The sequence below is a fragment of the Saccostrea cucullata genome, unplaced genomic scaffold (assembly GCF_032062105.1).
Source record: "Saccostrea cucullata isolate Sc308-1 unplaced genomic scaffold, CSIRO_AGI_Scuc_v1 ctg2139, whole genome shotgun sequence".
Lineage (NCBI taxonomy): Eukaryota > Metazoa > Mollusca > Bivalvia > Ostreida > Ostreidae > Saccostrea > Saccostrea cuccullata.
Window position 1 is genome coordinate 138,857 of NW_026926647.1, and position 71,313 is coordinate 210,169.

A 71,313-nucleotide genomic window follows, 5' to 3' on the forward strand; every position below is an offset into this window, starting at 1 on the left:
AGGCAAGCATTATGGCTCATGCATTTTTTTTTTGCTAGGCAATGTTCTCTGAATGTCTTTTTCAAGATTGTTGCAACTCAAAAAATCTAAAACAGTTGTCTGTATTTGAAATAATGATATTGTTCACTCACTTAACCTCCCGATCAAAGATTTTATTTTACACCATGTTCAACTCCCAGGAGTGCTTTTAGTGCTTTGATTACTTATTACATGTAGTAGTGAAAGTAAAATGAAATAAAAGTTGATTAAATCAGAATCAATTTATATTATAAGTATATCAAATTTGGTGACCTTATACTATTAGCAAAGTACGAGGGTTGATCCAAAAGTAATGTCACAACTTCGATAAACTCGCTACCGGTCGACGTAATATAACAAAAATAACACTGATGAAATCTACATTTCCTGAAAATTTCAATTCAACGTGATTTATACTTTTCAAAATATCGAATTTTATACAATGTGCGATTATGGTAGTCGCCGCACCTAAATTACGTCATATGACGGATACGTGCCGTGATACATTTAAACACTCCCTTCATTTCATTAAAAACATTTGAGATCCACGAACACGTTCACGAATTTCACTTTCTTAAAGAAAACTTGGTACCCATCGTATACTCACTCTTTCCATAATTAATTCTTCTGTCAAAGTTCTTTGAACAGTAGAATAAGACCAACTTAAAATTTCACATATCGCTCTAATCGTCTGTCTTTTTTGATCACACACCATTGAACATATCCGTCTGTCCTCCCATCTTTCGGTCTTGTTATCTGCTTAGCATTAATGACCCACCACCCACCCAAAATCGCTGAAATCATCTAAACAAGTCTCTTATTTATATTCCTTCCCCTGTGAGTCTGGTGAATCAACGTAACTGTCTGTACTGGCGATTTCTCCATTTTTAAGCGAAATGCATTACAGTTTGTTTTGGCTTTTTTGTTCATTTCGACATTTCCTTTTTTCAATGCACCTGAGTAAAACAACGATGTTTTTTATTACAAAATAGCAGTTGTCATATAATTTTCAACTTAAGACTAGAAAATGATGTAAATTTTTGTCTTTTAAAATATTTTCTGATTAGGCACTTTTAAAAGATGCTTTTAAATGTGTTTGTCTTTTCTGTCCTTAAAAAAATAAACTTTAATTTGTGACGTTCGGTTGTGACGCGGCGACACCCCCTATGTTCTAGGTTTTAAACACCTATAAAATAAATTCAGATAAACATTATTGAATGAAAATTTCAAGTTTAATTAGAATTATATTTGTGCATCTTTTGGTATATCATATTTGATAATATTGCGCTAAATATAAAAGATATGGACTCTGTGACATTACTTTTGGATCAACCCTCGTACTTTATTTTTATGAATTATTATTATCTTGTTAAAACAAATTGGATTTTGTTGTTGCTCCAATGTACTATAATTTGGTAAATCATTTTGTAATGAAATTGATCCGCATAGACTAATCAAGACAATCGATAATAAGTAATAAAATTTGAACGGAAATGCAATGGTACTATTAAGATTTTTGAACAAGAGAAATAAAATTGGGAACTTTGAAGTAAATAAGTAAAAGAGCTTAGGGCTAGAACTGTAAGCCAATGGACACTTTTATTGGTTTAAAAGTTTATTAATTCAATTTACAAGTTTACTGTGATCGTATAGTTTTTTGTAAGCGTTTTCGAAATTTGAAATTTGATCCGTATAAACCAATGCACTGATATAATGTTCAAAGGATCCGTCCACAATACAAAGAGCCGGAAACCGAACTCCCCAACAAATAAATAAGCAAAAGTCCAAAAGAATGATTCCCAAAAACAAAATGCAAGAGAGAAGTGATAATTTGAGAATAAGACCGGGAATGCTCTTTTCTGACCAAAACAGGGTATTTTGTGCTCAGTGGGTATCCATGGTCCCGGATATAAAAATGCATTTCATTGGCTAACCCACCACCACCTACGCTTTGTCAGTAGGTCTGTCCGTTGACCTGTGAACCCCAACATGGCACCACCCTTAAATGCAGGTAAATACTCATTACTAATATTTATGGGCTCAGTCCCTGTAATAAATTGTCAATTGATAAGTCAGGTTTAAAGTTTAGAATTTATTGCAAGTCCAAATATATGAATTTCACAAATGCAATTTAGAACAACTGAATTTAACAAAGAATTTTCCAAAAATTTCACAAACTGAGTTTAACAAAGATTTGTCCCGGCCCATTCTCGTTCTTATTCTGATATTCGCAAATTATCAATTCTCTTTTCGCATCTTGTTCTATTTTTGGGAATCATTTCTTTTTACTTTTATTTATTCATTCATTGGGAGTTCGGTCTTGAGCTCTTTCTGTTTTTGGACGGTTCCTTAGAACATATATATAAAAAGCGTATTGGTCTGTTCTCATCATTTTTTCAGAAACGATTAATTATAATCCTATACGATCACGGTGAAATTGTCAATTTGGATTTATTCAATAAACTTTGAAATCAACCAAAGTGTCGTCATTGCCTTACAATCAGATGGCAGATCAGTTGGTAGTGTGCATCCTTAGATGTACCACCCATGTAAACTGGGTCAACATAGGGCTTATTGTTACTTGGAAATGGAACCTGCACCAAACACTTTGGCCTTTTCACTCATCCAGAAAATGTAGGTGAGCTCCATGATGAATCATTCTTGCAAGTTTGCTCAACATAGGACTCAAAGTGACTAAAAAGGGCAAAAACTTAACTTTTTATACTCAACCGGAAAATGTTGGTTAGATCCAGCATCCCAAGCAAGCTTGGTAGCGTGCATTCTAAGATGTATCACCCATGTAAGTTTGATCAACATAGGGCTCTTAGTTACTTAGAAATGAGATCCGCATACCCCTAAAACATTCTTGCCATTCCTTTGCTGAAATTGTAGCATATGAAAATGAAAAAGCTGAAATTGAAACCTTTGTTGGTACAGTGAAACACTGTACATAGAAACATCTTCTCATGTAGGACACTTGAAATGAAAACTGTACCAAAAACTTTGACCTGGGACGCCGACGCCGAGTGTATTTCATAAGCATATATTTTAGGAATATTCTTTAATGATTTATTATATTCATCTACACAACTCATGTTAAAGCTTATTTCATAAGTTTTTAAGAAGATTCAATTTTTAGGGCACAATAAAACCCAAACGGTACCTTCTTCTTTACTGATGCAGTTTTCCCCCATAAGTATACACATACTTTCAACATGTAATGCAGACAACAGACTGAGATAATTCTGAACATTGCTTTATTAGTTAAAATTTATTTAATAATTATTATAATATCAACTTTTCTGATTATACCATCATGAACTTATCAGCAAAATTCATTTATAATAAAACATAAAATAATCTCTGCACATTGAAAGACAGTGGTACAAATGTAATTTGCTACAAACATACATATCTATACACAGGAAAACAAATTCAGAAACAAAATTCAGTAATGTGAATCAGGATGTGTGTCAAAACTACCAATCTTGACAGAACATCCTGTCCACAAACAGGCACATGACGATTCTAATTTTTTTTCTTCACGAATCAAAAATTCGTCATACTTGACTTGTATGGGGAATTAATTATTTGTGAATAGAAAAGCTAATTAAAAAATTTTAAGTGGGAATTATTTGTGAAAAGAAAGGCTAATAAAAAAAATGTTAAGTGCCTCTGTGTTCACATATGAAAAACTGCTCTAATTGAATTGTGGATATATATGAAGCAACTACATGCATGTAAAAACTTGAAGCAATATAATTATAATTTACAGAAAATTTTGGCAAATTTTAAATGCTGTTTATAATACAATGCAACAAACACTTGAAGCAAGTATCCTCACTTTTGCAACTTTCAATACTGTCTTCATATATGGTTTTTGCTCAATATGCATTCCAAACTACGGTAATACTAGCTTTCAATTGCATTTATTGTTAAAATGCTCATTTAAATTCTGACAAATATGATGTGATTCATAGATTTTCATGCAGGAAAACGTTTAAAAGACTTATAAGTCCATTGGTATTTTTAGATGTGCTAGTCTGCATGTTAATATTATTAATAAATATATAGATTACAATCAACGATCAACATATTGAATAGTTTACAATGTAAATATTAGATTATTTACGTTTGGTTTTAGATTAACATGAAACAAAACACAAATTGCATAAAGAAATAAAGTAAAACAACAGTTTAAAAGAAATAACTAACATGCAAATTTGACTTTCCTTACACACCTTCCATGTACATGTGTATGTATTTGTTGATACATGTACTGTAAAATCACATATTTTCATGGGATAAATTTTTTTTGTGGTTTGAGCAAAAAGTCTTGGTTCGTGGAGATTTGATTGGATAAAGAATTGTTAAGTAGTTATTTATGTAACATTCTACATTTCATGGTGTACATGAATTCCTAGGTTTCTTAATACCCTGAGAACAACGAAAATTAAAGCCCAGGCCTTCGAAAATTTGTGATTTCACAGTTTAGATGTATACATCAACATTTACAGTTTTGAATGAATGAACATTTTTCATTAAAGATGGAGTGTTATTACATGTCCATTTGGCAACCTTGACATCATGTTTTAAATTAAAATTTCTGTAAAAATGTAAACATAATAAGGATTTTTTTCCCTTACAAAAATAAAAACAAACAAACAAAAACAAAAATCTTGCATGAAATTTTTATGAAAATACATAAAATTTTCATTTACATAAATATTAAATTGATTTATAATAGAATGTACTGATTTTTTTCAACATAAAAAAATTCAAATGTTGTTGCCATACATTCAAATAATTCTGTTCATAATTTAAAATGATGTCATTCCTAATAAATTTATATTTTGTTCTACCTTCGAAAAATTAACGTTATTGAAAAAATTGGAATGTAAAAATTATCTTTGATTTTCAAAAGAATTCAGAAAAATGTTTTATGATACATAAAACTGACAGAGACTGTAAAGAACTAAATACTGTAGACATACTTTTATCCACACGGCCATAATTCCACGGAATCTCTTTTTATGTTCAAATTGCTGGTAGAAAGTTATGAGGATATCTTAAAGACACTCCTTATATGTGTAATAAGTTTAATGAGAAAAATTTTTCGTCAAATTTCCACTGAAAATTTGTGACTGTGTACATAGTTAATACAAATATCCATTGATGCAATTTAAAAAATGAACTAGAAATACTTCTAAGATTTTTTTCTTTCTTTCTTTACGGTAATAAAGGAAATAACATGACAAGTAAATACAATGTACTATAAATTTGTTTCTTTTTTATGGACCCTTTAACAATGTTTATGATAACTGTCCTAAAATTATATACATGTACATAAATAAACCTTGATTTAAAATCAAGTAACATTTGGTTACTGGCAGAATATTTTGTCATCAATCAATTTAAAAAAATTAACAACTTAAACTCTGCTAATTACCACAAAAGAAATCTATTTATAAGCTTATAAGCTTAAAAGGTTATTTCTTTTGGTATTCATTGTAACACATCAATACGTAGCAAGATGCCATCTAACTAAATAAATAAGTTTTGGCAATAAGCAAGATGCACCAGTGAAATCAAAGTAGAACGTTTTGAAACCTTACAATGATAAAAGGTTCAAGTCACTCAAATTTCTACCATTAAGTTATTATCATCTTAAAGTAGAAAACTTCAAAACAGAAGTAGGTCTTGTCCTTCTTTTCTGCTCTGGTTCTTAAAAAAGAAACAGAAAACAGTATATAATTATGTTTTGTTCTTCTTCTCTGCTGGTTCTTGTGCATCCTGGTCCTGGCCCCATGTTCTGCCCTCACCCTCTGATCGCCCTGGCCCCCTGCCTTTTCTCCCCTTACTATCTGACCTGCCTTGCCCCCCTAGCTATCTGACCTGGCCCTCCGTTTTATTGTGGGGGTCCGGCTGCCTGAAGGAGAGTCCACCATCAGAAAGCTCTCCTCCACACTCTTCTTACAGTACATATAGAACAGCTCTGCCGACTTAAGTAGGATCTCATCCAGGTTTATCTTCAAACTGTTAACAAAAATATTGGATTAATTTTACTGTGATATACTTCTTTTGTATTTGAAAATTCTGACAATTTCAGACAATAGATTTATCTATTTAGTGAATAAATCTGGGAAAAAAAATTTGAAACATTTGTTTTTTATAATTATTCAATACAAGCATTTTTTTTCTCTTACTTAACATGCTGAATTAGCATGTATGCTTGTTTAAAACAAATTCATACTGCAAATGCAAAGCCCAATAAGCATATGAAAAGCCTACAACTAACATTTTCAAGACGCTTTCTCATTTTTTTGGTTTCTTTTATAGATAACTAACTAGTTCAACACTTGGGAATACTCTCTCATTCCATTACCCTTCTTTTTTCCTGATTTTGATAAAATTATATCTCCCCAAGCCCTCACCATTTCCTTTTTTTTTTTTTTAACAGTTACTGCATTTTGTTATCAAATACCCAATAAGATCCTGTTCTTTATCTGTAACCCCATTTTACTCCAACTTCCTCTTTAAGAGAAGCGACTGTTTCAGAACCTTTCTGTCCTTATCTATAATTAAATGCATTGTACAAGGTGAATGTCTACGTTAGATTCCTTATTTTTCGAGAGTACTTATTATCGCAAATAGGCTCTTCCACGTCAAATCGCGAAAAAAAAATTTGCGAATGGACGGTTGGTCTAGAGATTTTATTTGAATTCCAGATATTTAGATTAAAAATAACGGCTAGTAATTTTATTTTTTTGCATGTAGTGCTTCTCGTGAAATTATGCAATAATTAATTCCATGTGTATATTTAGGAATTTACAGTATTCATAACACCTCTATCCTTTACCTACTGTACAAGGTGTCAATTCAGAACACCTCTACTGTTTACCTTTTGAACAATATGTCCATTCAGAACACCTCCATGTTTTACCTGTTTATTACAGAATACACAGCGGCCGTGTCTGTACACTCCATTAGTTCTGGCCTACATTCCTGGAGTAAGGCGACACACATGAAGAGGTCAAAGGTGTACTGAAACTCTACATCAGATGGAAGTGAAGATCTGGACACACCACCTTAAATGTTAAAAAATCCTCATTCAAAAGAAAGTTTATCAATATCACAGTTTAAATATTCGCAAAGATTTAGATTAAAAATAACAAAACTTTAAAAAGTTTTGGTTCTTATTTAGGTTTTTCATAATGAAAGACCATGTGAATATCTAGAGTATTGTATGTGAAGGTTTCTTCAGAATAGCAGATTAAATGAAGAACTTAAAGTAAAATAAGCCTGACTATTGACTATTGTCTGAGACAAAAAATGACATTATCAGGACTACTGTATACAGGGAAATTTTCGCGTTCTTTTATTTCAGCCCCTTTAACTCTTGTCACAAGTGGGCGAATTTAAAATGGGGGGAATTCAAAGGACACAGTATAAATTCTTAAACAGAACTGGGACTGGGCGAATTTAAAATGAGACAAATTTGTAAGCAAGTGTAAAAGGGCGAAAATAACACGGGGCGAAAATAACCCAGTATACAGTAATTCTTTATTACACTGAAGCTAAACCTTGAACTCTGACCTTGACTTTCAAATTCTCTCTTGAGTTCCAGTCTTCGAGTTTTCTCTGCCTCCATTGATGTGAGCTCCAGATGATGGCTGCTCAGTATCTCAAAACATCTCAGGGACTCCATAAAGCTGAACTCGCGCTTAAACCCCAGCAACAGCCATCTACAATAAGTATAGGAAAAATTGTCAGTCATTTTTCACATAATATAGTGCTGCAGAATTCTAGAGATTGAATTGCAGTTTACATAAAGATTATCTTTCTAGTATGCATTTTTAATAGTATTTTACTTGGATTGTGGTCATTAGTTTATTATTTGTTTTTATTCATAGCAATTGATGTTTTTTTCTCCATAATCTACATTTTAACAATTTATGGATTTTATTTTGGTATCTTGGTTTATCAGTCTGACATCACTTGCATTGGTGCTTATCAATGATAGAAGCAAGCCTCCCCCCCCCCAGCACACAGAAAAGATTTTTCTCAGGTTTCCAAAAGCAATATATCTTTGAGGCTGGCTTATATGTAATTTATGTGTGTATTGCCCTGCACCTGAAATGTCTTATACCATCTCAGCTATGAATTGTAACTTAATACACTCTTATAACGTTTTTACCTGTGGCAGAAGAGCAGGTCCCCAAGATCATTAGCCTTCAGATGCTCTAATAAAGCAGGATCCATCTCCTGTAGCAGTAATACAACCAACTCTACAACAGACCAATCAAAAGTCCTGAATAAATATAGCATTTTAAAATTGACCAATCACAAATGCTCTAACAGAGCAGGATCCATCTTCTGTAGGAGTAATATGAGCAACTCTACAACAGACCAATCACACGTCAAGAATAAATATAGCATTTAATATTGATCAATCACAGATATTATTGAAATGTACATTATAGTATAAATTCAGAGTGTATTAACTGACATGAAATTGACATGTCATGAAATTTTGCTATTACATGTATACATATTGCATACACTCAGTGACATCTTAAAACTTAAATATTTGCAAGTCAGATTTAAAATTAATTTGAAGTATCACCATATGTATTTAGTTACTGAAATTTATTAGTCCCCCCTTTACACACACAAAATGTAATAAAATTGTACTGTAAACTATCAAAATAGTGGCAACCCAGTTACAGACATTTCCCCCTCCTCCTTTGTAAACTTCCCTATAGCAACAGAGTATAGTTTACCTATTTTGCTGACCATTCCTTCTTCTGTAAACTCATGCTGAATTTTCTGTAGGTAATTTGTAAAGCACCAATAGGCCTCCACCTAAAATAGTACAAATGAAAGTACACTTATATTCTGGCAACTATATCATTGCATTTCAAGTACTTTATTTATACTATCAATTTCAAATGTCACAGCTTTTCCCAGGCCTCTACAATACTTAAATCTTATGTATGACATTTTTTTCTTCGACAGGTATTTTTTTCTTCAAATAAAAATCTTTCTATAACAGATAAGAACTTGTAAACGTACTAATTACATGTTTAATTGCATTCATTATATGACATAAAAAGGCCTAGTTTTCTTCTGACAGATCGAACAAAAATCTTGATCCTGCGGAATTATAACCCCATCAAAAAAAGTAAATCGACAGAATTCAAAGAAATTAGAAGGGATTCAGATGTTGTGCAAGATGACAAAAGAGCCGTTGAAAGTAAAATAAATGTTACAAACCTCGGAGTCAAAGACGACCAGAAACTGAGCCAGAATATCGTTCATCCCCTGAGCGTACCCGATTTGTGGATGGAAGGCCACAAAGGTCAATAGGATATTGCGTAATACTGTCAAGTTTGGATTCATTGTTCCTCTGTTACAGTAATCAAAGGAAAAAGTGAATACAAATAAATATCAAATAAATATCAAAAAGCTACATTTTACAATCTCTCAACATGCTCAATATCATAAGACCTTTTTTCCCTTCAGAATCCTAGTAAGATGGTTATTTTATATTTGAAATAATTTATAATGAAAACATTGTATAGGTTGAATTCTCTGTGTTAAATGCTTGAAACTGCCTTTATACCACTTGCTTTTATTTTGTTATGGAATAGCCATAAAGGGAAATCAATTTGAATCATTTTTGCATTAATTCTGAAATTTGAATCAATTCTTCCACTTTATTGAAATACTGACTTGATTTATACATCTATATGCAGGAATTAAATGAAATGAATTTTTCCTTATGATAAAATACAGACTTGAAGTTATTCTACTAAGTCCCTCTCAGTATGAGGTAATTCAGTTTTTAAAAAAAATATAAATGTGGGCATACTTTGAACAAATTCAAAATATTTTATATGATGGCCTTAATTTTAAAATTGTACCATCTACTGGTTTACTGACTTGAAGTATACCAGGAATCTATTTGTCCATGGGAATTGAATTACTGTAAAAGCACAAATATTCAAGGGGGATTTAATTTCATTTATTTCATTGTTAACAATTATCAACGAAATTAAATCCCACATGAAATTTTTATATGACCATGATGACTATATATGGAATAGGTTTACTTTCAAAACAACGAAATTACATGCTTACAAAACTATTTATGATGACAAATAAATGATATTTTATCCCCACGAAAACTTGTGCTTCTACAGTAAATAAGTAATTTTTCTGTTTAACTGAAATACTGACTTGAAGTATTCTAAGTCTCTATCGGTCCGTGGGACGTCTTTGTCAATAACACGGAGATGGTCCAACAAATTCTTCACACTTATCTTCTGTCTATTCACATATACCTACAAAATACAGTAGGGTGGATAAATTTTCAATAAACATGACAAAATTAAAAAATTGTGTTATTTCTGTTCATTATCATCTTCGCTACTAGCCAAGGGTTTTCCGTCCACTCTGCTACCCATAATGGGGAGCGGAGTGGACCGAAAACCCTTGGCCAGCGAAGATGGTGCATTACCACGGCGGTATATAATCATGGTCTAGACACATAGCATTGAAGGGGTGGGGGCCCAGGGTAAGGGGGTAATAAATTTAGTACTGAAAAAGTTGGATTTTGGTAAGTTGAATATCTTTGCTCTGCTCCCAAACCCCTTTCAAAATGATGTTATGTCCCTGAATTTGACCCTATACTGTCTGCTGTATCCCCATGAAATAGGTATCTACCAAAAGCTCACTGTTCTAAAAATTTTTTGACCAATTTACTTACAAAAATAAGTTACATGTACATGATAAATATATTTCAAAATTGTGCTTATAAACTTAAATAGCAGTGATTTCTGAGCATATAAGAATTAAGTAGTCTAGCTTTTTCAATAAAAATCTTCGGAAAGCAGCAAATAATAAATAAGTGCCTATCTTTCTATCTACATGATCTAGAGCAGGTTAAAAAAAATCTACAAATTTCAGATTACATTGAACATGTTGAAAAAAAATTGAGAATTATCTTTCAGAAAGAAACAATACCATTTATAAATCTAAGATTCTTAGAAATACAAACAATTGTTCCAGATTCCAGCTAGCCTACATGATCATGAAGATAAACCAATCTAGTAATAATTACCTATAGTTTTATACTAAACATGCTCATTATTATATGACAAAGACTTTCTTGTCAAAATAATGCCCAATTCCCATAATGTTAAAAATGAAACATTGCATGCATTGTTCACGCAGTATCACGCGCAAGCAAGAACGTCTTTCTTAAGAAAACAGAATAAAGGATGCAAACATACTGTCTTTACACTTTATCAACTTTATCAACCGTTCAGTGGTTTTGTTTTATTAGGCAAAGATGTATTAATTAACAGTTCATGATTTGTTCATTGTGTGATGCTTTCTTTGAGGTATGTTATCTAATGAGACTAAAATTGCTGGTTTAAGTGGTTTATACTAAAATTATAAATTGGAAACATGCAGGCTCAATTAGCATGATTAAAATCATATAATTTAAAGAGTTTCCTTTATAAATTAAGGAAATGCTTAATATATTAACAACTTCTTTTGAACACAATAAAATGTACTTGAAAAAAAAAGGAAGTGATGGTGCATACACAATTTTAATCATATCTGTTATGTTTGAAATTTTTTGTTAAGTTAAAAGTATAAAACTTCTCAAGAGGGGCAATATATTAATTGAAGTACACATGAGTGTATAGGCATTGTGTTCTTTATAACATGACTGTACAATTAATTAAACATAGGTAATCAGAGATTACAGAGCTCACCTCAACGAATGTTGTCTTTAAATAAGGCAAAGTCACACAATTAACCAACAAAAAATGTACATTCCAAAAATGAAAATATCTAAGCAATTTTGATCTGATACTTTGAAGTAGACCAACATAAAAAATTGAAAGTAGTTCTTCTTCATGAAAATGTAATTCAGCATCTAAAGCAAATTTGAGTTTTCATCTCTTGATGCAACATTTGTGCAAGTTTGGTTTATACAATGTTATAAAAGCCTTAAAGTTTTTTGGTAAAAGACCTGCAACCATAACTTTAACCTGGTCTATTATCTGAAAAATATATATGTCGAATTCAGCATCCGAAGCAAGCCCGGTAGTATCCATCCTTAGATGTATTGTCCATGCAAGTTTGCACATTATAAGGCTCATAGTTAATTGGAAATGAAACATACATCAAAAACTAACATTTTCTATCATCCACAAAATGTAGGTCAGATTCAGCATCCGAAGCAAGCCTGGTAGTATGCATCCTAAGATGTATCATCCATGCAAGATTGGTCATTAAAGAACTCATAGTTACTTGGAAATGAAACCTGCACCAAAAACTTTTACTTGTTCACTCAACCGGAAAATGTAGGTCAGATTCAGCATCCGAAGCAAGCCCGGTAGTGTGCATCCTTAGATTTATCATCCATGCAAGTTTGGTCAACATAGGGCTTAAAGTTACTTGCAAATGAAACCTGCTCCAAACACTTTAACCTGTTCACTCAACTGGAAAATGTAGGTCAGATTCAGCATCCGAAGCAAGCCCGGTAGTATCCATCCTTAGATGTATCATCCATGCAAGTTTGGTCAACATAGGGCTTATTAAGTTACTTGGAAATGAAACCTGCACCAAAAACTTTAACCTGTTCACTCAACCGGAAAATGTAGGTCAGATTCAGCATCCGAAGCAAGCCCGGTAGTATCCATCCTTAGATGTATCATCCATGCAAGTTTGGTCAACATAGGACTTACAGATACTTGGAAATGAAACCTGCACCAAAAACTTTAACCTGTTCACTCAACCGGAAAATGTAGGTCAGATTCAGCATCCGAAGCAAGCCTGATTGTATCCATCCTTAGATGTATTATCCATGCAAGTTTGGTCAACATAGGACTTACAGATACTTGGAAATGAAACCTGCACCAAATAACTTTAACCTGTTCGCTCTACCGGAAAAAGTAGGTCAGATTCAGCATCCGAAGCAAGCCCGGTAGTATGCATCCTTAGATGTATCATCCATGCAAGTTTGGTTAACATAGGGCTTATAGTTACTTGGAAATGAAACCTACACCAAAAACTGCACCAAAAATGTTAACCTGCTCCAAAAACATTAACCTGGTCATTCCTTTGCTAAAATTGCAGCATCTGAAACTTTGACTGGTACAATGAAACACACTAGAACCATCTTCCATGCATGTCTAATCAATATAGGACATAGAAGTACTTAAAAAGAAAACTGCTCCAAAAAACTTAACCTTAACCCGGGACGCCGACGCCGACGCCGAGGGTATTACATAAGCTCCCCCAACTTCGTTGAGGTGAGCTAAAAATCATATCAAATGTATCTTAAATATTTCATTAATTAAGCAAATTAAAAAAAACACTTAACCATTATAACCATCACAACTATTTTCATACAATAATTTTTTTAATGAATTTTCTTCAGGACACACTACCTATCTGAACAAAAAATTCACTCAAAAGAAGCATAAAAAATCCAAAATAACATTACAAATTGCAAATACACTGACTGTATACCTGAGCCTGAATTTTCATAAAGTCGATTTTCTGTTGCATCTCGGGAGACGACACGTCAATGTCGAAATTTCTGGACAGGACCTTGAAGTCGGGTTTCTCTGCCTTAAATTTCCCGTCCATTAACATCTTCTCCATCATCTCAAACTCTGAGATATGATCCCCAGGGCTATGGTCAGGGCTCCTAATCGTGTTATTCTGATCCTCGATTTGGTACCTGGCCACCAGCCCCTGTTGTAACAGTGTAGCCCCAGGGTGGGCATTCAGAACCAACATGGTCTTCCAGCGCGACTTCATTTCATGATACTTCATGATGTAGTCTAAAAGTAATTCTTCACGCTCCCTTGATGTAGAAGTACAGGGGTAGAGACCAAAGAGAAACTGCCAGGCTTTTTTCCGGAGGTCTGGTTCCACTCCACCCATGAATATGCATTTCCTGAAAGCATGTTCGTCTACGAGTCTACCGTCTTGGTCAAAGAGTTTCTCAAATATCTCGCGAGATAACGGATCACCTCTTCTCTTGACTGGAGTTGGGAGTGACTCGTTATCATCAAAGGGGATGGCTTTAGAGTTCACTCTGAGAAAATGTGGTTTTTTGGCAGTATAGGAACCTAGCCTCCCTCTGGTTTCATTGTCTGAACACAAGCATTCTGATTGGTCCCCTTCGTTCTCACTTTCTTGTGACGAGGAAGGTGATTGGTTTTTTGAATTATGGTTTTGGCATGAGCAAGATGATTGGTTACAAGAACATGAAGAAGATGATGCACTGTCTTGCTTTGATATTTCAGACTTCTTTGATGTTGGCACATTACTCGGTTGACTAGAATGTTCACATTTTTCACAACTTTCTTTTGAGATACTGTTTGTGGTTTTTTGACTAGAGATATTAACGGAGCTTAGGTTTGACGTGGCACAGTTGACACAGTTTTCAGGTTGGGGCCCCTGGGTGGGGTCTTTGGTTTTGTTCTCTGTTTCTGGGAAGTCTATGAATTCAAAGGAGTCATCAACACTGCATGGCCTGAAAATGGAAAATATCATTTTTTTTAAATTTCATTTTTTAAAGTCTTTGCAATGAGCAACTCAAAAGGCTAGTCTCTGAACACTTTGACCTCTTACAACATCTCATCAAAGAGAAATTTTGAACTGTGCTGTCTGTGCATATGATCATGATGTTATTGTACCAAACCCTACATATGTACAGAATAAAGTGTCTTACAAAATAATAGTGAGCGCAGCGTCAGCTCAATAGACTAAAGTGTAAGAACGCCAGGGCTCTCACACCACTTTTTGGGACTGGGGCCGGGGCCATTCATATTGGGAAAATTATCATCATTTTGGGAAAATTGGATAACCAAAATTCTTTAAAAAAAATCCTCAAATTTTGCTTTTCTAGCATTTTGTCATCAATTTAACTCTGGTTTTGAATAAACAGTTAAACAGAACAAACATGGGTACGTAGGCTATTTATAAAAGTACATTAGCTTTGTCATTACTATCTTTGAGTGTTGATAATTGCGGTTATAAGTCTTTCTGAGTGACAGTCGCTAGTCAAGTAGTCACGAATTTCCTCGATCACATGGACAACTTTGCTTACCAATTGAATACAGCGCGAGACTGAACATGCCGAAGCTTGGGTATGTAAATGTTTCTAGGTGCAGCTTACTAATGTTTAAATGAAATGTCTATTTTTGAAACCCATACGATGTTTTTTGTTGAAACTACATGACAAGATACTCTGCTCTCATAGTTAGTACATATTTTTGTAAAAACAATTACCTGGTTCCCCGAACCAGTTTACGAATGCATTTGGCGCGAACTATCAAAATAGTAGTACAGTTTCACTTTCATTTGCAAGTGTGTTTCGTTTGGGTTTTTTGCGATTAAGTTTCAGGGACTTTTATTTTTTAATTAATATTTTGCTATGGAAATTGGGAAATTTACACCTTTCTTTTGGGAAAAAAGATACCTTTTTAGCATTGGGAACGAGGCCGAATATCGGCCCCAGATATAGAGAATCGAGAGCCCTGAACACTTACAGAGGCATGAAATATCTATACAAATGTCAAGCAAATTTTTGTGTGAAACCTTCTCAGAATTCCTTTGCTATTAGGATTCCATGTGATAATGGCAAATAAATAAATAACATAAAAAAATAAAAGGCTTTCAGTTTTTAGAAATCTTAGAAGCAACAAGAAAATACTCTATATATGTCTTTTGTCAAAAATTGCATAAGGCTTATAGTTTCAACCAGATGCTCAGCTGTCTCCGTTAACTATGACGAACATCCGATACATCGTGTGATGTCTGCACAGCTAGTCGAGGTGTCTCCTGCGACTTGATGTTGCTGATCAATGTTTCAAGTGTGTTTTTGACGGTAAAACTGCGCTTGCCCCAATGGTCACACCGTAAAATATTTTATTTTTCAACACCCAGACCCTGTGTTTTATGTCAAATGTTAGAATGGTTCATGACTTGATCATGTAGTAATGTTTAACATCTCCTGTATAATATTCAAAATAATTGGACTTTTTCAATTAATTTTCTCAATAACAATATTAAATGACTACCTCTCAAATGTAACCCATATGGCGCTCAGAACATTTTAACCCAACCACTGACTAAACAATGACAGGCACCTCCAGTAGTTTCAATTACTGAAATGTTGGACATGACAAGAATAAAGTAATTTGCATAAACAACACGACCAACTTCAATCAGCTGTTCGTAATGTACATTGCAAACGTTTTGACCTCACTTACACACATTCATTGATTAAAAAGAATCAAATGTAAGTGTTTAATGTGTCTCATTTATCATCCAAGGTTCGGAGAAAATGATCTTTACCTTTGAACTAGATCCATCTTCTTTTCCCGTTCACCAACGGTGCCTTCTTCTGTCATCTTTCGTCATAAATACGGAGACACACCCAAGGAGCAATTTCATTGGATAAAAATAACTTCCCGTACACTGAACTATCTACTAGTAATTTGTTGATGTGAAAAAGTATCCCAGTTCTGTTAAAAAGCCTAAAATTTAAACTTATATAATATTTGAATTTTAAATCGATTAATAGATAAATGCATCATAATATTATATCTAACCAGTGGAAAATATTTATTCTCTGCGGAGCATGAAAACAAGCAGTCACTGAAACGAAAACAAGTCCTCGAGAATACGGAAGAAAATTATGTTGTTACTCTTGTTTCTTGTGCTAGGTAATGCGTTTAGATTTTGATTAACACTGTCTTTAATATCCTTAATGGAGATTGTTGTGACATATCCCAATTTCAAAGTGGTAGAACGAAATATGATGAAATTGCATAATTTTAGTACACGTGCACTTGACTCAAAATCATATGATTATATCTCTCCACTGATCAAGACTTATCGATTTTAGGCTTATGTCATATATATACCTTTTTATACCTGTTAGTTGGTGCATTGAGAAACAAACTTGACGAGCTCCATAGTTCCTGAAACAACAACGCTTTACAAAATTACATATTTAGACAGGCTCAGCTCTTATAAGCTCATCTTAATGGTTTTAGAATCTATAGATATAAACAGGAACCTTTGATATACTATATACACTTAAACTTTGTTATTTTTTTTAATGGTGTGACCGTTAGGGCGAGCGCCATCGAAAAACACTTAAAAAATTGATCAGCCACTTCATACATCAAGCCGCACGAGACATCTCAACTAGCTGTGATGTCACAAGACATCACGGAGCTCATCAAAGCTTAGGTAGACTGAATTTATACACAGCTAGTGCAATTTGGGTCGAAAAAACACTGCAGTTATTTTTTGTTTCTTTGAAAGATTTCTACAAACTGAAAGCCTTTTATGCTTTTAAGTTTACTTATTATTTTTTTATTCGTGCAAAGGACATTGGGCAGTAAAGGAATTCTGAGAATGTTTCCGAATTTCCTCTGTTCTTACACGTTACTTTATTGAGCTCACTTCACGCTTCACGACGCTTGCTGCGCTGGCTATTACAAACTCAATCGAACTAAGATTAACCTTCAGGATGTCCCAGGAGAAAACAATGTTTAAAAATATGTTTTACGGTGTGGCCATTGGGGGGAACGCATTTGTACCATAATAAAACACACTTGAAACATTGATCAGCCTGATCTTCAGACACCATTAAGTCACACGAGACATCTTGACTAGCTGTGACGTCACAGAGCTCATCGGAGCTAAAAAATATGGAGACAGATGAGGGTCTAGTTGAATCTATAGATCTAGACTGGCTAGAGCAATGTTTGACGAAAGTCATTGTAGAATATTTTCTTGTTTATTGTTTCTTTTAAGATTTCTACAAACTGAAAGCCTTTTATGTCTTATGTTATTTATTTATTCTCTAATATCACATGGAATCCTGGTAGCAAAGGAATTGTGGGAAGAAAATTCAATCAAAATTTTGCTTGATGTATGTACAGATTTCATTTCGAATTTCACTGCACTCACTGTTGCTTAATCATTTAGTTTGCTTCTGAGAATTCTTTGTATGACTATAAAATGCTAGACTTTGAATAAATGCCATTGAATGTGTTCACTTTGAGCCTTTCTTATGCTAGGTATGTATACCCCATCATGTCCATGGTATGCGAGATATCAGATTTTCAGATACTGAAGTTTCACTGTAGCTATTTGTTATACGTTGTTGGCCTGGCCTTATCAACATTAGATGCATTAACCACAACAACTGCTCCTGATCCCACTGTATTTGTAATTTGCTGTGGAACATGGCTCATCAATATTAGTTGTATACAACAACAGCTGCCTGCCACAGGCACCTGACATTTCTTATTTTCATTCTAATAAAAAAAAAATTATTATTTTAAAAGAAAAATAAGTAACGTCAGGTGCCTGTGCTGCACCCTGATCTCACTGTATTTGTTATTTGTTGTAGGCGTAGCCTCATCAATATTAGCTACAGCAACCACAACAACAAAAACTGCCCCCTAATCACACTGTAATCAGCATTTGTTATAGGACTGGCCTTATCAACATTAGCAGTAGTAACCATAACAGCTGCCCTTGATCTCACTTTATTTGTTATTTGTTATAGGCTTAGCCTCATCAACGTTAGCTATCCCAGGCACGACAACAACAACAACAACTGCAGCCCCTGATCTTGCCTGTCCCATGTGGAGGAACTATGTGGATACCTTTAATCGTGGGGGTGGGGGCCAATCTGTGAGAGACCGGGGGGTGATGTTTATGTGTAAATTCCACCCAGAGAAGTGTGAACAGTTGGACTGTGAGGGAAGGTTCAGCAATGCATTGGTAAGTTCATCATCGGAAACCCACCGTTGGTCTCACATCTCTTACCTCCTTTAGGATAAGTCACATTAGGTTGGGCATATAAGTGAGTCTAGCGAAAATTTTGGCCTTACGTCCCATAGGAGGTAAGAGAAGCGAGAATGACTGTGGGTTTCCAACGATGTGGTAAGTTAGAGGAAAGGTTCTGTATTGCATTGGTAAGTCAGAGGGAATGTTCAGCAATGCATTGGTAAGTTAGATGGAATGTTCAGTAATGCATTGGTAAGTTAGAGGGAATGTTCAGCAATGAATGGTTTAGTTAGAGGGAATGTTCTGCAATGCCAGTCTTCACCAAATCTTTTACACTAGCCCAAACAAATATTTACATGCCCAGAATTATATCAAGTAATTTTATTCTTATTTGCTGATTCACGCCAAGGAAATGATACAAAATTCATTTCTATCAATCTATTGTCTAGCTCTTAACATTGTTCCTAGGATAAACTGTCTCTAAAACTTTCTTTTGTGCTTGAAGCTGTTTAGATGAAGAATCAAAGACTTTTAAGTATATTTAATGTTTTTGGTATTATTTAATGTGATAAAACAGAGGCTTATGCCTCAGAATTTACATGCCCTTCAGGCTTGTAAGTGTACAGTTTCCACATGCCCGCTTCCAATTTTACCAGGTCCCAGGCTTCGGGCTCCCAGGATTAGGTGAAGACTGCAATGCATTGGTAAGTTAGAGGGAATGTTCAGCAATGAATGGTTTAGTCAGAGGGAATGTTCAGCAATGAATGGTTTAGTTAGAGAGAATGTTCAGCAATGAATGGTTTAGTTAGAGAGAATGTTCAGCAATGAATGGTTTAGTTAGAGAGAATGTTCAGCAATGCATTGGTTAGTTAAAGTAATGTACACTGTATACAGTGTATAATATTTTTTGGAGGAGGTTATATCAATTTTGTTGAATATTACTCTACATGTATATAGAGAATATAGGGACCATTCCTTGTTATAGAATATATTACGAATGTAATAATACCACTTGCCTTTACAGACAGGAACCTTTCAGTATTGTTTAAACATGATCATGAACCACTGTGATAATCCTATCAGTATGGACGTCAGCATCAGCGTGGATAAATTCAACTTTAACTTCGCTCAGCGAGTCACACACAATTCTCGATTCCCTCTGACAATCAATTTTCAGAGTAAGGATTTTCTGTAAAGCCTAGATAAATAAATTATGTGTTTCCGATTCTCCAACCTACTCTTATTAAAAATATAGGAGCCACCCCTGAACAATTTTCTGCCAATATCTTTCCAGGAGTAAACTAGTCCAATTTTACAATTAGTAATCCCAATCTTGATCAATTCCATGTTTAAGGAAATGCATATCATACACATATTAATCAGAAATATTTTTACAGCGATATCCTGGGGAAAAATGCCAGCGTGCCTGCCAATAAACATGATAAAATGTTAAAATAAAATGTTTTCCCTACCTACCCGAAGGCTTCCTTTTCGAAGGTTGAAATCACAGGAAACGCACTATTTATTTATCTTGGCCTAATTATTTCTTTCCTAAAAAATCTTTGGAAATCTTTTTTTTTTAATTCACAGATTCTAATAGATGAATAGATAGCTTTACAAAACATATATTAATACATTTTCTGTAAATTTTTCATGAGAGAGAGAGAGAGAGAAGAGACTGAGAAAGAGAGAGATAGAGAGAATAAAAAAATCACATATTAGTATTAAGCAGATTCTTCCAGGGCTCCTAGGCTTTGTCAGAGGTTACCTATAAGTATATATAATTTTGTTGCTTCCCCAATATATTTGTTTGAACATTGAAAATCTTTCTCAGTAATCCTTTCCACAGGCAAATCTTTCACAGTAATTCTTTCCACAGGCACTTGGGGTGTAGACCCCCCTTCTTTTCCTACTTTTCCCATTTGTTGGTTGAACAATGGGAGAAAAAAAAATGTAAAATTTGAAAAAGCTTTTCATAGACAAAAAGAGTGACATCATTGAAAACATGTGAGAATACAGAAATAGGAAAAAAAAGTATGGTGATCCTTGATCTGAAAAAAAAAAATGAAAATGAGGGATCTATATGCCAAGGGTCTGTATTTCTGTCTCATGGATGTATTACTTATAGGTCTGATTTTTTTTATGAATCTTTCACAGATACCAGCCTTTCTGGGATTCCCCTTCATGAGTACCTGGAGTTCACTCTGGTTAAGCTGAATGCCACAGCTGTCAGATTAGGAGTAAGTAACTAACAATATACTGTAAACGTATAACATTTGGCGGTGTATTTTTTTTACCATTTTTGGCGGAAAGAAACTTCAGCTAATTCAAGTACAACGATAAATATCTTAAACATATACATTAATAAGAACATAAAGAAATGTGCTAAATCAAATCTGCACTAACTTGTTCAAAAATCAATCTGCCAAATATTGTACATGCTAAATATAATACTTTTACAGTATTTTCTTACCCCACCCTTGTTGATTTTTTGAGGACATCTTGGCTTACGATTGGTTAAAGTAGTTGTCACATTGAGGGGGTGGAATACTTATACCCAGTCAATAGTAAATCAGTACACCATTGATGTGGAATTATCATTCTTTTGAACTATGGCTTTGCCTAGCCATGTATGAAATTTACTAACCAGGTATCATTCCAAACCCTGTCACTAAGAAACTATGTAACTAATATTACTCGGGTTTGTTCTTAAGACCTGGGAGCTTGGAAATTGCCTTGCCTTTGAGTTCGAAATCTCCTTGGGGTGTTCTGGTACCTTTCCTACACTTCTTAGTAGGGAGGCCCCCTTCCTTTTGATGCATTGGGAAACATGAACTTGTTGGTCTTTTCATTCCAAAAAAACATCAAAAAACCTGCCCAGCAAAAATTTGACAATTACCAGTATTAACTTAGAGCCCCATGGCATGGAAAGGCTTCTTCTAAATTTGAAAGTATATATAATTTTGTTGCTTCCCCAAATCTCAATGTTTTTCTTTTCCCTTTTCATTATGTAGATGAAGCTGGCGACTGAGTTGTGTATCCCAAGCCTCGGTTGTACCTTTAACAAGAATATAAATCTAATACCAGACAGTGTGGTACCTGTCTCTACATGTGCTAAATCAACCGTAACACCTCTACCAAAGGCACCAAAGTGTGGCAAAGGAATCACTGGTGGTGGTGGTAAAGTAGTATTCACCACCACCAAAATGCCACCACACACCACCTACAAGTCAGGTATGGGTAGTGTAATGATAAGTTATGCTGTGGTTTTATTCACCATTATTACAATGCCACCACAGAACACATTCAAATCAGGTATATTCCTTGAACGCTCCACCCACTGAACACTTTCATTGGTTAAAATTACTAATAAATATTCATGAGGGAGTAGTCCCAGGCAGTAGCTCTGATTTTCCAGGGAGTAGTCTTCAGATGAGGGAAATAGTCTCTTCTCGGTGAAATAGACAGTTTTATGGTTTTAATTTTATATAGAGTAATTACAGTAGAAGTGTAATAATATAAGATATATGCATTATAATAATGCCAAGTAGCACACACATATTACATGAAGGCATTAGTAATTCCAAAGGTCTCTCATTCATTTGAAAATACTACCAAGAAAGCAAGGTGCAATATGGGTTAATGTTGACATTGATAATGATGTGTTTTAACTGCCAATTCAATCACATAATTATTCATGTAGATATCAGGAATGAAAAAAAAAATGTTTATTATAATAATAAAGGTGACTTGGAAAATATTTTTCCATACAGTTGTCATAGCTCTTAGGGCAAACATGTATAAATCAGAAAATTGATAATTAGAACTATCTTTTTTTATATACCTGAAGTTTACTGTCTAAAATTAACTGGAAAAAAGCTTTTCTTTTCTAAATAACTTGTAGTTTATATATTTTTTTTTAATTTCATGCAGCTTCTTTTGGGAAGAACTGTTCCATGAATAGTGCTGATAGAGAGAGTAATATATGTGGAAAGAATGAGATGTGTAAACAGGGCAAATGTGCCTGCTTCACGCCACGATTCCCTCTGTGCCAGTACACCAATCTATGTCAGACGGAAGGTATGACATAACACCAATTAATTTAGCTCACCTGAGCAGAAAGTTCAGGTGAACTATTCAGGTCAAAATTTGTGTCAGTCTATTATTGTTTTCCATGCTGTTGTTGTCATTTTTGGTCATGGTTAATGCAATTTTTAACCGAACTTGGCACATACATGTAGTTCCCTCTGTGCCAGTACACCAACCTATGTCAGACAGAAGGTATGGCATAACACCTACATAATTTAGCTCACCTGAGCAGAAGGTTCTGGTGAACTATTCAGGTCAAAATTTGTCGTCTATTATTGTTTTTCATGCTGTTGTTTTCATTTTTTTCATCTTTATTGCCAATTTTAATCAAACTTGGCACATAATTTTCTTTGTGTCAGTACACCAACCAGTGTTACACAAAATGTATTGCATAACACCTACTCATTTTAAGCTCACCTGAGCAGAAGGTTCAAGTGAACCATTCAGGTCAAAATTTGTCTGTTGTTATTGCTTTTGTTAGCTTTCAATCAACATTTGTACCTTGTCTGTAATTGTTATAGTCACATACTGTTGTTTTGTCGTTGACATTGTTATTGTTGTCATTTTCTCAGGGCCAATTTTAACCAAACTTGGCGCAGAGTTTTCCCTTATCAAAGTAATACAAAGGAGCTGTGTTTATCACTCCACTTGATCCTTTATTACAGTGCTCCCAATCTATCTGTGTCAAATACAAGATATAGACATTTCACATTTTTTTATCAAAATGCAATGGAACTGCAAGTAAAAAAAATCGATGAAAATATATAAAATTATGTTTTTATAGAAATGCTATTTATAAGAAAAATCACAAAAAAATCACGTTAAATATTGGATGTAAAATACCATGATTTTATCATGATATTTTAGGTGAGGATTGTGATATATTGCAATGTGAGTTTTTGGCAATTAAGACCCATCACTATTTCATGTTGCAACTCTACTTTTCATAATTGATTAAGAATTCTTATATATTAGACTTTGTCATGGGTAGCAAATGATAATTTCTGATGTACCAAGTATATGTGCTTCTTTAAATTACTTTGGGCATCTTCTGAAGGATATTGCTTATATTTCTTTAAATGTGACTTACCTCTTAGAGAAGTACATTTGCTGAGAAAATACTGATAAATTGATATTATGTAAAAGAAACTTGGTTGTATTTATGTCAGTGTGACTTTATTGTACCCATTGGCATTGAAAAAGAACTTTGTTATAGTGTTTGATGTTTTTGTCAATTCCCAGAGAGCTGTGCAAAACACATCATTCCTTCACTGGAGTTTGGGCCCAGTAGCCCTCACAAAAGCCCACATTCCAGCTCATCTGGAGGCCCAACAAACAGTAAGTAGCCAATCAAAACATTTGTTACATACATGTACACACAAATAGTAAGTAGCCATTCAAAATACTGGTTTCATAATTTTGATAGATGAACCCACAAACAGTAAGTAGCCAATCAAAACTCTTTATACACCACTTCATCTGATGGCCCTACAAACATAATCAAATTTTCTAAAAATCTTTTTCAGCAATGGGAAAGCAGGACAAAAATATGATGAATTATAAGGATAAATCAATAGTGATCAAGCAATATTTTATGATTATGGCATTTGTGAATTTTGCAGAATATTTTGTTGAAAGTAAAGGGAAAATGAGATGAATATAGATGAACATATTGAGAGGGAAATTTATTTGTATGTCCTTTGATTTGTATGTCACTCTGTTTGTTAAACTGGGAGTAGCCATCAAAAGAATCAACAACTGAATCTGAAATAAAACCCCATTAAAATAAAACCATCAGAACAATACATGTTTTTCAAAAAACAGTGATTTCTGAATGCAGTTTGATGAAACTTTCGTGAGATCCTTGGATCGAAGTGTTGTTGAGCATTTCCTATTTTATGTTTCAGTGGATACTTAATGTATTGACTCAGAGGGTATATTTATTGTAAACACAGACTTTGTTGTACTTTAACATTTGGTTACTTATCTCTTGTTTGAAACTCCTTTCATATCACTGAATAATTTTTTTTGAAGCTACCAGAGTATCATAACATAGTACAAATGTACCCTTACCATTTCATATTTATTATTTTTAATCCAACATACATCATTTGGGGTTTTCTATTGCTTAATTCATTTAACTGTCCTTATTTCTTTTGTTAGAAACAGCTCTTATTGTTGGGGGAACTCTAGGAGGAATTATATTCATCGTCATAATTGCGGGAATAATTATGGTCATATTGAAGAAACGTGGGGCCAATTATAGAGGGCGCCAGCTGTTACTAACTGAGGATGATACAGATGGCATTATATAAAGAAAGAGAAATGTGGAGGAACTTCAAAAAGAGGATTGGATTCTTAGTGGCCGATTCCATTTAGATTTAGATGTAAGCATCAAATGCTGAACTCTGTTTGCAAGATTGTATTTTGTCTTTAGAGATTATATGCTCATCCCTGCATTGTTTTTATTTTTTTTGTTTGGAAAACATGCTCTTAAATTTGCAATAGATATGTAAAAATCATGTAATTATATACTTTATACAACATTATTTTCATCCTGTATACGCTTTTTTCCACATTTGCAAGTATATTCACTTTAATTTGCATAGGCCTAATTGTGTCGAGGTAATAACACTGTTTTTATTAAAATTGACCCTTTTTAATCGGCCCACTTAAAAGAGAGGCAAAAAGAAAGTGGAGACTTTACATTTTTGTGTAATATATTGTAATTCGTTTTACATTTAGACCAAAAAAGAAATTAAGCTATAGTTTTCCAGGTAGTTAGGCATCTTGGATAAGACTTTTGTATTGATAATTTTCTTTGCTATTTCAGTATGTATTGAAAAGTGAAATAACTCAATTTTCTATTTCTGAAAGTAAAAAAGGAATAATGATGTTATGCCCCTTTTCAAACATGCTAACAAACATGCTAACAAAAAGATTTTTTTTAAAAATTTTCTTTGTTAATAACTTAACTATATAGAAATATTTTTTGTTCAAAATTGTTGGAATAACATAGTTTGAACTGAGTATATCAAATTATAATGAATAATATTACATGTAGACACAGTCACACTGTTAGAGGGGAAAAAAACTAAGAATCATTTGATCATCATCATTTGTTGCCTGATAAACAGAGATAACTATTTCAAAACAAAAATAACAAGGGACCTACCTGCCACATTGAATATTGAAATTTTTAATTGATTTTGCTCTAGATCTGAAATTTACTTTTGATAATTTTAGTATACCTTAGAAGCAATTAGATCTGTAAAATATTTTTTGTGAGAAATTAGAGTTACTCATTTTCAGAAAAGGTTTTTCCTTTGAAGTTTATTTATGTTTGTATTTAGTAATACATGTATAATAATTCTACAAAGATCTGGTTTTTTTTCTTCGTTCCAAATATACTTTGTCTTTTTAGTTTTTGAGGTGTTGTGTATTTCTTTATTTTTCATGCACTATATGTAAATTCATTGGTTGCTTTATGGTTATGATTTTTGGAGTCATTTTCATCAGTGTCTGCGTATCGTCATATTTTTCATCAATTTTCATTGTTTGAATTTGATCATCATCTGTTTTCATTTTATGCTTTTGGATTTGATCTTTGGAGTCATCATCATCATTCTATTCATATCATCATTTTCATCATCTTCTTTATATCATGATCATTTTCATCACCATCATCAAATATAATCATCATCGTTTCCATTATCATAGACAGCCATAATGAAATAACGCAATGTTGCTGCAAGATGCTTTTCTCCTAGAGAAGTATCACCTGCCTATACATAATAACCTGTAAAATATATTGTAAATGAAACTTAACTATACAATATATTGTAAATGCCATTTACTGTACATGCCATTTACTGTAAACCAACTTTTATTCACATGCAAGAAATATCCTCTACTTTCGTGACCTACTTTAAATTGCAAATAAAAATCGCCTTGGAACCATTTATATTGTTTTATATTTGTGGAGAAATTATTTTCTGGCTACCAAAAATTAATTATTGCAGATAGAGATTAATTTTGAAACTGACAAATCGAGAATAAAAGATGATGCCATTGATAGTTGGTTTACAGTACCTTGTACAATGTATATGATATTGTCAATGATCTGTGTTTACTTATTTTATCATGGTTCACCATTATCTGACATGTAACATACCAAACATCCCCTACTGTGATATTTTATTCAATATGTTTAACATGTTTAACAAAGAAGATATAAAGAAATAACACAGTCAGCTCAAATTCATTGGAACTAAACAATAACCATCTTTATTCTTTCTTTAGATCATTTTATTTGGGTTTTTTTTCTTCATCATGGTAAAAATTATGGATCAATTCCAAATTTAAGATTTCCAATGACTGTATATTCAGTAATGAAAACATAATACGCTTAGAATGCTATTATATGCTTTCATTATAAGAAGCGTAAGTTTTACAAAGTGAATATGGATTATGTTAATTTCTTTTTTGTCAAGTAAAATGTCATTTTGTAAGCTCACCACATCATTTGATTTATCTACTAAATCAATTTTTATTTTCTATTGATTTTTTTTATCGATTGAGGTGCAAAATTTTATTATTATTTTCTAACAAGTATACTTAAATGATTCTTGTGTTATATTTAAAATTATTTTGAGTTTTGAATTTTGAAGAAAATTTAGAACTGTATAATTAGGTTTACTACACCTTTTATTGAATTTTCTTTTTAACACTTTATCTCCCTTAAAACCATTAGCTTGTGTTAAAAATGAAATGTTTTCTGTGTCTTAAGCTTTGCAGATTATCTATGAAATATGTTTAGTTTCAGTAGAATTTGTAAGTTTTTATACGTATATGATATAATTTTGTATAATGTATTTGGAATTCTCAATTTTTTTGCATATCATTAATGCCTGTCATATAATTATGTGTATTATGTGTAATTTCTATGTTTAATATTTTATATTCATCCCCGCGAATTGCATTTATTAGAAAATCATACTACATTGTACTAGGCTTATGTGCAGATCTACTATATACATGTATTTACATCGCATTTTCATTTCCGAGTTAAAATTAACCAAATGCTTTTAAAATTTGTGCTTACTTTAAAGCCTCATATAAAAGGATTTTTGGTAATTTTTTGCAATGAATTCGTTAATTCTAAAAAATATATGTTGTTAATTTTTAAAGCACAAACAATAAGCTAAAAATAGAAAAGAATTATCTTCATTAAAATAGCTAACAAATTAATGATGGCCCATAAGAATTCTACTTTTCAGAATACATATCAAGGTTTATACTCAGTATCACAAATCTCTCCTTGAAAGTTTGCATAATACATTTAAAGGGACATGGTCACAGTTTCAACTGATTTTTTAAAAACCAATTTTAATGTTTACAATTCCTAATTAGGGCTATTCAAATGATCAGCAAAAATTTGATCATCATTTGTTGATTTACAAAGGAGATACATTATCAACTTAAAATTCTTCATAATGTTAAGTTTTAACAAGACTTGTGCCTTCTTTTGTTTACATATAGTAAACATATTTATAACAAAACATGATTCAGTAAATCACTAGAAACTGTCTAATGGTATTTAGAATGAACTTCTTTATTGAAAATATCTGCATATTAGTATATTTTAACTAATAGTATGTAAACAAAAACATGACATGGGCCTTGTTTACATAAAGTTTAAGAGCTCTAAATATGTCTTGTGTCTCGGCAACTGAGATTTATATTTTTGGTAATCATTAAAAATACCTTAGTGAAGTATTTGTAAGCACAAAAAAAAAATGGAAAAAATAAATCGAAATATTTTCAACCTAAACTATTTCCATGTCCTTTAAGAGGCACCTTTTTGGCCATTGTTTGTCCAGTGGCTCCAAACCTTGATATGCTTGGTGTTTCATTTTGTTAGAGTTGTGAATTGCAATGAGATACATTTAAACATTCCTTTGAATAAAATTTGTTTTCAATACTTTTATGGTTGTTATTGTATTTTTATTAAGAAAAAACGTAAGTTATTGTAACTTCATGTTGGATGAAAACTTAAATGATTGTTTGTGTTTATTGACTTTATTTATGAATTTTAGCAAAAGATAATACAAATACAAATATTTATTAGCACAAACACAGCATTGATAATTGCCAAACACATGAAAAAATCATTTGGTCATATGCAAAGATATAAAACTGAGTGAGAAATCAGAAATGCATTAGATATAAATTTATACATGTATGAGCATGTTCTACTATCAATTCTAGGTGCGAAATTACAATATAGATAAAAACTTAATGTGTTATTTCATTAAAAACCGTAGCCAATATCTGAACCGCAGAAACGGTATTTCTCTAAAATTGCTGACAAGGATGTGGGATATAAAATATTGTAAAGAAATTGTAATCACAATACTTGACTTCCATATCAAACGACTGAGTAATTTTCATACTCATTATAGCTTCACCTTAATATATACATGTACATGTATTTCCATTGAAATCCTTTGTCAAAGTACAAAAAACAAATTTACTCTGAAATAAAAGAAAAAAATATTCTTATTTTGCAGACTTGTTCTTATCTGTCTAACTTGATATCAAATGTCCAGAAAAGCAACTGTAATTGTCAGAATTTATTAAAGCTTTTGAGCTTTGTGAATTTCGACACCACACGTCTTGACCAGCACTAAGTCCGACGGTAACATTAGCTGTGGATGAGAGGTAGTCATTCCCACCTTCGAACGTACGACTGATTTCTGTTCCATCTCTCACCATCTGAATATTTATCGGGTGTGATGCCATTGACTATATATGGTCATTGAGAAGTGATAGAGCCCGGAAACAGGTGCCCGAAACAAACCATGCCGTGAGTAGAAACCATTACCGTCGTTTGTGATCACGTTGTCGAATTCGATTGGTTGGTGGTAGCCAATACTAACTGCACTTGGTGATGATAAACACGCTGTAAATCCAACTTGTTGTATCGCCTTGTCTGAAGGATCTGTGTGAAAAGAGGATTTGGTAAGCAAAGAAATGCGCTCATTGATTCGGCCTAGAAAAGTTTGCATGCGCCAACCATAAACATTGTTTCATGTATTGTTAAAATGAATTTAAAAAAAAACTTAAGTGCCAACAAAAAAGTCTTTTAGGAGAGATGTAATTATACGTCAGATCAGCGGTTTTTTTGTCCTCACAATGTTGACTTTTCAGTAAGTTGAGGAAAAATATTTTGATAACGTGTTCCAAAAGTGAAGATTATTTGATTTTTTCTCTGTATACAGTATATATCATTGAAAACAACATTTTCATAAATCACTGGTATGACAACAATTATCAATTTAAAATTCTCGACAGATTTTGCCTCAAATGTCTTGATAAACCGGAAAAATTGTTGTAATTTATACAACTATTTTTTTTTTTTTTTTTTTTTTTTAATCAGATCTGAGCATCGATATTTTAAAAATATTGTAAATAGTTTAAGTGCGAATTGAAAATTTAAGTCACATATTCACTATGAATTATGTATAGTCTACATTGATCTTGATTTTAGAACTGATGTTGAAAAAAAAGGATATGGAGATAACAAACAGTATTCAGTCTCAAAGTCCATAAAACAATACAAAGAAGGAGCAGAGCAAACACGGACCTCCGAAAAATCAGAGGTGGGATCAAGTGCCATGGAGGATTAAGCATCCCCTGCTGACAGGTCACACCCGCCGTGTGCTCCTTGTTCTGATCAGGGAATAACGAGTGATGAACTATCTTTTACTAAAAACTAAATAATTGTGGAATGATATTTTTCAAAAAAGATAACTACATATTTTCTGGTTTAAGTAATGAAATAAATAATGAAATTGGACAAAATCTACCATTTGCAAGTGATTTTACAAAATGTTGTTTTCAATGAAAGAGATAGAGAAAAAAAATAAAATTATCTTCATCCACTTTAAGTACGCATCTATGCCAATAGCATGCTGCCAAAAAAAGATTAAATTTCGCAAAGAAAGCGGCTTGGAACTTTGAAACATGTTATTGAAAACTGATTGTTTTTTAATGACAAAACTAAAACATTTTGTTTATAAAAATGAACTTGCACTTCTTCATGATTTTAGATAAGTAAATTTTGTAAATTGTCAATCTGCTATCTATTCTATTTGGTTAGAAGGGAGAGGGTAAGAAATTGATTCTAATCGGACAGAAAAGCTTAAATCAGTGAAAATAGTTATATATTTATAAATTCATAACGAAATACTTGTTATCTGCAAAACAGTTCAATATCCATGTGTTCATCAGGGCTTACTTTACTGTTGTCTTATTTACGAAATATCAACATCTATGATACAACGGTATAAAATTATGAAAAATACATATTTCTCCATTATTTTGTCATTAAGGTCTATATTACCTGAAAAAATCATTTCTTCAAAATGATATGAATTTTCACACAAAGATTTTTGGAGATATTGTCTGATTCATGGAAGAATTTTTAAAAATACAGCAAGAAAGAAGTTTAAAAACTTTCAGACAAAGGTCCATCCTTAACTTAAAAAAAAAGTTAAAAGCTTTTAATTTGCTTACTCTAATTTGTTCATAGAAGGGGACATGATGGTGCGACAATAATCTCCGTCAAAGTATTCCATTCGGTCAAGTGGGAACAATGTTAGACGGAGTAGAACTCAACAGTGCTGCAGTTGCATTATAAATGTTACATTGCCTCGACTCATCCTGAATACAAACTTAAGGTATACTCGTAAAACTGATGAAAAACATCAACTTTGCCGAATTTTGGAAGTGTGATAAAGAAATAATATTGACTGTTTCCTACTGTTCATTGCTTCCAGCGCTTGCAATCTTTGCTCTAGAATCTTTACTTTTTGTTTAAGATCCATCACATCAATTTGCCCGACCGTTGACACATTTAGAGAATGTGTAAGAGCAATAAATGCGGACAGAAAGAGTAATATTTCGTGCCAGTTTCTAGACATTTTCTTCTATCAATTCCTGTACTTCGCCGTATAAAAAATAAACTTTCAGATGATAATGTCCTGCGATCCTTTTTATATCCTACAGAGAAGAAGGGAATGAGGACTTATTTATCTGTACTCGTTTATTTATTCTTATTTTCTGTAGTTTAAGAGCACTGCATATTTATTTTTGGTAAAAGACTAATTCCCTACTGATAACTTACGAGTACTGTCTATGCAGGTAGAAATGCAAATAAAACTTTTTTAATGATGAGATCTCGTTGCGAGCAGCGTATTTCATTGGATAATATAAGAAGTTGATTGAGATTTCCGTTCAAATATCGATAATACTTTAGTAGTTAATAAGTTTAAAGTTGAACTATTTCTGCTTCAATAATTTCTCACAAAATAAGATAGACTGAATGAAATTTTATCCTACAAAAATCCCTTTGTTCAATGAAAAAATAATTTTAAAAATATCTCACTGCACTTTGCTTCGAGAGCTTGCAACCTTTGCTCCAGTATCCTCAATTCCCGTCGTAGTTCAACCATTTCTGTTGGCCCTGCTATCGACACGTTTAGAGAATTGGCTAGGGGAATAAATGTGAATAAAACGAGTAATATTCCATTCATTTTTTGATTCCTCTTTATCTTGTACATATTAATGTTTCAAAGTATAAACGACGATGACTCTAAAACATATTTTGGACTGGTGTCCAAAGTACATTGTAATATAAAAAACGTGCTGAAATTTGGTATTTGTACAAATATTACATTAAGGTCAGACGATACGTTCCCCAAAAATCTGTTTTGTATATCTTCATAATATATAAAAAATATATACCAAATTTTCATTACTTTCTAATTTCTAAACCGGTTTCTAATTGGTTTTAAAAATTTGAAACGCTAAAAATGTGATTTTAGCAAACTAATTTTTTTCCTTAAAGGATTATATAAGAAATGCCACCCTGTGGTATCTCGCACTAATGCCCGGTAAGGTACCTCATTTTTTTGTGAGTAAACATGTTAAAGTAAATTCTTCAATGACAAAATCTTGGAAAAAAATTATATATTATTTAGGAACGTCTCGTCTGTCCTTAAGACTCTGTCAATATGAGCTGCAAGTTTGATTTCGAATTTTTTGTTGAGATATTGTAATTAACTATTCAAATGACAGAAAAAAAGAACATTTATTAACTTTTATCCTTTATAATTTAGACAGAAGAACTATTTATATGCTTTGATTGAAGCAAAATTACATTATTTCGAGATTTCGTCTGCTCTCAGTAAGATGAGAAGTTGAAAAGACCAAGCGCGTGCGCATCAATGCTCATGTATTATTGACCATAGAGCCGTAATGATTTCGTAAATTGTATGGTCGATACAAAGACCTTGTCAGTAAATACAATTTATCAATGAGTTAGATGCTGACTGAACTTTTTCATACTTATTGCTAGACCGTTATTCATACACTGAATTGACGACGGATTTTCCCGTTATTTCCCGATCATAACAATGAGCAGACGTCGGGTTTGACCGGTAGGCAGGGGATGCTCACTCCTCCATGGCACCTGATCTCACCTCTGATATTCTGGAGGTCCCTGTTTGTTCTGCTCCTATTTTGTATTATTTTATGGACTTTTGGTCTTGAATATTATTCGTTATCTCCATATGTTTCATTCTCGAAAATTTTGAGGGAACGTTCTTAAATAAATGTTATAGTTTAATTTTGATTTCGTAGTCATTAGTTGCACACAGAAATGCATGATTTTATAAATATTTCTATCACCATAAAAAAGTACACATAAATTATCACACTTTAACAATTTATTCTTTCTAAATAGAAATTAAATGGCCAGAAAAGCAACTATTATTATCAGCCATTATCACAGCATTTGGTCTGTTTCGATTGCGACACCACACGTCTTGTCCAGCATTTAACCAGACAATGACATCCTTTGATGATGACAGATAGTCACTGTCACCAACGTACGTGTGAATAAGTTCTACTCCATCTTTTACCATCTGTATGAGCATTGGATTTGTCTTTGTTGAGTAGATTGTTATAGAGAAGTGGTAAAGTCCTGAGACAGGGGCACGAAAAGCGCCATGCCGAGAATCGAAACCATTACCATTGTTTGTGATCACATTATCAAATGGGATAGTCTGATGGAAACCAACACTCACTCCGCTTGATGATGAAAGACACGCTGTAAACCCGATTCTTTGCTGCTGTAGTTGAGCGGAAGAATCTGTTTGAAAGAAAAATGTTTGACTATTCAAGAAAACAATTAGTTTACTGTATATTAGCAGTTGCATGTTAGTAATTTACCTTCAGCAGAGGGATAACTTTAGAGGGGAAATATAAAAAAAGCACATTTACTAACGTATATCATTGGTTAAAAGGGTACAAACAGAAACTCCGGGGAAACAGAAAATCACGTACGGAGTAATGAAATCGGCATGGATAAAGATCCCCCAGTGCGCAATGACGCTGAATGTTGAACCCTCACTTGAATACTTGATTAAAAATTCTTGAACAAGACGTTAAACAATATTACGATCAATCAATATTTCCGAAATAACACCCCCCAAAAATCAAAGACATATGTAGTTCTTTTATCAAACGGCATTTTAGGTGGTTGAGAAAGTAGCTATTAATGCAATATCGGGGTAATTGATGGTATAAAGCGTTTTAATTGCATTGCTTGGTGAAATTCTATAATTAAGCGGTGTTTTTTCATTAAGGGTTGCTACATCGCCTGCCAAACCTTGTGCGCCTTGTCACATGATCAAACAAACAGGAAAATCCGAAAACAATTCAGTGTTTAAATAATGGCCTTAGATTTGTTTGAAAAATGTCAGTCAACATTAGACTTAATAATATGTTGTAGACAACTATGGCGATAAGGAATATATGTTTGTTATTGGGGTCAAGATAATTTCAATTCTAGGTTTTGAGAGAAGATGGAAACACAATGTCATTGGTATTATTAATGGTTTGAATAGATATCATGATCAATAATCTTCATTTCACTGAACATTTTCAAAAACAAAATGGAGAGTAAATAATTAATGATTATAATTGTAACAGAGATTCTTTTTGCAATTTTGTTAAGATATCAAATACGTGTCAATATATTGCATTTTGGAAACAAAAATGATCAAAGTTAATTAAGATGGTTTAAATTGCTCTGTAAATTTCAATAGAGGTTGCGAAAAGGTCAACACAAATTTGCTGTTAACTTTGTGTTAGCATTTGAGGATTTGAATCGAAGGTGTGGAAGGCGGCTCGCCATGATAAGATGGACACATATATGGTATACTTTCCAACTCTTTACATACATATAGGGGTTAGAAATAAAAATAGAGCGAATCAAATTTTATCCTACCAATAACTCCCTTAAACTGTACAATGAAAAGGTTAAATATGAAAATATCTCACTGCACTTTGCTTCAAGCGCTTGCAATCTTTGCTCCATCATCCTCAATTCCCGTCGGAGTTCCACCACCTCTGTTTGCCCTGATGTCGACACATTTAAAGAGCAGGCAAGGGAATTAAATGTGAATAAAAAAAGTAATATTCCATTCATTTTTGTGGGAGATTCCTCTTAACCTTGTACATAACAGAAGATCGATAAACTCTATAAACAATTATGACCTACAATCATTTTTATATCTCCTTTGAAGAAGATAGGATGGTGTCGTATTATGACCTTTCTTGTCTGCTAAACTTAATTTTGCACTTTGTAGGTAATATTGGTGCATGTTGCTTAACTCTTCAATCAACTCAACCTTGCTGCTGAAAATCCTGGTTGCTGTTCATCGACATGCCCAAAAATAAAGGTTCATCTTCTATAAGGCCATTTTCCGGCCTAGGATAAAATCTCTTTATCCGGATGAAAAATCCTAAAATGTGGTGAAGCAACATTCAATTGTCAATCACATATCGCATTGAAGAGCCGTCTCCTCCTTGCCAGTTTATTTTCAAAGAGAGAACTGCTGTTCTCCAAAGAAGTGCGATGAATAGATTGAGTCATCCTGATTAAGACCTAATTAACAAAATATATGGATCGTTTGTCACTCGTACGGAAAAGTGTTTCTCTAAAAAGTCGAGAAGAGAATTTCTGTTATAAAACCATCCCATCAGTAATTCCCTATCTATAAAATTGTGTGTGTGTACCCATAGAAAAGTCTATAACACAAATAGGAAATGCATTTTCCAGCTACAACAAAGAACATAGCTTTTATCATTTCTGGAACATATACAGCCTACTCCTGATATATTGAAATTCAGGGGACCATGAAAATTATTTCAGTATATCAGCGAAATCGTGAAGCCGCCATTTTTTTTTTATTAAAAGTTCAATCCCGATTTTAAAATAAAGAACAAACCCGAACAAATTAATTTTGTCATCGTTTACCTATAACAGTGTACAGATTACATGAAATATTAGTATTTGAAAGTTTAAATAAAATTTGTTTTTCTTTCTTTTTTGTCGATAAGACAATCTTCAACTTCATTAATTATTATTCCCCGATCGCATTTATTTACATTTTGGAGAAAAATCACCGATGTCAAACTGTTGAGTACTGCTGAATGCTGCATGTATTTCATCGTAAGTGTACTCGGGTTGATATCTTAGCTATTTCAAATTTAGGTTTATCATTAGCCATTAACAGTACAAATTTAATTTGAAAATTAAGTTTTTTCTAGATCTGTGGGGGTTACTATGTTGCCTTTAGCCTAAATACTTCCGTATTATATACATGGAAACAAATTTTAAAGAATTTAGCAGTGAATAATTTTATTTCATAAGAGCATGCAGTATAAAAACACATCAGGTGAAAACTTAATTATTCACACCTTTTTATATCAACTGGTCAGTCAGGCATAATTTCTGTCACCAACCGTAACGACAGCCGCCAGGGAGTACTTCAGTATAACCGTTATGAAAACAACTCATTATCACCTGTGGGGACTGATCAGTGGCTTCAATATAAGCGATATTTCAATATAGCCGATTTCAATATAACCGTTATTTTAATGCAAAGAATATGAGAGTCAAAAACCAGGGATTTATTTTTATTTCAAAATAAGCGGAATTTCAAAATAAGCAAGTTCAATATAAGTGGAGTAAGCTGTATTCAGTACTGAAAAGGAAATACAAAGAACATATGCAGTACGCATAAGGAAATGCAAAGAAGTAGCAGATATAGATAAACCGAACTATCATTATCATATTTATAATTATAATAAATAACTTATAATCATGCCTTATAGCCTATAAAAAGTTTATTTTCTTAATTTTTAGCAGACATTTAAACGAGACCTCCGTGTGTACTTTCAAGACATCCAGTATTCTAAGACCTTTTAAGTGAAAAGTTGACATTTTTTTTCCGTAAACATGCATGGCTAATATCAATTCTCAGTAAATCAACAGAAAATTGTACTTTAACTAAAAATTCATAAAAGAAATAACTCACATAAGCCGCTATCCTTCATTGTGTCTAGTTTGCTATTCCTGCAAATATCGTAAAAATGAAGCGATATCGTAAAAATGAAGCGAAAAGTTTTTATTTACATGTCATAACCACCTTTAACCAGCTTCATAATTTGTCACTTTTTGATTTTATAAGAAGTTTACATGCAAATTTTGGTGTTGGTTAAGGTGGTTATGACATGCGCAGGAGTTATATAACACAGCCACCCTCTTGAGTTTTCCCATTACTTTAATGCTAATACGGACCGATAGTACCTTACTTTGTGACCCTATATCATAACAAATACTACTGTATCATTAACCTATCTATATTTATCATCAGCCTACTGATTCATACAATTTCTATGGGGGAAATACTATTTGAAAATTTGAAGTCATTGTAGGCCGTAAAACGGCCTTGTAGAGAATGATCCTTTACAAATATAGGAATGACAATGACTCTAAAACAAATTTTGGACTGAAATCCAAAGTTATATAAAACGCGTTCTGAAATTTGTTCTTTGTAGAAATATTACATCAATACCCTGTCAATTTCATTATTTTGAAAAAACTATCGAACAGTTGAAATTCATTGATATATCGGTATAATACCATTTCGTGCAAATTTTATTTGGCATATCAGTCTGAGGAATCTTCTTAGAAGCGATTTCATGCTTTAATGTGAATAACAATTAAAGTTTTTAGCAAGAAAAAAAGAGAACAGATTGACACTGGTCCTCATTAGATTATCTTTTTTTTTTTAACTTTTCCGGTGAAGAAAAGTTTATCGAAAACCTTCTTCTTTATAAGTAAGAAACGCTAAGCTACGGAAGCCCAATTAGGACTTATAAAAATATTTTTGAAATTTGATATAACGAATTGACGAATTTGTTATAACGAATTTAATTCATTATAACAATTTCTTTGAATTTGTTATAACGATTTCAATCTGTTATAAAAAGTTTGTTGAATTCATTATAACGAATTCTTTAATTTGTTATAACAAATTAAATTCGTTAAAACGAATTCTTTAATTTGTTATAACGAATTAAATTCGATTAAACAAATTCCAAAGTTTGTTATAACAATGACTGTTCCTTGTCTTCACTTTTTTCTGAGAAATTTTACTTTTAACTTGCTAGTGAAATTTTGTTTTATTGTACGGTCGTTGCCAATATATGTTTTTGGTCAAGTTAAAATCTTTGAAGATTTCCTGCATTATGATTGAATTCATATCATTATTCTCATTAGAAAGACATTTCAATCAATTATCAGTTGCTATGGTACGGAAGCCCATTTAGGACCTATCAAAAAATATATTTGAATTCGATATAACGATTTTTAGAATTCGTTATAACAGATTCATTGAATTCGTTATAACGAATTTAATTTGTTATAACAGATTCATTGAATTCGTTATAACGAATTAAATCTGTTAGTACAGATTTGTTGAGTTCGTTATAACCAATTCAAGAATTTGTTTTAACAAATTTTTGAATTGGTTATAACGAATTCAACAAATCTGTAGTAACAAATTAAATTCGTTATAACGAATTCAACAAATCTTTATATCGAATTCAAAAATATTTTTTGATAGGTCCTAAATGGGCTTCCGTACTATGGCAATACAAATTAGAATTTTGTTAAAATGCATTTACTTTAAATCATATAATCAGAAATAAGATAGATATACGCGTTCAAGTACCTTTGTTTACAAAGACGTTTATATTAAATCACGCTCAAACCTTTTCCTATCACGTGAATTAATACCAGGTGCGATAATAGGTTCAATTTGAATAACAATAGGGTTATCATTTATTGTTGTGCCTTCGCTCATATTGTAAGTAACTTATCTCTCTAGCTGGAGTACTCTGATTTGCTTAGCGGAACAGTTATAAAATGCAGGTAAATAAAGGTGCAAATTAAAAGCTGAAAAATAGAGAAATTGTGGGATAGTGAAATAGTGAACTGAGTTTAAGCACTCAAGAACTGTACAAGTTCTCTAATTATAACTTTGCATACATGTATGCAGATCATTTAGTGTATTGTTTTTCTATGTAAATATAAAACTCTAGTAAAAATGTTTAGAAAAAGTTTGCAAGATATAAACATTTATTTTTAGGTTGTAGATACAAGGGAATACTACATGTATGTACGGTAAATAGAAGTCATCGCTTATAAAAGATTGATTTGCGATTTCAAGAAACATTAGAAAGTATATAAGTGAAAAGGCCATCAAACTGAAGCCATACTTCACTTTTAAATCAATTTTTAACACCGAAGATGAGGTACTAAAGGAATATTTAGTGATATATCTGCAAAATTCAACCCGTATACTTTATCCAAAGAAAGGCTATAGAGGGGTAGGGAACCGTATGACAAAAGATGACGGAAGCCGTTTCAGAGTTGTTGTCTTCCCAGAATTCCCTGACGGATACTGAGAGGATCTTAGTTATCGCCCTTCTTTCTGCGCTCAGTATCATCATTATATGTCTGATCACGTTGATTGTACTAACCTGCAGAAACAACATGAAAGCAGAGTAAGTGTACAACTATACAGTTGTAAAAAGTCATCAATTAAGTCTGACATGCTTACCTTCTTAAACATTTGACGTACTTGTACCTTTTATTCTTTTCTTATCCTTGCTAGCTTCTTACAAGCATCAAACTTAGGCCTAAACATGTACCACTTGATTCCCTTCTTAAACCTAAAACATATACGTTTCTTTCAAACAAATCCATCATTGTCTAAAAACCCATGCAAATATCCCACGTTTCTTAAACCCTTAACTATATCCTTATGCTTCGCTGAAACATTTAGTTGGCTTCCACAAACCCAAAAATGTTTAACATGCTTCCTTTGAGCACCAAACAGCCATTTAAAACTTTCTTTTACTTTAAACGTTCTCACAACTATCTTTAACGTCAAAAAATGTACATGTTGGAATTTCATGTCGTCTCAAAATCTTCCTTTGTCTTCTTTAATATTAAATTGGATCCCAAAATACCTAAACAAACCTGCATTATGCCTTCAAGTGAGCCAAGCACAATATTTTTGTTTCCATAATTATGTAAAACTGTTTTCCACATTTCTAGAAACCTGTGAATAAAGATGGTCTTAAATAGTTTACAAATGTGAATTTAGTATACTTTTTATATTGTTATGTACGAAAGTAATAATTGTTGGAAATTCTTTATATTTTCAGTAGTGGAGCACACAACAAATCTGTTTCAAGGTATTTATGTACATAAACTAATCTAATATAATCTTTTAATGGAAAAATGAAACATATTCAACCATATATAGGATATTCTTTTTTGTCTCCCTTCTGATTATGTACTTGTTTAGGCAGCCAACCATTTTGTCTTATTTTTTACACGTTATTTATCTGATCAATATATTTGAAAAATCTTTTAAGACATTTAAAAAGCGTTTATTTGGCACATAATAAGCTTCGAAAACTCTAGAATTATTATGAAGCTGTTTTCCTAATGTAGTTTAAGTTTTCAATACAAAAAGTGGTTACGAATTAATTTTAGGTAATGTATATATAGACTAGTTGTTCTGGAATTCTTTTTGTCCATCAATGAAATTGACTTCAATGGAAAGCTACAAGTCAGAAGAAAGAAAAGAAAAAAACAAACAAACAAACAAACAAAACAAAATAGAACAAAAACAAACAAACAAACAAACAAACAAAACAAAACAGAACAAAAACAAACAAACAAACAAAACAAAATAGAACAAAAACAAACAAACAAAGCAAAATAAAACAAAAACAAACTAACAAACAAAAAAACAAAAGAAAATTTAAAAAATGGAAAAAATAAAAATCAACTAAACATACAAGGATTACAATGTACGAGGGTCATTCAAAAAGTTCGTAGACTTTCGTCATAACTTTTTTTTTTTATATATAAAATGATAATTTCACTGCATATATATTTAGCACTGTTATCGGCCATAAGTTTATTGACCGACCTGCACTTTAATCATTCGTGATGACAAGACGTAGTGCTTTTGTGATATACATATTAGATTATAGTTTTAAAAACAATAATTACCTCTAAGTGAACTGTTGGTAGAAAATTTTACATTTTTGCTTCACACAAACGTTACGTTTTTAGTGCGGCGCACTTTTTTGTAAGTATGTCTTGTGAACGTCAGATAATTCATTCCTTTTTCAGTAAAAGAAAATGTATAAAACCATTGATAAAACGAGGTTAAAAATTTCCCTTTTTTATTCAGTTTTAAACAAATTGAAAAAAAAATTACTTGGAAAAAAATATCACTTAATATTTTAAACTTTAAAGTTCCAAACATATCCCTCATAAAGTTCCTTTTTTGTGTATTAAGATTTTGTCTTCTTATTTTTATTTTTAATGCAGGAGAAGTATTGGAAAGCCCGTGCTAACTGGACGAAACGTCAGACTATCTGTTTCCAGACTTAACTCTCGATATAGTGATGGCAACTTTGCAGCAAAGCGAGATTCCTTTATCAACAGAAGCGTAAGAACTAACCCAGTTTATTTCGAAAACCAAACTTTTCAGTCAAACTCTCCAAGAGAAAGTGAATTGTATTCACTACCAAGCGGAAGTGGAAGTGATGCTGTATTCACTTTGCATAACGAGACCCCACCTGATTCAGAACACAACTTTCAACAAAATTCTAATTTCTTTTATTAGCGGAAACAAGCGTAAATCAAAGACAATGATTTGGAAGTTATCAAATTCATGACATGGATTTTGGAATTGCGGTTTCGCTTAATTTCAACATTAATAACTTAGTTCTGTTAAAATCGGACAACAATAGAAACTCGATCATGAAGCCACTGAGGACGCCCTGTTTGATAATAGAAATATCACCTTGTCGATACACTGCTGTTACATGCATGTTCATGAAATAAATACAGTGAAACATGTCTCATCTGATATGCACTTGGATACGAAATTTGTGTCAGAATAGACAAGATGACGGACTGCACAATGTAGAATGACATGAAATTAAGTAAAATAGCAAAGAATTTGTACGTCGGTGTTTACAGTGTGATGGATTGCACAGTTGTCAGATTATACAGTTTTCACTGTAATTCCAAAGAAAAGAACAAAATTAAAATGGTGATTAGTTTGTGCTTTTCTTAAAACCCTTCAATATAAACCTGTTTCCCTTTTGTCAGTTCTTAACTCTTGAGGTTTATTCACATGATTTATAAATATTTAGGTACTGCATGTAACATAAATATATCATTGTACATATAAAACTCTTGATTTAGGTATTCATTCCAGCAGAGCAGATTATTTTTGCATTACTATATGAGATCACATTTACAAAAATGTCTGTTTACCGATTAAAAGAGAGTACTCAAAGGAAATGGACCTATGTGCCAAATATTCTTCATATGTACACATGATTCAACAAATATTTGAAACATTTTATTTTACGGAATATTACATGCATTTTAGAGACGAAATTCCTAGTTTTTATTGAAATGTATCTTTCGAAGTACCTTAATGAATGGTTTGTAGTGTCGTCATATCACACGATATCATATCAACCAAAACTATCTCACTATATCTATTGCACACTTATCTCACTGAATCTATTCGCAATTTTTTCTCGCTTTTCCTATCTAATCTTGTACATCTTTCGTGAACAAGGCGTATTCATTTTTTTTATTCAATCGTAAATTGGAACATCATCAATATGGAAAGTGGTGCTGATAAAACCTTTTATTACACACTTAGTAATAAATACAGTTTTTTTGGATATGCGATATGGCTGACGTCACAATAGCCGTATCAGCCCTGCAGGGCTAATATGGATTTGCGGGGCTGATAACCTATATCAGCCCTGCAAATCCATATCAGCCCTGTAGGGCTGATACGGCTATTGTGACGTCAATATCACACCCTTAGTAAATTAAACCACAAAAACAGTACTTGTGATCATACACAATTTTTGGTGGGTTCTTAATTTACAAAACATGTAATAGATTATTTTCAAATTACGGATCGAGTGCATTGAAATAGAAGTAGAAACAAACCCAAATCGTATGAGTCGATAGACCATGTACGTGTATGTAAGAAGTCCATGCATGATTATTTACTTATTTTCTTCTCAACTTAATGCATGCTGTATTTTATTACTTCGGCCCTCTGGCTGATATTGGTGTCTCGGGCTGATACAGGATGTGATATGGAAAAGGGTATGTATTATTCTCTATTTAATAGTACATGTGTTAGCTATATTCTGTTATGACTTACAAAGGTTACAAAAAACTGATGATATCAACCAGCAAGTACTCTGATTTAGCCTTGGTATATACAATTCAATTGCATGATAAAAACCAATAATTCATATAAAAAAAGATAATTTTTATAAAAAATGTATATTGTCTATAAATGCACAATAATGTATGAAAATATCTCAGAAAATCATGTGGCAAAATCTTGATTGACAATTGAATACTGCGTAAAATTAAATCATTTTGAGAAATCTTCGAATCTTTAAATATTCGTTATATAAACGATTAGAAATACAATGAATGAATAAAAAAAATTGATTTGATTTCATGGCATGTGATTACTTAAGTTATTTTGGGAAATCGTTGAATCTTAAGTATTCATTATACATTTTGTATAAACGATAAGAAATACAATGAATGAATAAAAAAAATATGATTGGATTTCATGGCAAATAATTATTATGAAAGAATATGTCCAGAAAAACATGAATACTGTCCCTCATTATGCAAGTGAGTAGCATCTGTTGTGTACGCATTTCGACACCAGACATCCTGTCCTGCTTCAACCTGTACGTTAACTTGCGCGGTTGCTGCATTGTAATCGGTCGCACCTGCCCACGAGTATACCAGCTGAACACCATCTTTTATGATTTCAATCCAGGCTGTGTGGTGCTGCACAGTGACGAAGGTAACGATAAATTGATACACACCGCTAACAGGTGCCCGAAATACCCCATGTCTTGCGTCATATGAACCTCCTTGGTTAAGGATTACACGGTCGAATATGATTGTCTGATGTGGCCCGAACACTCTCGGCGAGGAATATCCAAGACAGGCAGTGAACGCAATTAATTGTCTGTTTGTTGCCCCCGTTTGCACTGATTGTAAAAAAAAATATATTGCATCTAAACTATAAATAATGGTAGGTGTTTAGTTGAATAATGAAAACTGGTAGATTTGTACAGGTCCATCAATCATTTGTTCACTCACGAAAACGACTTGCTTGAACACTTATTATTTTTATTAAGCAACTGCTATTTACAAATTAAACGTACAAATTTAAGCACAATTACATGTATTGGACGATGTATTGATAAAACAAAATATATTACTTTACAATTTTATGAAACAAATTGTCTCTCTTATCATACAGAGAGTACATCATTACATCATCGATAGTTTTATATATATACATAGTTAGGTAAAAATTTCATGACAAAAGGAACTTACATTTTATGATTTCTGACTGCATGGATCTCAATGTAGAATTCAGTAAATCCACAGTTGTCTTCATGTCATTTAAGTCCTTTGATAATTTCACAATATCGGTATTCAGGTCTGCTGATGTGTAAAAAAGCAAGTTCCCAATTCCAACAAATGTTGACAAAAAATGTAATAAAACCATAATTAAATCTTCCGTTAGCTCAGACAAAAACAAAATGTAGAAATGAGTGGAAATGCTTTTTTTAATCCCAAGTCATCAAATTTCAGAAGAAATAGTTTTGCTTTTAGATAGATTTTATTTTGTTATCTCAATTTGATCTACTTTAAGTAAACGATCTCTTTATGTATCTTTGTTCAATAGCAGTTCACATTCATAAATCTATCAGGAAAGATTAGCTACACCAAAATGCACACCGTTTAAGAAAACTTTGTTTTCAAAGTGAAAGACACGTCATCATTAAAATAATTTTTTTATCATTTCTAGATTTAATTCTTATAAAGCAATAAACATTTGTATGCAATGTTGTTTTATATTGTTATTGACACCGATTAAACACAAACAAAAAATGCACAGAAGAGTAAATAGCGACTTATACGTAAGGGATCCTTTAAAGTAGAGAGAAAAGGAAGATAAACTTTATAAAAGAAATCATATTAATGTATTTATGTAAGAAAAAATATATATGTTTATTTTTTATTTTATCGAAGCAATACAAATTCCTTTCTGCACATGAAATCACCACTTCTGGATTAAACCTAATTTTATATGCTCATGTGCCATTATAAAGTATATGTTACAAAAATCTTTAGTACTCCAGTTCACAGTAGAAGGAAACACGGACCTCCGAAACATCAGAGGTGGGATCAGGTGCCATGGAGGAGTGAGCATCCCCTGCCGACCGGTCACACCCGCCGTGTGCTCCTTGTCATGATCAGGAAATAACGGAAAAAATTCGTCGTCAATTCAGTGTATAAATAATGGACTAACAATTGGTATGAAAAACGTCAGTCAGCATTTGACTCAATGATAAATTGTATTTGCTGACAAGGTCATTGTATCGACCATAGAACTTACGAAATGATGACTTTAAACGAGACTGCTGATATTCTTGTTTCATCAACTTGCTTGTTAATAATTTACCTCGTTTAAGAAATTGTTCATACGTAGAACATGCTCTTGCGTATCGAATCAACTGAGATATATATACTCCGTATGCAGGTGATGAAGGTATATTGCTGCATAAGTTAGGGATATCATCACGTTAATCATAGAACTTGGTTATTAGATTACCATTAACGTCTCTTTCAAGTAAAATATCCAAATATAAAGCAAAAGTGTCGGACTCTGTGGTATCTTTTATCTCAAGCTCACCAGGATATATCTTATCGACGTAGGATTGGAAATTATCATTATTAATTGACAATGCGTCGTCAATATATCTAAATGTCGAGTTGAAGTCCATTTAAATAATACAATCGAGAGGAGAGCAAATACAGACCTCTAAAACACAGATGATATCAAGTGCCAAGGAGGAGTGTGCATCCCCTGCTCATCGTTCAAATCCAACGTAAATAAGGAATATCCCTGGATTTTTTAGTGTATAAATATGTTAAATCTACGTCGATCAGTCTGTTCTCTAATGAATCTTATTTTTAATTAATGAACTTACTGCTGTCTTCAATTACACTATAGATATTGGAAAAAACAGTTGACTTTTAATATTTAAAACTTATTTATTTTGTTTTACATATAGAAAAAATATATATCTATATAAATATATTCTATATTCTATGTCTCGAGGAGCGATAAAAACACTGATGTTATAAATAAGTGAAAGGGAGACAAACGGTTTCATGCTCAAAGCATTTTTTGAGTTTACGTAGATCTCTGTCATTAAAATTATAAAAAAGCTTTGCTTTGGATATGTTCTCTTCTTAATCCAAGCCGTGTTCTCCCACAATTTTAATCTTCAAAATTAAATTTTCTTTTAACCGTATGATAAAGTTTTACATTAATAAAATACATACACACGTTTTATTCTAAGATTAAAAACCGTATCCTTAAATCTGAAATCCAGAAAAACACAAATATTTTCCATTAGAATGTAAGGTGATGGAGTTTGTGGAAAATGCATTTCGACACCACACATCTTCACCAGACTACATATCTTAACGTTGACTTGCACTGTTCCTTCGCTGTGTTGACGGTAATTACTGTAAGCGTGACCAAGCAGAATTCCATCCTTAACAATTTCTTCAAAAGCATCAAGATCAGGCTTATTGATAAATGTAACAACAAATCGATAAATTCCAGTAGCAGGTGCCCGAAATATTCCATGTCGTGGGTCATATGCCCCGCCCTCGTTTAAGATGATTTGATCGAATTCCATTCCTTGCTGAGGTCCAAATATTCTTCGGCTTACTCCCAAACAGGCTGTAAAGGCGACAGGAAGTGTTCGATCGAATGAAGTATTGTCTGTAAGTATTTAGTAAAAGGAACAGTTTAAAGAGATAAAAGAAAATTAAATTCTAGGATATTAAATTTTTAAAATTTTTTATAGAATTGGAAAAAGAACCAAACAGAAATGGTACGGTAAGTAAATGTTTAGCAAAAAAAATAAACATTTTGGACACACATAGGATCCATTAAGGTCTGCTACGAAATACGCAAAATTGGGGGTCGTAACATAAGGGATACTTAATCTTATACCATACTTATATAGGACTTAAGCGCAGTCTTAAACTCAAGACCGTAACGAAAAGCGAGCCTAGATCTTAGCAAAATTTAGGCGTTCGGAAGAGGTGACTTAAAAGTATGTCTTAACATTTTCATACGCATATTTAAAAATTATACATTTACATCAGGCGTTGCCACCTTGTCATATGTGACATGTGATTTTTTGGATTTTATTTTTCGATATTAAGGATAATTTTTAACAGAATTTTCATACAAAATATGACCTAACTAAAATTGAAAAAAAGACGTCAATTTATATATCATAAAAACATGTAACTGAATATATATTATCATGCAGGTATACCAACTGAAATACTAGCATGATTTACGAGAAAAATGTGAAGTAATTTTGACTTAGCTAAGAACTTGCTAGGTTCGTTTTATGTTACGGTGTGAAATATATTTAAGTATCATTTGAGTGAGATTCAGGATCAAAGTTGTTAAGAAAAACAGTTTGATTTTTAGATTTTTTAATCTACTAGGTCTAAACGTTATTGGTTGGTTGAATGTTCAAAGGAAAAGGTTAGTTAGCAGTAAAGTCGGCATAATGTTCTCATCACAACTTAAAAAAAGAATAGAATATATAACAGATGTCATTTAATGTTAATTTAGGTAATAAGGAAATACTTGCAATACTTCTTGCACATAATATTGAGTGATATGCAACTTTTTATTTTACAAATCTGTATTCAGAGTGCTTTATAGACGATTGGAACAACTCTGGTTCATCAGAATACAAATCACAGTATTGATGTTATCTTTTCTCATGAAACTTAACCATGTAGCCCAAAACATCTTACTGATCTGATCTTAACCTCCAGTGCTTGCAATCTTTGCTGCAACATCCATAATTCCCGTCGGAGTTCCACTACCTCTGTTGATCCAACTATCGACACATTAAGTGAACAGCTACAGACAAGAAATGTGGTCAAAAAGAAAAACATTCTATATATTGTTATGGAAGTTTCTTTTGTTATAGTGCATTTACATCAAAGGCGATGATCGAGTCAATCTTTAGACTGAATATGCCCTAGAACAGTTATATCTTATCAAACAAATGTATAACAAAGCCTGCACAGGTTTATCTTAATATAGGTTATTTATACATTTTTACTGGTAGGCAGTTTGATCACGATGCGATTTAAATTTTCAATGGAGAGGTATTTGCAACCGAAAAATTAATATGAGTTATGTGTTAGCATATATATGTAAATCATGGAATGCATTGGCGTCAAAACAATTCTTTCTACATCTCATAGGACTGTTTACAATTGTGAAAATGTATCGTTTCTGGAGGCAAAACTTTACATTAAGAGTAAAAAGATTACAATTTAAGATTCATTGATTTAACCGGTGTCATGCAAGAAATGATTGTGTCATAAGTATTTCATTTAAGAAAGACTTTTTACAAGTTAAAGTTACAATGAGTTTACTATTTCAACTTTCTTATTTTCCATAATTTTTTTTTTAAAAAATATTCTTTCAATGTCCTCTCTGATGGATACTTATTTGGAAATTCTAACTGAATTTTTTGTAACAAATAATCCTTCATTCACCAAATCTTAATCTGAAGGTATGATACATATAATGGACAGTCCTCAAACTGATAAGTCCATTAAAACAATACTCAGGCGCGGATCCAGGAATTGAAGTTAAAGGGGGCGCCAAATTTAGGTAAAGGGTCTGGGGGCCGCCTTGAGGTCCCCAGTGGGTCCAGAAGCTCCTGGATTCTAGAGATTCTGTAGGGTAAAAAAGAGGTCTACCAAGTATACATATTTATATTTTCTAGACGAAACTGTGATTTACGTAAATTTTGAGAATTTAGGGGGGTGTGTGTGTGCCCCCCCCCCCTTAAATCCGCCACTGAATTACTAATTGCGCGTAGAGCATTAATTGACCTCCAAATATATCAATGGTGTTATCGTGTGTCCTAATGAGGTAAATGTCCCCTGCTGACCTTTTACATTGACCTTGTACGTTTTGTTATGCTCGGGTAAATGGAAAAAAGAAATCTGTAGACATTTGATAGTGAAAAAAAATGTGCCTTCAGCTAGTCTAAAATGTCAGAATGCATTCCATTTGATGCCAAAAAAAAATAAGCAAAATTTGTCTGAAATGTTCATTTTCTTCATTTTATTCTATTAACTCATTTTTGCTGCAGTTGTATCTATATAATTAAAGTTGAGAAGTTGAACAATCAAAATATATAGTTCTACAGATCCAAACATTGTAAGAACATTCTATTTATACCATCTTTCTTTTTTTTCATGCTTCGGGTATTTTTCTTATAGTACATGTGTATATGCATACCGTCTATGAATGGTACATGCATCCATAAATTAGCAATAGATTTTAATCCTTAAGGTTTTATTTAATTAACTGAAAACGATTTGAAACAATCCTATGTGCTTTGGAAAGTTTTGGAAAATTGCATTACGACATCCGTGTTTAGGTCATGGTGAATGCACATACATCCAAACGAAAATACACATAGTACCTAAAAACTAAACTTTTTTTGGACAAATATCTTCTATATATATCGTCTTTTTAACGATACTTCTGCATGTCAATAGGGCCACTTTTGTCCAAACCTGCTTCAAAGAACCCCTGTGTAATGAGGATTTTAAATTTTCTAAAATGAAGAGGAAATGACCGTACGTACAACTGATCTAAAGTGTCACATTGGGTGTTGGAAGACATATGAAAATATGAAGTAAAATCATCAAAAATTTTATTTGCAAAAAAACATCACAGAAATGATATATCATAGTTCCCTTTCTAAGGAAGAAATTCTTCAAAATCATTCGCCAGTTTTGAATATTTTTTAAGATCCAAATAATCCAAAATGAAATGAACTACCATGTCTATATTAGATTACGAAACTTCATGCCAATCCTTACAAACGCCATCTTTTACGATTTCAATCCAGGCTGTTTGGTGCTGCACAGTGACGAAGGCAACAATAAACTGGTATACACCGCTAACAGGTGCCCGAAATACCCCATGTCTTGCGTCATATGATCCTCCTTATAATCCTTAAGGATTACACGGTCGAATATGATTGTCTGATTGGCCCGAACACTCTCGGTAAGGAATATCCAAGACACGAACGCAATTAGCTGTCTGTTTATTGCCCTTGTTTGCACTTAATGAAAAATAAATCATATTGCGTATAAACAATAAATAATTGTAATTTTTTTACGTGAATAAAGAAAATGATAGATTTGTACTTAAACACTATTTAAACACTTAAACACACAAAAGTGTGATTTACAAATTAAATATACAAATTTAAGTAGACTAGTTGAAATAAAAATTGAAAAAAATATTACTTTACAATTTTATGAAAAGGATTTTGTCTCATCATACAGAGAGTACACGATTACATCATAGATAGTTTTATATATATACATATTTAGGTTAAATTTTCATAACAAAGGATACTTACATTTCATTATTTTCGACTGCATGGATCTCAATGTAGAATTCAGTACTGCTACAGTCGACTTCAGGTCATTTAAGTCCTTTGATAATTTCACAATATCGGTATTCAGGTCTGCTGATGTGTAAACAGGTTCACAATTACAAAAGATATTGATAGGATAAGTTGTTATAAAATCATGATTGAATCTTCCGGTATCTCAGTTAAGAAGAAAGTAATATGTTGATAGGCAACTTCTATTGATAAAAAAAAAATCTTCGACGTTGACTCAGATTTCCAAAGAAATGTTTTAGTTCTAGGTTGATTTTGTTATGTTATCTTATTTGATCTATTTTGAGAAAACGTTATCTTTATGTATCCTTGTTCAATAACAGTTCACATTCATAAATCTATTAGAAAGGATTAGCAACGCTAAAATGAACCATGCTTTAGAATACTTTGTTTTCAAAGTGAAAAAGGCACCGCCGAAATATGGCTGAAATATCACCGACTCGGCGTTAAACAATATACAAATAATCAATCAAAGTGATAGACATGTCATTATTAAAACAATTTTCTTTAATTATTTCTGGATTTACTTCTTAAACAATAAATACATACATTTGATGATTATATCTCGAATTAATTATTTATTTTTGCGTTTAACAAACATCCTGAAAATTGATTAAATTCCTGTTTGAAAAATGTTTTCGAAGTTTGCATCACAAAAGTAGTTTTTTTCTCTTTTACATTTGTATTCAATATTGTTCTGATGTTATTGGCACTGGTTAGACACAAACAAATGTATTCGAAGTAAATAGCGACTAGTATGATCCTTAAAAATATAGTATACCGGTATATAGAAGATAAAATTTATAAAAGGAATAATTATATTAACGTATTTATGTAAGAAAAAATCCCCTATTTTTGCTCTGTTTATTTTTTCATAACGTCGAAGCCATAATAATCCCTTTCAGCGCTTGAAATCGAAATGATAAAACAACATATACTGGAAATAAACATTATTTTTTATATACTCATATGCCATTATGAAGTACATATGTTAAAAACTTACCGTATATACTACTCCGATCAGCCTGTCCTCTAATAAATACATTTGTTAATTAATGAGCCCACTGCTGACCTCAGTTAAACTATATAATATATTGAAAAAAACCACTTAATTTTTAATATTAAAACCTTAACTATTTAGTTTTACATATGAAAAAAATATATATACAAATATATTCTATGACTCGAGGAACGATAATTAACATTGATGTTATAAATTTGTCAAAAGGAGACAAACAGTTTCATGCACAAAGCATTTTCTAGTTTAAGTAGATCTCTATTTGTCATAAAAATAATAAACTTTGCCTTCGATATACATCATCTTCTTATACCCAGGCCGTATTCTCCTACAATTTTAATCTTCATAACTAACATTTCTTTTACCCGTATAATAATTCTTTAACATTTATAATGCAGGTACATGTTTAATTCTAAGACTATTCATCGTATCATTAGATTTGAAACCCAGAGAAACACGAATATTTTCCATCAGGATGTAATGTGATAGAGGTTGTGGAAAATGCATTTCTACACCAAACATCATCACCAGACTGCAACTTAACGTTTACTTGCGCTGTCCCTTCACTGTGTTGACGGTAATCACTATAAGCGTGAGTAAGAAGAACTCCATCCTTAACAATCTCTACAAAGGCTTCATGATCAGGCTTATTAAGGAATGTAGCAACAAATCTATAGATTCCAGTAACAGGTGCCCGAAATATTCCATGTCGGGGGTCATATGCCCCGCCTTCATTTAAGATCACTTGATTGAATTCAATTCGTTGATGAGGTCCAAGTGTTCTAAGGCTGGATCCCATGCAGACTGTAAAGACAATGGGAAGTGATGACGTATTGTCTGTAAATATTTAGGAAAAAGAACAATTTAAGTCAATTTAAGAAAATTAAATACATATGTATTTGGAAATAAAATTTTAGGAATTCATATAATAGAAATAGAAAAAAAAACCCACAAACGAACCAACTGAAATGATGTAGTAATTTCATGTTTAGCAAAATATGAACATTTTTGGAACGGATGCATGGAAAAATGCTATATGTTTTACCTGTTTTAACTTAAAATAAATTTTCAATTACTTATAATTAAAAGCTTAAAACTGTCGATTTATTCACCGAAAGGCTGGTACATGTAACCCACGTAATGAACCCTCAAAATCAAACTATAGCATGATTTATGAGAAAAATTGTGAATTAAGTTTGACTTAGCTAAGACATCACTATGTTAAAAACTTTATTTTATCTTACGGTTTTAAACATATTTAAGTAGTACTTTGACAGGCTCTAGGATTGTGCCTAAAACAAACGTATGACCCTATGTAAGTCAAAATCTTAGCAAGCTTTATGTTACGAGCCCCTGGACAATTAAGATGACATTAAAATTGAGTTATGAGTTTGTATCGTGAAATAGTTGAAATTTAACTAGCATATATTTTTTTTCAGTCAATAGTATGATTTACCCATCTTCGAAGTACAACTCTCTGGCTCGGTGATTATGGTAAAATCCATACCGGGGGTACATTTTTATACTTTATGTCTGTCATTTTGATAAATAACACAAAATCAAAGGTATAACCTAAAAAAATGTTTAATAAAGTTATGTAAATTTAAGTGAAATTCAGGATAAAAGTTGTTAAGTAGAATAATTTTATCGAAATTGAGGAAATTTGTAGAGAAATAAACGTTAAATTGTGCGTTTTTCTATACTCATATATTGGTGAAAGTTTAAAAAGTATATAACCGAATTCATTCTTATACAAAAAAAAAAAAAAAAAAAAAAAACTTTCCATCATTTAATTTGCAAAGTTACAAATATTGATTCAGACCGTTTTAAAGACGATTGGAACAACTATGATTCATTCTAATATATATAGGCCTGGGTTTTGTCGCCATATTTTTTCTCTTAAACCTAAACATACGTATAAAGAAAATCTTACTGTTCTTAGCCTCCAGTGCTTGCAATCTTTGCTCCAACATACGTAATTCCCGTCGAAGTTCCACTACTTCTGTTTGTCCACTATCGACACGTTAAGTGAATAGATACAGGCAAAAAATGACGACAAAAAGAAAACTATTCCATACATTGTTGTGGGTGTTTCTTTTGTCATAGTGCATGCACTTCAACGGCGATAATCTAGTCAATCTTTAGACTGAGTATGCTCTAGACAGTTTTATCTTATCCAACAAATGTAAAAGAAAACTTAAGTTTTATCTGGACAGGTTTATTATAATATAGGTCGATTATAAATTTTTTATTGAAGGGTTATTTGCAATGGAAAAATTGATATAAGCAATGTCTTAGCATATGTACAATGTATGTAAAGTAGCATAATATAGAATATGCTTAGCGTCAAAACAATCTTCTAGGACGGTTTGTAATAGCGAATATGTATCGTTTCTGGGGTTGGGGGGTTACATTGAGAGGAAAAAAATACGAATTAAGTTCCCTTGATTTAACCCGTGTCATCCAAGAAATGATTGTGCTATAAGTATGTCATTTTATAAAAACAATTGACCATTGCTCTGTAGTCATATAATGCTCGGAAATCCACTGAAACAATACAAATTCAAAGTAGAGCATAAATGACCTCCAGAAAGATCAATGGTGCTATCTGTCCTGAGGAGGTAACCTGTATTCCCTGCCAAAGGTTTACACTTACCTTGTACATTTTGTTATGATCGGGTAAATGAAAAAAGACAAATCTGTAGACTTTTTATAGTGAAAAAATGAACCATCATCTAGTCTAAAAAATGTCAGTATGCATTCCAATTAATGCAAAGTTGTATCTGCTTGCAAAATTAGCGTATAAAAACAGACAAAATAAGCACAATTTGTCCGAATAGTTCATAACCTTGTTTCCTTCTATAAACTGTATTTTTGCAGCAATATGATAGCTATCTTGTTTAAGTTGAGAAGTCGGGCAGACATTCGATAACTATTTTTTTTTAATATCTATCACACACTGTCTTATCTCACTGAATCAATGCATTATCTTTTATGACTTAAAAAGGTTACGAAGTCAATCAGCAAGTACTCTGATTAAGCATTGGTATATACTATTAAATTGTATGATATCAATAATATAAAAAAAATCAGTAATATATATCGATAAAACAGTTTTGAAAACAGTCATAGGTCTATAAATGCACTATTTCTGTATATAAATATTCTCAGTTCTCGAATGGCGCAGTGGTTACGGATTGAGTGTCTGCTCTAGAATTGCAAAGGAAGGATTACGTTGATCGTTAAGTCACACACAGTAGGACATGAAGACCGGTCCTTCGGATGAGACTGTATAAAACGAGGTCCCGTGTCGTAGTAGGTACTGCTCAATGGCCGTATATACCGATTAAAAAACAAAGTTATGCAGCTCTCCACGTATAGGCAAGTGGTACGTGGTGTCTCCGTATGAATGAAGAATTTCCGAGAGGGACGTTAAATTGCATACAATAAAAATTCTCAGAAAATCATGTTGAGAAATGCGTATTGCATAATATTATTTTGAGAAATCATTGAATCTGAAATATCTCAGCTATGTTAAGAAAGGTCAGAGTTCACATTCCTTGTAAACAGTGTTGGACGTTTAATTGTGACGTCATTAAAATTTAACAAGAAACAAAAATTTTAGAATTAACGACATGATCATGCGTAAATAACAACTTGAATTTGTTTATTTTATCGATTATTTATAAAATCTTGTAGAATTGCAGTACTTGATAGCAATACAGTCGAGTAATAGAAGAAAGTCTTTCGTCAAATATGACATCATCAGTCTTGCCATGACGCAGCACAGGTGATCCAGAGAACTAGATTCATTGGTTAAATTATTACAAGAATGCTTAAATAAATAGGATACCATTGCTGATTTTTAAACCTAATCATCAAAACTAAAAGAAAATAATTCATTGAATACAATGTGTATAAAATATGAATTTATCTAGTAGCAATGGATCTGCACAGGGACAAGGAATGTAGAGAATATCGCTATAACGGTGAGCGTATTCGTGATTAACATCAAGAGTGCAAGGGCATAGACTATTTTGTTTGAGTTGAAATTTGGAATATTTATTGCTTATATAGTGTATATTTTGAAAAGTGCTGGGAGCTGATCCTGGTCTGCATAGCATTATTTCTATTTATAACAGAATTTAAGCGAAGTGGAAATTTTTAGCTATTATAAGCATTTTTGGCAAAATTTTCAGTACTTCGCAAAGAGCACTGACTAGCTCCCAGCACTTTTTGGGTAGAGGAAATAAACATCTTTTTTATGTATATCAACTTTTATGAAAGAATATGTCCAGAAAAACATGAATACTGCCCCTCATTATGTAAGTGAGTTGCATCAGTTGTGTACGCATTTCGACACCAGACATCCTGTCCTGCTTCTACCCGTACGTTCACTTGCGCAGTTGCTGTATTGTAATCGGTCAAACCTGCCCACGAGTAAACCAGCTGAACACCATCTTTTATTATTTCAATCCAAGCTGTTTGGTGCTGCACCATGATGAAGGTAACAATAAACTGATACACACCGCTAACGGGTGCCCGAAATACCCCATGTCTTGCGTCATATGATCCTCCTTCGTTAAGGATTACACGGTCGAATATGATTGTCTGGTGAGGCCCGAACACTCTCGGCGAGGAATATCCAAGACAGGATGTGAACGCAATTACTTGTCTGTTTGTTGCCCCTGTTTGCACTGATTGCAAAAAAGTAATATTGCATCATAATCTATGAATATTGGCATGTTTTACTTATTGTGTGATAAATGAAAAATACATGATCCAGATTTGTAAAAAGTCCATCACACATCTCTATAGTCAAATAAAAATGTTGCTTAAAACTTAAACTAATATGTTTTTTTTTTCGGGAAAACTTATTCACGAATCAAGCGTGCGAATTGAAGCATAGATGAAAAAAAATATTATTTCACAGTTTTATGAAAAGAATAAATTATTATTCAGGCATGACTATTGTCTCATTTCAAAAAGCGAGTGAACCATAATATTAACCGAGATAATGTATAAATGTGTATTGTTAAAAATTGTAATAACAGAGGATACTTACATTTTATGATTTCTGACAGCATGGTTCTCAATGTAGAATTCAGTAAATCCACAGTCGTCTTCATGTCATTTAAGTCCTTTGATAATTTTACAATATCGGTTGTTACAACGCACTTTGAAAAAATTTTTCAAAGTGCGTTAAAATTTGGGACCAAGCTAACGCACTTTGAAAAAAAAATTTTTTTTTTCAACGTGCGTTAATATCGACCATATTAACCCACTTTGAAAAAAAAATTTAAAGATTGATCAATATCCCTTCAAATGATCGGTTTGATAAATAACAGATCCTGGTTTGATAACTTTTTTATGATAAAGTCACTGTAAGACCTGAGATATTGAGGTTTTAAATATTTAAGGTTTTGATAAAATAAAAGGGAAAATTTAAGGGTCTTGAAAAAAAGAGTGACGATTGTTTAAATTCATTAATTCGTTTCTTCTTTTTTTAAATTCTAGTCTTTAATAAGTAGATGTAAAGGTGTATAGGGGCACTAACAGAGGACAGCTTCAAGCAACTTAGCATTTATCATAATAAAAAGGGGCCAATTTGATTGTTCAAAACTATGAAAATTCTTTCTCTCTCATAGGTTTACTGTACTTAAAAATTTCTAGTTTTCATCTGTTTTAATTAACTCATTTATTATTGAAAGTTTTCAACGTCATACCAGTTAGGTAAATACATAATTCTATGAATGCTTTGTATATGAATGCTTTGAGTATAGCATAGACATCGAGACTGGGCGAAGGGCCAGGGGAGGGGAGGGGCTAAGCCCCCCACTTATTTTGGAATTATATATACATCGTATAAGCATTGAAAATGCAGCGTACCCTTTTTAGGTTTATTGCTCCCCTCCCCCGTTTGCTACCGACACCTATGGATTGGAAAGATAAAGATTTGGACTGAGGGATCTTATACCCGTCTTCTCCTCTTTTCGACGGGAGTAAATTCATTTTTGAGGTTAGGGTTAGGCTTTGTTTTTTGAAAGATAAATAACAAATAATATCTTTCCATGACTAAAATATGATATTTTTTTTCAAAGTGCGTTAAATGTCTCCATGGTAAAATATATTGATGTAGACTCTTAACGCACTTTGAAATTTTTTTCAAAGTGCGTTGAGTTGGTCCCAAATTTAACGCACTTTGAAAAAAAATTTTCAAAGTGCGTTGATTTTATCCCAATTTTAACGCACTTTGAAACATTTTTTCAAAGTGCGTAATTTTTTCAAAGTGCGTTGCCACAATCGGTACTCAGGTCTGCTGATGTGAAAATTAGCAAGTTTCCTATGTCAACAAGTGTTGACAAAATAAGTTGTAAAAAAATCATAATAGAATTTTCCGGTATCTCCGTTAAAAAGAAAAATGTAATGATGAGAGCCTATTCCTATGAATAAAAAAATCGTCGACCTAGATTATCAACTTTCCAAAGAAATGTTTTTATCATACCCCCCGCTTGAAAAGCGGGAGGGTATATAGTGATCGTTAATTCCGTCCGTCTGTACGTCTGTCCGTCCGTCCGTCTGTCTGTCCGTCCGTCTGTCCGTCCGTCCGTCTGTTACGCTTTGGGGTACCCATCTCTTATCCGCAACTCCTCTCATACCACTGAATGAAATTTGATGCAACTTTCACAGAATCTTTATTACATATTGCCATTGTGCACCTCCTATTTTACTTTTTGATCCGACGCATATTTTGGGTTTCCCGGCCACAGGAAAACATGGACTTTTTCACCAGTTATAACCATATGGAAGGCGGGGGGTATCATTTAGTGAGCTCATCGCTCACAGTACCTCTAGTTTTAAGTTGATTTTATTTTGTTATCTTCAGTTTGATCTATTTTAGGTAAACAATCTCTTTATGTATCCTTGTTCAATAGCAATTCACATTCATACATCTAACAGAAAAGATTAGCAACAACAAAATGCACCACTTTTAAGAATACTTTGTTTTCAAAGTCAACGACATGTCATCATTGAAATATTTTTTTTTTTACCTTTTCAGGATTTAATTCTTAAAAATCAATAAATACATTTCATTATTAAATCTAAAATTAACTAGTTAATTTTTGCGTAGAAAATCCTAAGAATTTATTAAATTTCTGTTTGAAAAATGCTTAAAGATTTTTTTACCTTTGTACTACAAAAATAGTTTTTTCCCTTTTACTTTTGTATGCAGTATTGTTTTGATGTTATTGACACTGATTAAACACAAACAAATGTATTCAAAGTAAGTAGCGACTAAGAAGAATGGGACCCTTTAAGTACAGAATAAAAGATACATAAACTTGATAAAAGTAATGGTGATGTATTTATGTGAAAAAAATTCCAATATTTTTGCTGTTTTATTTTTTATAACATCGAAGCCATTAAACTTCCTTTCAGCACTTGAATTCGGTATTACAAAACATCATTTACGGGATTAAACTTCATTTTTATATGCTCGTGTGTCAACATAAAGTACTTATGACAAAACCTTTAACTAACGTCTTTTCTCTGTTTGAAAAATAAAAAAAAATCTTTTGACCTTGATATAACATGAGATATAGAGTTAACGTACAGTATTCAAGTTCAAAATCCATTTAAACAATACAAATCAAGAGCAGAGCAAATACGGACCTCTAAATCAGGGATGGGATTAGGTGCCATTGAGAATTTGGCATCCTTTGCCGATAGTTCACCTGTTCTCCTTGTCAAGAACAAAAAAGAAGGGAAAACCCTTAGATTATTTAGTATGTAAATAACATTTTATATCTACTTCGATCGGTCCGTCCTGAAATGAATCTATTTTTCAAAGAATGCGCCACTGCTGACCTCATTTACATTATATATAGTGTAAAAAAAAAAAACATTTGAATTTCTTTGAATATTTAAAACTTATTTATTTAGTTTTATGTTTAAAAATATATAAGAATATATCTTATGTCTGCTGTGCCTTAAATTGGATATATTCTCTTTTTATTCCAAGTTGTTTTCTTCTACAATTTCAATCTTTAAAATTATTTCTTTTCATCCGTATGATAATTCTTATACATTTATAATGCATACATAGTTTTTAGTTTAAGATTATAAATCGTATCCTTAAATTTGAAATCCAGAAAAACAAGAGTACATTCCATCAGGATGCAAGGTCATCGATCTTGTGGATAACGCATTCCGACACCATACATCTTCACCAGACTGTAATTTAACGTTGACTTGCACTGTTCCTTCGCTGTGTTGATCGTCATCACTATATGCCAGACCAAGCCGATTTCCATCTTTCACAATTTCTGCAAAGATTTCATGACCAGGCTGATTAAGAAATGTGACAACAAATCGATATATTCCAGTAGCAGGTGCCCGAAATATTCCATGTCGTGGGTCATATGCCCCGCCCTCGTTTAAGATCACGTGATCGAATTCCATTGGTTGATGAGGTCCTAGTGTTCTGAGGCTTGCTCCCAAACAGGCTGTAAAGGCGACGGGGAGTGTTCGATCGGATGATGTATTGTCTGTAAGTATTAAGGAAAAAGAACAATTTAAATTGATATAAAAAAATTAAATTTAGGGAACTTAAGTTTTAGGAGTTTATTATAAGATTGGAAAAAGAATAAAACGAAATTGATACAGTTAGTTTAATGTTTAACAAAAAATATAAACATTTTTAGAGCGACGGCATTGGGGAATATTGATTTTTGCCCTGCCCGTCTGTTTATATACGGGATAATCTTTTCGTTTGTAAAAAAGTACCTCTTCAGTAAAAACAGACATTGACAAACTTTTACCTTGCCAATAACTTTTTTTTTGTCGGAACTATTGCTTTCATTTGTAACATATGTGTATTTCATATGACAATACCTTCAATAGGTGGCGTCACCATATGAGTGAAAAATTCAGGAGAGAGAAGTTTGACAACAAGCAAGCAAACAAACAACAGACCAACAAATAAACAGGTATCAACGCATTTGGCCTACTGGCTTTTATCTTGGGGTCAGAGTGTCTTGGTGTTTGATCTACTTTTTCAACATTTTACCATATTTTGGCATTACCGAAAATATTTGAACTGTTGTCAATATTAGCTTCATACTTCACGTGTAAATTCCATATAAAGAGACCTATCTTAATATATATGTTATGTACATTCAGTCAGATAATAAGCAAAATGTTATTAGTTACACAGTCAGTTAGTGACCTAATGCGGATTCATACAGGGTGTGAAATGGAAATCCGTATTGGGCGAGGCGAAGCCGAGTCCCAATACGGATTTCCATTTCACATATATATAGGTTGACTGTGTAACGAATTTATCCCGCTGAAGACCCTTTTCAATAAAAAAAAATTATGCATATTATGAAAATATTAGTTTTAATCCAATAACAATCAACATAAAATGTCGTTAAGGTAACAAGAAATTTAACTAAACTACCTACGTTAACCGTTTGTTAGCCGCCATTTTTATTTACAATAACAACGCTTCGAACGGAATCGCGTGCCCGATTTTCATATTACGCCTCGACGGAGACGTAATATGGAAATGGAGACGTAATACGGAAAATTTCATGTGATTAGCTTTTATCCAATCAGTAATCGACAAATTTGTCTGAAGCGGGATAAAAATCATTACATAGACTTCTTGTTTTGTTCAGAAACTGTTCACAATTCATTCGATTTCGCGACTTAGGTCTAATGTTAATAAAATACTTACATTTCTCCAGTTTAGCTTGAACATCACCTAGCGTAGAATTCATTTTTGCAATAAGTGATTTCAAGTCTTTAATTTCTTGTTTCATTGCAGGAATATCGGCTTCATGATCCACTTCTGGTAGATTCAGAGAGTGCACATTTCCAATCAAAACCAAAATAAAGATTGAATGAAAAGAAATCATTTCAGTGCCCGTGAAGATTTACAAAATTAAACTTTTCCCCTGTGTTTCGAAACTTAGCAAGGTCCTTAAACAAGTTATAAAGGTTAATGATTGTAAAATAAATATTTAACTGATAAAATGCGTGTTGCTAAAGGTATTCGTTAAAGAGTAAAAACACACGACTTTATTTGATAAGAGACAAATTTAGACCTGATAATTCAGCATTATGATTATGATTCATGTTTGTTAATTCATTTTATTTTGAAGAGTGTATGTAAATTTTTTTAAAACATATTTGTATATAATCGTTATGCCATTCCATTTTTTTAATGTTTAGATTATATGCGTCCTGGCATTTGACAAGATGTAAGAAAAAACGAACAGAATTTAAAAAAAAAACTGGAAATGGTTTTTTTGGTAAAAATTTCGGGAATATGTCAGGTTCTTTAAATATTTCTCTAATTAATAGTAGATCTGTGTTATATTGTGCCTATTTCAAGCATGTATGTTTTTATATCTTATTTTTTTATCAAACAAAAGATATTTCTACGAGAAAAATCGAGTCATGAAATCAAATTATTTGAATGGTTCTCAAAATTACTTTATTTGCAAATACAGTCTATCGTTGCGTTATACCATGACAATTAATTGGTCATTGATTTTATATATAATATAAGTCCAATGACTTACTATCAAGGTATTTCCATCCTCGCATGATTTCATAGGTCTTTGCAAAAACTGTTATTAATTTAAATTAATAGCCAATAGAGCAATATCTTTTGGAAGAATGCTTTTCAATACGTGTGATGATAAATCTTATTAAGTAAAAGAAATTAAAAGATGTATATTTTCTTTATTTAATCAATTATTCACTCTTTATAAAAATGTTGAAAAGGACGATAACTCCATCCAAGGTATCTTCATTCTTTATTGTACTTCTAATGTAAAATAATTCACCTGATATTAAAATGATTTTTTAAAATGCTATTTACAATAGATATACTGTTTTTATGATGACATATACTTCTGTTTATATGACTCCCATCTTTAAGTAATATGGCAGCCCATATCTTTTTTGCAATAATTTGTAAATTTAAACTATATTAAACTAAAATAATTGCAGTTTTTGTACTTTAAACCATTGAAAATGTGAGGATTGAAAGACATTAATCAGTAAAGAGGTGATGGTTTCACTCATGGTGTTTCCAGAGATTTCACGTTTTTCCCCTTTTCACATGTAATGCTGACTGACGTTTTTCATACCAATTGTTAGTCCATTATTTATACACTGAATTGACCACGGATTTTTTTCCGTTATTTCCTGATTGTGACGGCGGGCACACGGCGGGTGTGACCGGTCGACAGGGGATGCTCACTCCTCCATGGCACCTGATCCCACCTCTGATGTTTCGGAGGTCCGTGTTTGCTCTGCTCTTGTTTTGTATATTTGTTTAATGGACGTTGAGATTGAATACTGTTCGTTATTTCCATATCCTTCCTTCATGTACAAGTCAAATTTTTTTCTAAACGTTTGGAGCTGAAATTCTAAACATCAAGTTAAAATAATTCTCTGACATTATATTCAAGAGAATATTATTAAGTTAAACACAAACTTTTACTTTAAAATAAGAACAATTTCAATCGAATAAATATTTTCTCTGCAGGTTGATACAACTAATTCCATTCATTTCTAAAGTACAGTTTAAAGTAAAGTTTTTTCATGGGATCATATGATTACACATAATGGAACAAGTTTCGAAAACATACACTGATCGATCTAAAGGGAATCCTTAAGCAATGCAATTCTGTAAAGATGTGCACTGACCCAAGGCTTTCAAGAGGTGGAATCAGGTGCCTATGAAGTGTAAACCTCCTCTTCGATCTGTCTCAGCCGCCCTTAAATCTATGCATTGGAGACGGATTTTTCCGTTATTTCCCAATCATGACACGGAGCACACGGCGGGTGTGACCGGTCAGCAGGGGGATGCTCACTCCTCCATGGCACCTGATCCCACCTCTGATGTTTTAGAGGAGGCCCGTGTTTGCTCTGCTCCTATTTTGTATTGGTTTATAGACTGTGATATTGAATACTGTTCGTTATCTCCATATCATTCATGTAATGCGCAGGTGGTCGAATCATTCTAAGTAAAATACAGTATGATTACAAAGGCCTAGCAATCGGTCTGAACCAACTCAACCTAAATACGACCAAATGATAGCTTCTTTTTTATGACAATGTCATTATAAATTTCATTATAATAATGATTATCTATCTGACTTTATCTTTTAGCTTCAGTTAGATATATCTGCTTTTTCATGTCTTCATTGCATCTTAAGTATGCTGCAACAAATTATTGACCGTGTACATAACAAAAATTCATCACAACTTTTAGCTGCCTCCTTACTAGAAACAGAAATTGACAAAAATTCTCATGTAGGGTATCAAACTTTTTTTTCTTTATCAAATATCAAGTTATAGAAATTACAGGCTTTTTAAAAATTAAAGAAATCTATTTCTAAAAGGCTGAAAGTGTCGAGTACAAGCGTAAATTAGTTATTGTCCACCAGCATGGGGTGGCGCAAAGGTGCATTAAACAAAAAAAATATTTATCAGCTTATGTCGTGTTTGTTTTATACAGCTTATAACGATTTCATATTAAATTCATATTAACTAACCGTATATGATGACATATCATGAAATTTTCTTTAAATCGACAAAGTTGCAAATTACACTTTCTTTTGAGAATTTTTCTTTGAGTGAAAAATTCTCGAGAGGGACGTTAAACAGCATGCAATCGATCAATCAATATGAACAAAAAGAGAGAGACAAAAAAATCGTTCAATGATTGCTAGCAAATGACGTCCCTAGTTTCCAAAGAACTGGATATCTCTTAGTATTTACACACTGAATAGTCAACGGATCCCGATCAAAAGAAGAAGCACATAACGGTTGTGACCGATTCGGTAGGGAATGATCACTCTTCTTAGGCACCGATCCAATTTTTGATGATTTGGAAGGTCCATGTTTGTGCTGCTCTCGATTTGTACCATCTAAATTGACTTTGATCTTGAATACTGTTCGTTGTCTCCATATTTTACTTTCTTAAAATTTTTGACAACATTTTATATTAATAACTATTGGCACAGACTCAAATTACGAAATTTGACAGAATGATCAATTGGTCATATGTTTTAAAACTTAAGTAAAATACATGTATAATTTAAATACAATCAATTCTACATAAATTATATCTGTTAATAAATTAGTATGTTACTGTAAAAGTATTACATTTGGTTGCGTATTTTATTTCGCGCCTTTGCGGAAAGCATCATCCGCTAAATAAAGCGCAATACTCCGGTAAATGTTTCATCATATAATATCATTCATATAGTACACATTTAGAAAGCACTTTTTCAAATCTATGCTTACTTATTAAAAATGAAATATTGAACACGCCAAATAAACTACATTAACAGAACTCTTTACAGCTAAAACGCAGTGCGATAACATCTGTACTGTGTTTTCCTAACTAGATATCAAATGCCCAGAAAAGCAACTGTAACCATTAGCGTTAACCAATTGATTTGCTGTTTGTGAATTACGACACCACACGGTTTGACCAGCACTAAGTCTCACATTGACATCAGTGGTGGAGGAGAGATAGTCGCTTCCGCCTTCGTATGTATGGATAAGTTCTGTTCCGTCTTTGACCATCTGAATGCGTAGCGAATGTGACTTCACCGAGTATATGGTCATGGAAAAGTGATAGAGTCCGGAAACAGGTGCCCGAAATGTGCCATGCCGTGGATCAAAACCATTGGCTTCGTTTGTGATCACGTGATCGAATTTGATTGGTTGTAGGTGGCCAATGGTAACTGCAGTTGATGATGATAAACACGCAGTAAATCCAACTGATTGTTGTGTAAGCTTTGCTGAAGAATCTATGTGGAAGAAAAAATGCCTGCACAGTGCAGTCAAGCATGTATTACAGTATTGTCTTAAAAGCATATAAATCTAATTTCAGAACATTAACCTGCACACGAACAAGAGGAAATTGAATTGAACATATCATTTAGTCAAAAGGATATGACGATATGATGAATAGTTCTAGACAGTTTTCTCCTAATACAAAAACTGAAAAAATACAGGATCTATTATTTGATCTGACATGAGAATAAGTAGTGTCAAAACTGAAAAATCTTGATACTTCCTCTAGTATAGTGATAGTGTATCTAAACACCTCGAAAATTTTGTCCAGAATGTTCATGCACATTGTAAATACAATCATGTATATTATTAACACATTTAAAAATAAGGAAAATTAAACGGCAGGAATTTTTAGACTCACTTTACTAAGATGAAAAAGTGAATCATCAAACAATAACAACAATGACAACAAAAATTCCTCTGAGAGAAGAGAAGATATTAATATAACTTACAAGAAATGTGAGTTCTTTAATTTACAATTTATTATTCCGGAAAAGAAACAGTATTAACTATTGCTTACTATTCATTGCTTCAAGTGCCTGTAATCTTTGTTCTAGCATCCTTAAATTCTGTTGCAGTTCCAAAACATCTGTTTGTCTCGATGCTGTCACGTTCAAAGAGTGAGTAAAAGCAAGACATGTGGACAAAAAAAGAAGTGTTCCATACATTTTTGTAAGAGTTTTCCTACTAACGGTGCATGTACTTCTCCGAAGACAAACTAGACCAGACGGATGCCTGATCAATTCTGCTCCACAATGACGGAATGAGGTGGTATTTCACCTGTAATTGTTTGATCATTCTTCCATCGTGCAGTTTTGCTATATTGTATTTATATTTTTTATCAAGGTTAAATTTTCTTTAGCAGTCGTTGTATGAATGACACATTAATATCATTTTGCAGATATTTCAAGACAAAAATTATTATTTGGAAAAAAGTGTACAGTAAAATTACACATTTTCTCGTAGTTTAAGGAAAAAAATGTTGCATTGATTTGGATTTGATTTTGTGGCTGAAGATGGGAGTTGAGTAGTTATATAAAATGTACACATGCTATTTTACATTTCGTGGTGGTCATGATTTCCTGGGCATCCTCATACCTCGAAAGTTAACCCCACAAAATTAAAGATTTCATTGTAGTCGCAAATTATTAATTTATCAATGAATATAAACATAAATTTGTTTGGTCTTATTCATCCGCATTGTGACATTACAATTTAAACCGCTCATGGGAAAAGTTCTCTAAAATTCTTTACAATTCATTCAATTTACAACGGTACACCAGGATAAGGCGTATATTTTATAACAGCGTATTTTTTTAAAGATTCAGGCCGGTTTATGGTGGCATATTTCTGTCCCGTACATGGAAGATAATTAATATTACAGTAGAAAACTTTAAGCTGATGACTGCGTTTTGCTTGCATTGGTGCTTTTGATTAGTGACATTCATAAATTTACCTGTATGGCGGTATATTTCTGCGCCTAAGTATTCAAACATTTTACCAGTATATTTGGCACAATATTCTAACATCTGCTTTGTTCAATTTTTTTTCTAACTTCATATCTCATATTCTAAAGCCAGAATAATTATAGAATAGCAGCAAACCTAAAAAAAATTGTGAACAAGTCATCAAAGGTGGACCATCTGGATATTCGAGGGGCCAAAATTGAGCGATCGATACTAGTTGTATTTCATGCTCTAAATTTTGAATTTACCGGGTATATTAATACCACCTGGTAAATTCAAAATTTAGAACATGACGTTTAGTTGACGTATTTGTAAGCAAAGAGAAATAACTCAGACATGTACTCTTTAGCATTCATCTGCTGACATATGAAATGAAGGTAATTTTGCTAATGACGAATTTCTACACGTGTCTTCTTACGCAAATTACGTGTACATTGCCAATTACACGTAAGTAAAAACTTGTAGCGTATAATTCTTTAACTGATGTTTATGTTTCAAAAAGTGTGCGTTTTTCTGAAACCTGATTATTTAATGCAAATACTGATATAAGAACTGAACGTCAGTAATTGAAATATATTAATTTATAGGGAGTTAAAATTACAACATCTAGATTTTCAAAAAAGACTTTGACCGATTAAAAACATAAGAACTCTGTTCAATCTTTTTCTCATAAGTACATGTATATATTTATGTAGAACGGTGATAAACGTATTAAAATTATTGCTTTTGCGGATGATTTTTAAATGTAAACCACTTTTACATTTAAAAACTTACAAGTACAAGTACAGGTTATACTTAGCTAAACAAGAAAAAAATGTTAACATGTACGTGTAATTCTAACTTGTAGTTTACACGTACATGTACACGTACAAGTGAGCTTGCTAAACCTCTCTATTGACTCTTTATTAGCGAGACAAAATTTTCACTAATTGTGGTCATTGCTCTATATAATCTTAAGTAAATCTATAATACGCGAGAAGGAAATTTTCCCGAGCATTACGCGAAAATAAAGTTCTCGCGGCGAATAAAAAGTGATCTTGATAGAATTATCAAGATTCAGCACTGATCAAGACGTGATAAAATTATCACTAATTGTAAAGCATAGCGATAGAATTATCGCATTTGTAACTTGATAGAATTATCAAGATTCAGCACTATTGAAGACGTGATAAAATTATCACTAATTGCGATAGAGTTATCGCATTTATAACTTGATAGAATTATCAAGATTCAGCACTGATCAAGACGTGATAAAATTATCACTAATTGTAAAGCATAGCGATAGAATTATCGCATTTGTAACTTGATAGAATTATCAAGATTCAGCACTATTGAAGACGTGATAAAATTATCACTAATTGCAATAGAATTATCGCATTTATAACTTGATAGAATTATCAAGATTCAGCACTGATCAAGACGTGATAAAATTATCACTTATCTTAAAGCATAGCGATAGAATTATCGCATTTGTAACTTGATAAAATTATCAAGATTCAGTAATACATTAAAATACCACTAATTGTTCAGTAATGTGGCAAAATTACCACTCAAACTTGAACATGTGGCAAATTATCACAGGCTCTTCTGCAACTCATGCAGTAGAAAAAGTTTCCAGACTTACTGTTCTAAGTAAAAATAAATGCTTGATCACAAGGGTCCCTTTCTGTATTTCCCACTCTTGGACTGGCTCTCTACAATGCATCTAATATGTGATTAAACAGAAAACTGCTGAAAGTATAACATTGTGTCATATATGCATAATAAGCTTTTTTTTTTTTAAATCATTAATACCCGTTTTGTAAGATGTTCTAAGTCACTAGGGTACTAAGGCTAAGGTACATATAGATGTATTGCCTGTTTCATAAACTTTGATGCAAATTAACCATAATTGTTATATGGCTAAATGACATACAAACTATTTATCTAGCTATCACTTGTACTATGTATCACAGCACCCCTGATTGCCCTAATCACAAAAGTTATTCACTACAGAGTTCTTCAAGCCCTTTAACTTCCAGTACACAACCTGCCTTCTGTTTTTAACTTCTTCTTTTAAAAGTTGATTTGCCAAGACTATTTACTTATTATATAACGTTAAAACAACTCGGCAGTGTCTGGTGGAATATCTTGGTAACGACTGACACACATATATCTTATTTAAATGATACCGGTTTAAAAACAAGTCACATATTGCCATTATTTTTGACACAATCTCCATAACCGAATCCTCATCAGCCTGCGGCTGATCGATATCGTTTCCCGCAATATGTAAAGTTAGCTTCTGTGGTCGGTTCCTTTGAATCTCCTCTTCTAGCACTCTAATGTCCATACTTCGACCTATTCTGTCCCCACTAATCCCAATGACCGAGATCGCTACATTTTGTACATTAAATATAATTGTTTCAAAGTTGTCTCTGATTCCTCGCATAATGATATAACTAAGCGTCGAATGTGTGAGTCACCAAATATTAATACAGACATCTTGATGAAGGAAGAACACAGTACAAAACAATGATCGTTGGGACAACACAGGTTACGAATGATGAAAAATCGGAACGCACGTAGGCCTTCCACGTGTGCCAGGACCGAATTTCAAGTCTCGTCTTTTAACACTTACAAATGTGCTGAATTCCTTGGAAATCCAAAAGATCACACCACGAGAAGTCCATCAAATGTATTAACTGTGCACTGGACACGCTGTAAGCCAACTTGCTTGTTCAAAAATAAAATTGTATTTCCATACAAATATGGCGCTGCCACTGATTGTACTCAATCATATACTGAGGCTGTTCCAAAAACAAGACCGAACAAAAGTATTAGAGTTATCTCGCTTGTCCCACTTTCAATACACAAGAAATGGGCATAAAATTATTTATGAACATAAATAGCATTTATTAGCGAGACAAAATTTTCACTAATTGTGGTCATTGCTCTATATAATCTTAAGTAAATCTATAATACGCGAGAAGGAAATTTTCCCGAGCATTACGCGAAAATAAAGTTCTCGCGGCGAATAAAAAGTGATTTACAGTATGTTAAACGTTCTTTCAAAGTTTTTAATTGGGGTGTGTGCAGAAAAGTGGAATTTTAAACAGCGTAGAATGTTTATAATTTCATAATTTTTAAGCAATAAAGTCTAATCATTCAAAACCAAAATAGGTTTACAAAATATATATTTATTTGTTTAGGCATCGATTTCTTTGTCTGTATCATCTGTTCTTCAATAATTTCAATGTTACAAATACGTTTTCTTCTTCAACGGACTACAAGATTTTCATTCAAGTAGGTTTCACTTTTTTGAAGTGAAATTTTAGTGCGTTGATTTGAATTTTGTATTGCTCTTATTAAGAAAAAAATCGATGACACTGTAACAAAACAAAATCTTGTTTAAGTAAGTAAAAATGTTTGCTAGGTGGTATAGTTTGACAGTATAGTATTTCAAAAAAAGTACATAAAATGTAAAATAGCTTGAGAATATTCTTTACAATATTATAAAAATGAATTATGCGAAGAAAATTTATTATTTTTTTTGTTGCAACTCTTAGCAATGGTTTTATTACAATTTAAAATATAGAGTCACACAACGTAGTTCTTCTGGTAGTTTCTCTAGAATGTGATATATTGATGTCCTAATTATAAAGGTGAAAATTTCGAACAGTGATGTATCAAAATTAATTTTTAAACAATAAAAATGATAAATGATCTGAGCATGAAAACAGATTAAAAAAATTCCAAAGGTAGGATCAGGTACCCAAGAAAAGTAAACAACCTCTTTTGACTGCACATATACCACCTATGTATTGATGAGGAAGACAGAATATTCTGTAC

The 71,313-nt window shown here is 32.5% G+C and overlaps 9 protein-coding genes across 10 annotated transcripts; 2 read left to right on the forward strand and 7 right to left on the reverse strand.

Annotated features, from left to right (window-relative positions):
- Positions 1 to 5,540: 5,540 nt before the first annotated feature.
- Positions 5,541 to 16,482, reverse strand: LOC134272309 (uncharacterized). Its single transcript, XM_062754557.1, has 9 exons — positions 16,414 to 16,482; positions 13,573 to 14,587; positions 10,261 to 10,364; positions 9,295 to 9,427; positions 8,802 to 8,883; positions 8,216 to 8,306; positions 7,615 to 7,763; positions 6,962 to 7,106; positions 5,541 to 6,054 (listed from the first exon to the last, which is right to left on the reverse strand). The coding sequence occupies exons 1-9, from the start codon at positions 16,467 to 16,469 to the stop codon at positions 5,901 to 5,903; spliced, it is 1,929 nt and encodes a 642-aa protein (XP_062610541.1). The 5' UTR covers positions 16,470 to 16,482; the 3' UTR covers positions 5,541 to 5,900.
- Positions 16,483 to 16,686: 204 nt separating this feature from the next.
- LOC134272310 (uncharacterized) lies at positions 16,687 to 28,946 on the forward strand. The gene is made up of 8 exons (XM_062754558.1): positions 16,687 to 16,784; positions 18,647 to 18,864; positions 19,895 to 20,048; positions 21,028 to 21,110; positions 21,885 to 22,104; positions 22,804 to 22,950; positions 24,202 to 24,297; positions 25,123 to 28,946. Exons 1-8 carry the CDS (start codon positions 16,757 to 16,759, stop codon positions 25,272 to 25,274), a joined length of 1,098 nt encoding a protein of 365 aa, XP_062610542.1. The 5' UTR covers positions 16,687 to 16,756; the 3' UTR covers positions 25,275 to 28,946.
- A 4,815-nt stretch (positions 28,947 to 33,761) lies between these two features.
- LOC134272307 (complement C1q tumor necrosis factor-related protein 6-like) lies at positions 33,762 to 35,518 on the reverse strand. Its single transcript, XM_062754555.1, has 2 exons — positions 35,371 to 35,518; positions 33,762 to 34,177 (listed from the first exon to the last, which is right to left on the reverse strand). The coding sequence occupies exons 1-2, from the start codon at positions 35,516 to 35,518 to the stop codon at positions 33,762 to 33,764; spliced, it is 564 nt and encodes a 187-aa protein (XP_062610539.1).
- A 3,728-nt stretch (positions 35,519 to 39,246) lies between these two features.
- LOC134272301 (uncharacterized) lies at positions 39,247 to 42,795 on the forward strand. Its single transcript, XM_062754547.1, has 4 exons — positions 39,247 to 39,313; positions 39,531 to 39,948; positions 40,615 to 40,644; positions 41,798 to 42,795. The coding sequence occupies exons 2-4, from the start codon at positions 39,794 to 39,796 to the stop codon at positions 42,093 to 42,095; spliced, it is 483 nt and encodes a 160-aa protein (XP_062610531.1). The 5' UTR covers positions 39,247 to 39,313; positions 39,531 to 39,793; the 3' UTR covers positions 42,096 to 42,795.
- A 1,194-nt stretch (positions 42,796 to 43,989) lies between these two features.
- LOC134272302 (cerebellin-3-like) lies at positions 43,990 to 45,152 on the reverse strand. The gene is made up of 2 exons (XM_062754548.1): positions 44,885 to 45,152; positions 43,990 to 44,532 (listed from the first exon to the last, which is right to left on the reverse strand). The coding sequence occupies exons 1-2, from the start codon at positions 45,057 to 45,059 to the stop codon at positions 44,114 to 44,116; spliced, it is 594 nt and encodes a 197-aa protein (XP_062610532.1). The 5' UTR covers positions 45,060 to 45,152; the 3' UTR covers positions 43,990 to 44,113.
- A 1,607-nt stretch (positions 45,153 to 46,759) lies between these two features.
- On the reverse strand, positions 46,760 to 54,259 carry LOC134272303 (collagen alpha-1(X) chain-like). 2 transcript variants are annotated; one of them, XM_062754549.1, is made up of 2 exons: positions 54,060 to 54,259; positions 46,760 to 47,354 (listed from the first exon to the last, which is right to left on the reverse strand). In XM_062754549.1, the coding sequence occupies exons 1-2, from the start codon at positions 54,097 to 54,099 to the stop codon at positions 46,891 to 46,893; spliced, it is 504 nt and encodes a 167-aa protein (XP_062610533.1). In that variant the 5' UTR covers positions 54,100 to 54,259; the 3' UTR covers positions 46,760 to 46,890. The 2 variants fall into 2 exon arrangements, with proteins under 2 accessions (XP_062610533.1, XP_062610534.1); XM_062754550.1 differs by lacking the exon at positions 46,760 to 47,354 and adding an exon at positions 52,298 to 52,963.
- Positions 54,260 to 56,379: 2,120 nt separating this feature from the next.
- On the reverse strand, positions 56,380 to 57,273 carry LOC134272304 (cerebellin-3-like). Its single transcript, XM_062754551.1, has 2 exons — positions 57,192 to 57,273; positions 56,380 to 56,823 (listed from the first exon to the last, which is right to left on the reverse strand). Exons 1-2 carry the CDS (start codon positions 57,253 to 57,255, stop codon positions 56,405 to 56,407), a joined length of 483 nt encoding a protein of 160 aa, XP_062610535.1. The 5' UTR covers positions 57,256 to 57,273; the 3' UTR covers positions 56,380 to 56,404.
- A 2,840-nt stretch (positions 57,274 to 60,113) lies between these two features.
- On the reverse strand, positions 60,114 to 62,100 carry LOC134272305 (multimerin-2-like). The gene is made up of 2 exons (XM_062754553.1): positions 61,869 to 62,100; positions 60,114 to 60,675 (listed from the first exon to the last, which is right to left on the reverse strand). Exons 1-2 carry the CDS (start codon positions 62,047 to 62,049, stop codon positions 60,263 to 60,265), a joined length of 594 nt encoding a protein of 197 aa, XP_062610537.1. The 5' UTR covers positions 62,050 to 62,100; the 3' UTR covers positions 60,114 to 60,262.
- Positions 62,101 to 65,208: 3,108 nt separating this feature from the next.
- LOC134272306 (complement C1q subcomponent subunit B-like) lies at positions 65,209 to 66,747 on the reverse strand. Its single transcript, XM_062754554.1, has 2 exons — positions 66,537 to 66,747; positions 65,209 to 65,970 (listed from the first exon to the last, which is right to left on the reverse strand). Exons 1-2 carry the CDS (start codon positions 66,682 to 66,684, stop codon positions 65,555 to 65,557), a joined length of 564 nt encoding a protein of 187 aa, XP_062610538.1. The 5' UTR covers positions 66,685 to 66,747; the 3' UTR covers positions 65,209 to 65,554.
- Between the last annotated feature and the right edge of the window lie 4,566 nt (positions 66,748 to 71,313).

Coding starts and splice junctions, on each gene's coding strand:
- LOC134272306 (XM_062754554.1), bottom strand. CDS start 66,684: ATGTATGGAACACTTCTTTTTTTGTCCACATGTCTTGCTTTTACTCAC. Junction 65,971..66,536: donor GGCACTTGAAGCAATGAATA/GTAAGCAATAGT, acceptor TCTTCCACATAG/ATTCTTCAGCAAAGCTTACA.
- LOC134272307 (XM_062754555.1), bottom strand. CDS start 35,518: ATGAATGGAATATTACTTTTTTTATTCACATTTAATTCCCTTGCCTGC. Junction 34,178..35,370: donor AGCGCTTGAAGCAAAGTGCA/GTGAGATATTTT, acceptor TCTTTCAAACAG/ATTCTTCCGCTCAACTACAG.
- LOC134272301 (XM_062754547.1), top strand. CDS start 39,794: ATGACGGAAGCCGTTTCAGAGTTGTTGTCTTCCCAGAATTCCCTGACG. Junction 39,949..40,614: donor AGAAACAACATGAAAGCAGA/GTAAGTGTACAA, acceptor TTATATTTTCAG/TAGTGGAGCACACAACAAAT. Junction 40,645..41,797: donor CACAACAAATCTGTTTCAAG/GTATTTATGTAC, acceptor TTTTTAATGCAG/GAGAAGTATTGGAAAGCCCG.
- LOC134272303 (XM_062754549.1), bottom strand. CDS start 54,099: ATGTTGGAGCAAAGATTGCAAGCACTGGAGGCTAAGAACA. Junction 47,355..54,059: donor AGCACTGGAGGCTAAGAACA/GTAAGATTTTCT, acceptor AAATACTTACAG/ACAATACTTCATTCGATCGA.
- LOC134272310 (XM_062754558.1), top strand. CDS start 16,757: ATGTTGTTACTCTTGTTTCTTGTGCTAG. Junction 16,785..18,646: donor ACTCTTGTTTCTTGTGCTAG/GTAATGCGTTTA, acceptor TATTTGTTATAG/GCTTAGCCTCATCAACGTTA. Junction 18,865..19,894: donor GAAGGTTCAGCAATGCATTG/GTAAGTTCATCA, acceptor TTGCCTTTACAG/ACAGGAACCTTTCAGTATTG.
- LOC134272305 (XM_062754553.1), bottom strand. CDS start 62,049: ATGATTTCTTTTCATTCAATCTTTATTTTGGTTTTGATTGGAAATGTG. Junction 60,676..61,868: donor TCAAGCTAAACTGGAGAAAT/GTAAGTATTTTA, acceptor TAATACTTACAG/ACAATACATCATCCGATCGA.
- LOC134272309 (XM_062754557.1), bottom strand. CDS start 16,469: ATGACAGAAGAAGGCACCGTTGGTGAACGGGAAAAGAAGATGGATCTA. Junction 7,107..7,614: donor GAGAGAATTTGAAAGTCAAG/GTCAGAGTTCAA, acceptor TTAACATTTAAG/GTGGTGTGTCCAGATCTTCA. Junction 6,055..6,961: donor GTGTATTCTGTAATAAACAG/GTAAAACATGGA, acceptor TTTTGTTAACAG/TTTGAAGATAAACCTGGATG.
- LOC134272304 (XM_062754551.1), bottom strand. CDS start 57,255: ATGAAGACGACTGTGGATTTACTGAATTCTACATTGAGAACCATGCTG. Junction 56,824..57,191: donor GCTGTCAGAAATCATAAAAT/GTAAGTATCCTC, acceptor TTTTGCAATCAG/TGCAAACAGGGGCAACAAAC.
- LOC134272302 (XM_062754548.1), bottom strand. CDS start 45,059: ATGGTTTTATTACATTTTTTGTCAACATTTGTTGGAATTGGGAACTTG. Junction 44,533..44,884: donor GCAGTCAGAAATCATAAAAT/GTAAGTTCCTTT, acceptor TTTTACAATCAG/TGCAAACGGGGGCAACAAAC.